The sequence below is a fragment of the Anopheles moucheti genome, chromosome 2 (assembly GCF_943734755.1).
Source record: "Anopheles moucheti chromosome 2, idAnoMoucSN_F20_07, whole genome shotgun sequence".
Taxonomy (NCBI): Eukaryota; Metazoa; Arthropoda; class Insecta; order Diptera; family Culicidae; genus Anopheles; species Anopheles moucheti.
The window spans coordinates 25,777,994-25,838,941 of record NC_069140.1 but is presented as its reverse complement, the minus strand read 5'-3'; the positions used below and the strand labels follow the sequence as shown (position 1 = coordinate 25,838,941).

Sequence of the window (60,948 nt, the reverse complement as noted above, 5' to 3'; positions counted from 1 at the left end):
AAGGACATGTAGGGTAGGTTGGTTTCCAGGGGGTTGGGTTTTCCCTTTTCCTACAGCCGCACCAACTTCTCTTCTGAGTGTGTGTGTGTGTGTTTATTTATTTCAAAAAAATATTCGCTCTCTTTCCTTCTCGTTTTGCCATTTGACCGGTTTTCGTCTCTATGCGGACTTTAAAGCAGCGTTTGTTTTTATTTCATTACTGATAGTTTGCGAATCCTGGGTGTCCATCAGCCAATGGTCAAAAATAGCTATGACAAATTCATGACCCGTCTCAGTGCCGGTGCCTACGAGTGAGCGATCGAGAGAGAGAGAGAGAGAGAGAGAGAGAGAGAGAGAGAGAGAGAGAGAGAGAGAGAGAGAGAGAGAGGGAGAGAGAGAGAGAGTCCCATTTTCTATGAACCAGTCAACCAGCATCCCTTATTTTATGGTGTTAGCAAAAAAAGTATTTGAATATCTTTGTTAATTGAATTCTTCGATAAATTTAATACTACTTAACCTCCTTTAGACAAAGAAATAGCACCATAGCATTTTGATTTGGTAGACTAGTTGCATTGTGTTTCGAAATGAACTGAAAGCTACCATTCATTCGGGATTTAATGTTTAATAAATCAGTTTTCTTAACCATTCTGTGCCCCCTACTAGGACTCCCTTCTGCTGCACGCCCTCAGCCGTCCCGAACCTTGTTTGATGAACATTTAATTGTGATTCCATCACATCGCGCACGGGACGGTCCTCGGTTCGTCGGTCGTTCGTTCTACTCCTGCCACTCTGTTTGTCCTCTCAATCACACACATACACACACACCCATACCAACACGCTAATTTTCCTAGTGGAAACTCATCCAACGTAGCGCGCGCCTGGCAGCATCAAACGCAGTAGGCTCGCCCGCTTGCCAGAAGAGCGTGGAACAATAGGATGCCTTTGTTCTTGCATTCCGCTGTGTTACGTGTTTCGTCCTCCGTGCATCCTTTCCCCGGTGTGCCCGGGCAGCTTGCAGAGTGCTACGGTAGGACTCCCGAAAAAAAGCCCCCTCCTCTTGCTATTGATTTAACGTCCTTCAACGTCGGAGCTTTGCCGTTTCTGTTCCCTGCCAACCGCCGGCGTTCTTCCCCCTTCATCGCCATCGACTCTTTACGAGCTGATAGAGTGTGTGAAAAAAGGGAGGAAAACTCGAGCTAAAAAACAACGCGTTTCCTCGACCGTTTGACGGGGGGGTAGCAACGGCCCGTCCAACACCCGTTCCACATGCGAGCATGCGTGTTTGTGTGCAAAATCGAACGGTGCACAGTGAAACAAGAGACGCACATGCGAACATCAAGCAGAAAAGAGTCCTTTTGCGAGTTTTGTTTCACTTTGGATTAGCTGCTGGTACCTACTCCCCTCCTTCGCTTTTTTTCATGACGCCCAGGAAAGCGGGGCCTTCGCCAACGAGCCGTACGATAAAAAAAATCCCAAAGAGACGACCGGTAAAGAGCGCATAATATAAACTATAATAGCAAATAGCGTGCATTAAACAAAGCAATACAACAAACAGAAAAAAACGACACTATCCTACCGTTTCCGGGAGCCGTTTTCCTCCGACACTGCTTTCCACTTTCCTTTCCGGTGCTTTCACATTCTACTGGAAGAATAGACGCACAAAACACAATAACAATTTTTGGATGAAAGACACGCCTTTCAAGTGCACTCGAGGAACCAATCGGATGGTGATGATGGCGAACGAAAAAAAATGGTGCTCGTAAAGTGGGCGTGCTACTTTCCCTTCATTTCCAGCATTTCCATCCCCTTCGCAATCCACCCCTTCCCAACCAACCCCATACACAAAACAATTACAGCATTTCCTTCGCCGAAGCGAACAATGCGGGCACTGCTCACCACATCACGGCTAACTCCGCCCATATTTCTCACCGGCGTCTCTCACGCCCGGTGAGATGTTTCGCTCACCGTGCAAAACACGCAAAACCTCGCATGGGGCACTCACACCACAGATCCCGCTGGTTTGTGTAGTAGGGATGAAGGAAGCTGTACCGCATCGGATGGCAGCAGTACGTTCGTTCAGTTTCTGGCAGACAGACCTCTTCAGCGCCGCTTGACGGACACATTTTCCACAGTGCGTCTCGAGTGGTGAGTGTATGTGTGTGTATGTGAGTGTGTTTGTGTGCGCGCGCGTTTGTGGTACGTCTTTTTTACCGTCTCCCCGCAGTGGCCGTGTAGCGAATGAAAAGCTGGCCCTGGCACATACACCAGGGTGTATGCAGCGAAAACCCCAAGTGCATGCAGAGCAGCAGTGGCCGTCGCCAAGCGATAAGAGTCTAATTTTGTGTCAACACGCCACACCGGGTGCGCAAAAGTGACCAACTCACACTGCCCCCGCCATTGCGACCGTGCCCTGCAGATTCCGGGGTGGGAAAAGTGTTTTAACCCGCAACATAAAGGGCAACGAAGGAAAAACGGTAACGGCACTGGAAGACGCCGTGTAGTGTGTAGTGTGGTGATGGGTTTGAAGTAGATCACAAACAAACAACCAACAACAGTGGTACGCGCGTCTCGGCGATGAGCGGATAAGTTGTTGCAGCAGAGAACCAGATCTGCCCTGTGACGGGTGTAGTGCGTGAAGGTGCAATTATACTCGTGCAAGAACGAAGAATATTGATTCGAGAAGGAGAGCGAAGGTAACTCCAGGGGTAAAAAGTGTCAAGTGCAATCGAACCGGAAAGATCCACACATCGTCACAGCCCGAGAAGATACATTTCCCTATGTGAAAGAATCAAATACGTAGGATTTACAATTAAACTTCATGTGTACGGTGTGAAAGAAACGTGCTGGTTTGTCATCTTTCGATACGAGGATTAATATCGTGATAGTTGCGAAACGAAAGAAAATGCATGCACTGCAGTGAGTACTCACTCGATCAGGCGATCAGTGTTAGTTAGTGTCGATGTCGAGAAGTGTGCACGTGTGCTTATGTATGTGTAGGTGTATATGTGCCTGTGTTGTTACTACTTTGGGCGCGAGGCAAGAGTGCCATGAAACAAGTGTGGTGAAACGTCAGCGTTAGCCACGAATAGCAACAACAAAAGAAAAACATTTGTAAGGTTCGCCAAACTAACCGAAGCAAACCCATTCGGTGCTCCCGTGTAGTTGAGTCGAGTGGTTAGGTATCGAACGCAGGTCATAAACGCGGGACCCGGTTCCATTCTTTCATCGTGTCGGGTGGCGCTCCAAGCGAATTCGGGTGTACATGTCCACCACGCTATCGAGTGTCTCTGGAGTGTATCCAGACGATTCCGAGCAAGAGCATGGACTGTTACCGGATCTGAATGGTGTCGATCTGGTTATGAGCTTGTCGCCCAAGGCGCCAAACCACCATCACCACCATCACCATCACCATCATCTGACCAGCCTGCAGCATCTGCAGAACCTGCAGCACAACTCGGCCCTCCACAGCCACTCGACACCGTTTAGCGTCACCGACATACTAAGCCCGATCGAGGAGTACCGCAAGCTGGAACTGACCGCGAATCCACCTTCACCGTACAGGTACGACCGCGTGTTTAGCTTCTGGTAGTCGTTGATGCCAATATTTTGCGTGTTAATACTTTAACGATTGTAGGTTAAGCTACCAAAGATATTAAAGCATTTCAGAACATTTCGTCATGTGACGTCAAAGTATAGTTGTATAAAATAATTGGAGATGACTAGAGCAGTACCCTTTATAACAACATGAGTTCATGGGGCAAAGTTAAAACTCCTGGACTCTACTTAAGTTTTACCAAGATGCGCCCAGACAGATCAAGAATCCTTGACACTTTCCCGAATCGGATAAAACCCTGACGGATTTGAAGTTGTAAAGTTGAAGTTGAAAGGAAAGCCAGCAGAGCATCGGTCGGCGAAGATCATTCCCTCAGATCAGAACCATTTCCCTTTTGAACAAGCTCCACAACAAACTCAAAAGACTTAGAGCCCGATCATTTTCTGGCTTTCCTAGGCTTTATTTACCTTTATTAGCTGGATAGTCAGTCCTGCGTACGGAGGTTTGGTCAGAGTGGGATTATGGACAGGTCCTGTCGTGTGAAGACAGGGCGCCGTTACCGGCATGACACCAGACCCGTCCCAAGAGATTCCAGAACTAACTCTGCATGTTCTGCTTCAACTTGAAATAAACTTCAAACTGTAGCTCTTGAATTCTAGACATACCTTGAAAAACATAACAATAACATACCTCAATTAATAGCAAGAACTGATTGTCATATTATGACTTAAGTTTTGATTTAAGAAATTAGGAACAATATTGAGATACACTACACCGATTGTTTTAAAGTCATAATAAAGACTTTATAATAAAGACATAATAGAGTTTAAAATCAGATAAAAAACTTCTTCCGACTAGTTTTAAACATAAGACGATTTTTTTTTCAAATGTAGGTTCTTATACAAGTGACATTAAAGTGACATTAGTATTTAGGGTAATTAAAACTAATTTAATTGAACTTTCGAGATATAATATTCTAGGTAGATGAAATCCTTCACCGTAAGCTCCACACTTTTTGTTCATAAAAATGTATAGTACAATTCACAATGTTTTTTTTTTTAATTCACAAAAGACCTGCGCAGGTCGCATATAGCTCCAACTAATCTATTGCTCATCCGATGATCTTTGTACCGTAAGCTTGCAGTTGACCCCCCTGACTAATGTTCAATTTGGCTTCATTCCGTAGCGGCGGCAGCAGCGTTAACTCACCGAGTGCCCTCGGGCCAAACACGACCACCGGAAGTACGACGACCGGCAGCAGTAGCATGGCGAACCCGTACGCAATGGGTCCACTGTACCACAGTCCCGGTGTCCAGAGTTACTGTGCGCCGACGGATAACCTTTCGCTGGCGGGCCATTACACCGATATGCGCAATTCGGCCGCCGCCGGTTGGTACGGTTCCACCGCCAGTGATCCACGGTTTGCGAGTAAGTACAAGAACCGAATTTTGCTAATTTAAACAGTTACCCCTTACGTTAATCAGTGGAAAAGTTAAGTGAATATGTAGAAGAGTTTGGAATATTGTTTTTTTTTTGTTTTTGTTTTTCATCTGTGAAAGCTTCAAGTGTGCTTGATTAAAGTTTGCGTGACGGGTTGATTCTGCTCGAGTTTCTGCAAATTTCATGGGTAACTTGATGGAATCGTGCGGCACAATTCAACTTGACAGTTGCTACACTCAATGTTACGTACGCTCAAAATTTAAAGTTCACCCCCGTTAAGCGCAAAAGGCAAATGAAGGCGAAAAAAAAGACACACAAAACAAAACAAAATCATACATTTACCAACAGGAAACCTCTTCTCACCGATGACGGTTGCGAATTTTTAATGGATTTAATCCGCCACGGTGCAAACCGGTGCAACGGTGTGCAATTGCAGCACGAAAATATGTGTGTGCATTTTGACTGCATATTTAGCCACCGCAAACTGTCCCCAGATACCGTGCCACGATATCGATTGCGTTGCATCGTTTTGCAAGCATAAACAGACCTTACCGGAGATGCTGTGGGTATGTTGACAAAACGGTACACGGCCGTGCGGGTTTGGCTGGGCCCGCGGGAAATGCCAGGTGGGCCAGTGTAGACCAACGTTACCAACCTGGCCGCACATTCGGTGCATAACGAGCTCCCGATGTGTGGTTCGATCGAACAACACGAGAGAGTGTGCAAACATGGCCGAACGACTTGCTGTGGTATTGTTTGTAGTACGAACGAATGTGCATGCTCGTGTGTGTGTGTGTGAGTGTATGCAAAAAAGTAATCGAAACAAAAAATGGAAAAAAGAAAATGCCAACAATCAAACAGTGAGAACTGCAGAGCGATGATTGACGTTCGCGCATTGCAAACTTTTGCAACTTCCGTCAGCAGTGATGGTTAGAAAGTAAGAGGATGAAAAGCTAAACAAAAAAACTTACATGATGCCGTGATTGGAACGAGCTGTTTAAGTCGTTACGTCAAGGAAGTAGGATTTATGTATGCTATTGCTAGTGGTTTCACTTGTTTTAATATAGCAAATTCTTTTAATACTCGTTCATAATGCGGGCTCCATTTTGAAAAGATGAACACTTTTTACACGAAATCATACGATCGTGATCCTGGGTGTTTAATAGTCCCATAAACACACACACACATAATTGCCCTATTATTGTACGGTAATACGGTAACAGGGTTGATTGATTTATATAACCACACAATATGTAAATGGCCACACCCGCCAATAGAATTGAAACCCCTCTCACTACTACATTATCAAATATCTTCAGCACAACCATACGAATCCCCCAATCCAGTCACTATCGAATTACCGAATTACCCGACTCAGCCGACACAGCTTAGGCTAATCAAACGAAGCAATCCTCGGTCTCGGTCCGCATTCAGTCATGTTTCGGGCGCCTCGGGCTATAATGCTGTGTTGCTGCGTTCATCCCTCGCTAGCCGGCATTTTTTGGACAAGGCGCCTCCACACCCAGCACAAGGGGGCGACGGCGTCTTGTGGCTTGCTGAGGGCAATATTTTGACAACCAATTTGCCGCACAATTATGCACCGGATCATCACCGACGGAGTAACAATGGGTTGAATTGGGAGGAACTGAAGCGGAGGAGGAGGTGGTGGGAAGTGTAAATTAGATTTTCTCGGTTAGAATAATAATTGTTGGTTTTGAAACTTGGCACAATAGCAGGGCACCTTGTGTAATGCGTTTCGCTTCCCTTGGAAGGAGTGCAGGGATGTTCGGTCGGTTGTGAAACGGGATGGTTGATTGATAAGTTTTGGGGTAGATTGTGGAAACAGATAGTCAACTTTAGTGTTGAGCATTATTCGCCTTTTACCAAAAAATAAATAAATGAATTCAATAGGGTGGTTATTCAATTAATTATATCATCCAGTAACCGTTAAGCTTATATTACACAATGGCTCCAAGTATTTCGTATAAAGTGATAAAACTAATTTTAGGAAATAAATAAATTATTACCAAAAACTGTAGAATTTTTCGATGTATTTGTGAAAAACAAAGTTCAAAAAATATTTTTGCCCAATAAGCTGTTAACATTTAAACAACTGATCAGTGATCGTTCAGTGCCTAATGGACCATTTGTGAATGGTTGTTCAAATCATGTGAAGAATTCTCCAAAGATTTTCGAAAGTCTAAAGATGATAAAATTCTCAAGAACATGAAAAATTGAAGAAACTCTGGAGATTCATGAATCTCCAAAGAAGCCACTCTGAAGTAAACTCTGAAGATCCATTAGCAACGAAGAACTGTAAGATGTTGAAAGTTTGCATTGTTAAGTTTAGTTTTTTAAGCTTGCTTGTATATTATTGTTACGCTGTATATCCTGAAACAGTATTAGCACCTTGGGACATAGTTTTTTTTTAAACTGATCGGATATGTTTGTAGTCCTTACTGGAAGATTCTTTAAAGAGCACACAAACATATTTGGGCTCAGTGTACTCAATGAACTTATCAATCCACGCGTAAATTGTTTTGTCGTACGGGAAAAAAAGATCCATTTCCATTGGTACAGACAGTTAGGTGACGAGTGCCCTATTTCACGCGTTGTTTCACGTGGAACAAAAAGCCCAAATGCTCCGTAGAATCAGAGATCCTGGCCGATAGTGTGTGGCCAGAGGGTGTTTTCTATACCAGGACACTTAAACGCGTATGTGATAACGCAGGCGAGGAAAACCTTAGGCGGAAGTGATCAATTTCCTAGTGCCCGGGTGGCAATTCAGAATTCGGCAGGACACTTTTCCTTCCCACACACCATTCAGCCCTCCTCTCCTTCTGGTTCAGATCACTGGCCAGCACGGGCATCAATTGAATGGGAGACAAGGTCGGGATTTTTTCACTAACTTTATATAGAAACCATAGCATAGGACATGGACACCCTCTTGTTTTTTTCTGTTCTCCGCTAGCGAGCGGTTAACGATTGTTACCGGAAGGAAATTATGCGTGTACGTTCGGGTACGCAGGCGGTTTAGCTTTGATTCGACTCCCCGCAGCATATTTGTAGCGATTCGAAAGGGAAGGAAACACTTTTCTCACACACGCCCAGGGAGGGAAACCCACGAGGAACCGGAAAATGGAAACAATAAATTTTCGATTAAGTGCAACCGGTTTCAAGTGGCTCGTCATCATAAAGAAGGGGCGTTCATCTTTTGCTTCTGGTTGCGGTTGAGTGATTGTGCGCCCCGAGGTAAAGATGAGGGTCTGATGTGGTTTTGTGGATCGGACCGATGATCGGGGACCGAATCGGAGGAGTGAATATAATGCAAACCCCTGATCTGTCTCGAACCGTGCCCGTATCGAGGCGGGTGCAAATTGGTTGAATAATAACTGCCCGTTGACAAGCGCACAGAAACGGGGGGATGAAACATGAAAGTGCCAGAAGAAAAAAAAATGGAATCTACTCACATATGACCAGTGGCCAGTGAGTGGATTCGGTAAGAATTCCTTACGTCCTTTTGCAGTACAAGGGATAATGCAGCACCGGACCGAAAAAAAAAACACGCAAATACGATAGCTCAATTTGTACGCCAAACACGGTCCGATCGTCCTTTACGCTATAACCGGTGGCTTACATGGTCTATCGTTTGATCGGTTTTTGTGTTTATTTTTTTGATTGAGAACCAAAACTAGCACGTGTCGTATCTCGGAATAGATTTTTATGCTCTTACCGTGCCAGTTCCTATCGACCGTCGATAGCAGGAATAGCAGCACAGACAAAGCGGTCACCCGGTGTTACCGGTTGTAGAAATAGGATTACATCGTCGTGATAGCATCGAGCGCCACACAATCCGCATGAACCCAGGAGGACAGGTGGATTCTGCAAGATAGCGCACAGATCGTTATCGTTGCCGGGACATTGTTTGTTCTTCGTTTTTTTGCGACCAGGTAAGAGGATTTGCACGCTAAGACATTTGCCACCGGTGCCGAACTGAGCTTGGTTTGGTCTGGATGGAATGATGTTATTGGCACCTACTAGGGTGGCTTTCACTCCCAGCACACACGGTCCACATGGATTTATGAAGGAAATTGGAAAATAATCGTCGTTTGTTTAGTGGTTACGTACTGGACGTTCTTTTTTTGAGCTTAACGGACCATGGGCAACACCGACGAACGTTGGGAATGGCATAAAGTGTAAGTCGATTGGACATCAGTATTTTTTTGGATTTTGTTTTAGTCTCATCATGCCGCTGGGCCACCCCAAAAGAGAAAGATTTACATTTATGTCAATGATTTGGTAGTTAAAAAAGGGTTTTAAAAAAATATTTTTATGTTATTTATCGTCAATATAGCACGTTACCTATAGCAAAACACTAATAACCACTGATGACACACTGATGAGCCAAATAAAATCAACAAACGACAACTTGGCGATGTTTTTTAGATACTGTAGATGAAGTTATTTTCAAACATGCGCTAGGGCGCTAGACAACACCAGGTTTATCGATTCTGGCTTCTGAAATAACCAACTAATTTGAGGTGAGATTTTGGCGGGCCGGGTTTTGTGAGGACTCCAGACAATATACCCGAACAAGATCAGAGGAAAGCCTTGGTCATCTTCAAAATACTTTAAGATTTCGTAAAATTTGGAGGAATTCTGAGGATTTTCGCGATTCTTCCCAGTCTATTGGGCGAATAAATACCACCGGACCATTCCATTGCCTTCCTCACACTTCACGTTTCCTTCGTTATGGAAGCCTTGCAAATGGTCTCAAATACCTGAAATGCGAATTCTCCAACGTCGCTTAAAAAGATCGAATTTGCATTTAATTATCCAAAGTATCATTATAAAGAACTCCAGAGATTAACTAGCAATGCTCCTTCTGCAAACTTCATCCTTTTGGCTTTGTTTGCCTTGTTGAGCATTTCTTTTTTAGCTCTGTGCTAGGAGATGGCTGCGAAGAGTTCCATCGGAAACTATTTAATTATTATTGCAAAGTGTTTTCCCGTGGTACGCGGTTCCGAGAACCTACTTACGGGGATTCGAAGATAAATTATGAGGGAGTTGTCGAACGTAGACTTAGAAATATAGAAAATAAGAATTAGATCTCTTAATGTTATACAGGAAATCTCACGAAAAGTCGAGTTACTGTATATGGTTTGTTACAGCTAACAATGTTTAAATAATCTTGATCGTTTAAACAATGAAGAAATCTGTTACCAAAATTTATTCTAAAACCCATCCTTACCTACGCACAGCAAAAACTGTCCGAAGAACAAGGCATTTGTAAAACAATAACCATTACCACACCACAGCAGGGCTGACATGGGTTGGGAAAAGACCCGCCCGAATGGAAAAGTTAGGATGAAATTGGAGAATTTTATTGTCCTTCGCAAGTGTTGATGGTGTTGACACGAGACGTTACACCCCCCCCTTTTTGTGTATGATGCTGGAAACAGAAAGCGATATCTAACTCGTCTTTAGTCATACACACACACACGTCGAAACCCCATTCCATTTGCGGGCATCACAAAAGCCCACTTGCCGTGGATCCGATCCCGTATCCGATTACATTGCCGATCTCGTCTTTTTCTTTCCTGACGGTCGGATAATACTCACACCCAGCAACGCCACGGAAACCCACATTCCCTGGCCACCATTAGGAAAGTCAAATTTTCAAGCTAATTTCCTTAAGAAAATGGTCCATTGTGGTGTGATTGGGATGTGTGTTGTTTGGTACATTCTTCATGTAATTTGAGCCACAGATGGGGTTTGTTTCTTGCCTATGCGATGCGCTACATGCGTACGCGTATCCTTTACCCATCAGGACATGTGTAGGAAACTGTAGAGCCTTCCGTATAGAAAGCAAGCCAATGAGTGCATTTCCTGCTGCCCAAAATCTTCACCCAAACCGATTCCGGCTCGGATAAATAGTTGAGGTTGGGAAGCTTTTGCTTTGCGTGCGAGGCTCAGCTACTTCCTTTGCGGCGTGTCCTTCTGTCGGCACATTCCGGGAGTGCCGGGAATGTGAACCAAACCAGCTACTTAAACGAAAACCAGTCGGTACGCTAAAGTGGTTCGGGGGGTTTTTCGGGGTTTTTGTAGCGAAAGGCCACAACGAGCACGTACGTGAGAGAAAATGACTTTACGCCGTTTGTTTGTCGGAGTTTCCCGTGCGTAGTTTCCCTGCCGTGAGGGATAGTTTCGGGTTTTGGTAATTGGAGAATGTGTTAAGCAGCAGGAGAAAAAGAGCTTATTAAGAATGCTGTGGAATGGGCAAGTGGGAGCTGGGTCCGTTATAAGTTTTGGTCACGCGCTAGGATGAATTGTTCAGAGCTGCTGCTGCTGCTGCAAATCAATATTTATCAAGCCATTCTCGCAGCATTTCGTCAGCAGCAGCAGCAGCAGCAGCAGCCAGAATGAATGGGTTCGGATTTGTTTCTGCTCAATCGTATCGCCTCCTAGTCCATTCTTTGCCGATGGGTCCGGCGTACTGCTGAATGGAGCAACGTTTGCCGAGCACTTGAAATTATATTATTATGCAAATTGACGGTGGTACGGTGAACTGCTTTGCTGTGTTATGCAATTCTGGACCTGTCCATTATCGTGCCGAGTTGGAAAAAAAGCCTTTGAATTCTATTCTACTCTTCTGCTGCTTGTAAAGTTTGTGGTGTTTGTTGGTCTATGAACATTTGATGTATCTCAATGCGCTAACGAATTACAACTATAAATATTTGCTATAATTCAGGTTTACAGCATGCGAATAACGTGTTATCCATTATCCTTTTGTTAGTTGCACTAAGAATGTAAATCCAAATAGTCCTCCTTGGTCCTCATATTTATCCCAGACCGCTGATATCTGAGAATCGAAACTAGATTCTATATCGTTCAATACTTGAAAGTTGTTGGGTGAACTTCCATTCATCACGTCATGAAGGATTTAAGAAGGATTTAAGGCTTTGTTAAGAGAAAACAGTCGCTTAAAAACAAAAACAAAATTATTTTATCAATTTGGCAGACATTCTTCAAGAAATTCTCACATCTTTGCTTAACTTTTGCACTGAGCTGTCAAATTTCAAAATCCGCGAATAAACCTCAGGACCTACTTTGATCCTAAATGAGGAGTATTGTAGATTTGCAATTACAACTTCAGCTATATTTAATTAAAAAATTTACAAAATTGTATGGCAAATGAAATAGTTTTAAATTATGCCTATCGATAGCTTAACCCTGCAATATCATGTTATCATTCCAGTATCCCGATTGATGGGGGGCTCGGCCGGCGGTACGATGGGTCACGCCATGTCCAACATGGGCAGCCTGGCGGCGTGCAGCGTGTCCGACACCAAACCGATGCAGTTTCCACTCGCCCAACGACGAAAGCGGCGGGTGCTGTTCACGCAGGCCCAGGTGAGTACATACTGCATTTGCTGACTTCATCTGCTACAGCCGAGTTAGTGGGGATCGTACGACCTTGATCACGGATGATCTCGCACCAGGAATGGCCCATCCTACCCTCTTCTCTTGCAGTCACACACACCGCAAAGGCACGCGATCACGTCGTTACGTGGATTAAACATGGCTTAAAGAAACAATCACTTTGCCACGAAACGTACCACGGCCAGACGATTGCTAATGGTGATCGCAACAGCACGGTTTTGCAAGCTGGTCTGTTATTGACATCCGTGTCGCAACGTGATCGGTGTGATTATGAAACACGACTGGCCTGGCATGTTGGAGCGCCTTTCTCTACGATCGCTGTACGCGTTGTGTGTGTGTGTGTGTGAACAGTTTGTCCATCTCCAGGCGCGCTGGAATCATGATGAAGTTGATTGTATGTTTAAAAAAAACACACACACAATCACATAGAAATGTAATGATTTTGACAACATAAATATTCAGGCGATGATCAACAGCAAATTTTAATCCAGAACCGCGCTTGCTTCGTTCCCGTTTGTCGTCGGTGTGTGTCAAACACACTCGCACAGCGGTTGACATTTCACCGAATCAGCTACCGTTTGACGGCTGTTGCCCGAAACAAGCCCATGCTGTCAATAAACAAAGCGCCCAACCACCAGAACACACCCGCCGTCGGAGCTAGCGGGATCGGGAACCGAGCCACATCCTAGCAGCTAGTAGACACACCGCCACTAGTGTTGTAGTGGTCGGCCTCCGTTCTACGCAACCACCAGCACACCGGGTTTTGGTACGCTCGTTCCCATTGTCGTCACTCGTTCCGTGGGGAGCGACCGGGCCCGAAGCTGACACACCAACTACCGCGCCACCGCGCCACACCCGTTCTCCTCCTATATTAGTTTGCTGATGAAACTTGGCATTTCATTTCAAGTGCTTTGTAAATAGATATTCCTGGCGGACGGTTTCCTTCCAACCTTCCGCGCCGTCCACCGGTCCCTGTCTCGCCAGTACCTTCTTGGATCTAACAGTGTGTTTATATAAAACGTAACAGCAGAGCATTCTTAACCCGCCTCCACCATGCCGACCGGTTCGTCCGGTTTGGAAAGTTCTGTTCACCTCGGTATGCTCCGAGCCCCGGCAGTTATTTCCAATCTCTGTGCTCCACAGCGCACGCTGGTGTATCCCTTCGCCTTCTTGCACAAATATACGCTCGCGGACATTCAAATATTTTACTTAGATTTTTGTTTAGAGTTTAAGAATGGCCCCCGCAGGAACGGAGCCAGTCCAGGCGTTGACCGGCGTTCCAACGGAGCTGCTCGGTGGAAAAGTTTTCCGCCCGAAGTTCGTCTTGATGAACTCGATCGTTAGGCGGTTCCACGGCACTTGTGGAGCCTTTTTTTTTCGGTCTCGCGCTCTCGCTCCTTTCTTCCTTGGGCAACGATTATTATAATGAATTTCGCTTCATAATTGTTAGGTTTTTGGTACTGCAGCAAGGAGTTTGAAAGTAATTAGAACTGTTTTGGTACTGTTCGCAATAATCGCGTTGCTCATTTCGGGCCCCCTTATTGTGGGGCCCAGAGTTGCCGTTTTGTTTAACATCCATCTAACGTTTTATATTGCCTCTCATGATTTCATATGTGTGTTTTCGTCGGTTTAAAAATATTTCAACTCTTTGATTGGGATAAAATCGTCAAGAATTGTGTAACACTGCTAGCAGGTTATAAATTTCGATGAACTCCAAGCCTAAATGGGTCGCAACAAAATGGGCAACCGGACAGGAAGGCTTCAAGGTCGAGCATGATCACGTTCCACTCAACCCGGGTGCGTGACGTGCCGTCTAAAAACAGCACTTTCGACAACTGTCAACACAAAACCGACCAAATAAAAACCAAACAGCCCGAAGCCGAAACCGAGCCCGGACACCGGTGGCATTAGCCGTCCGTTTGGCTACCGCAGCCAAGGATGGACAGAAAAACAAAGATGTCAAAAACACACCAACGGCCACGATCCGCAATGCGCGTCGGCTCGTGGTTCAATATTTACCTCAGTTTTAATTTTAAGTGGATGTCACCGAAAGTACGCCACCACTGCGACCACTGGATCCAGCAGCGTTCCTCCCTCGGTTCCATGCCCGGGCGCTTCCACACTGCCTGCATGCGCAAGCGTCGCTCCATTCCGGTAGTCGGGTAATTGGGAAAAAGTTAAATAATCATCAAATTTTAGACATTTGGAACAACTTCCCCGTTCGTCCGAGGAGGCGAATGAAGGCGATGAATGGCTGTGCGTGGATCGATTTGTCAATATTTTGCCACTTGACTCGGTTGCGCTAGCGTAGGGTTTGAGGATGAAAAAAAAGGGAAAATCGTTCTCCGACTGGGGTAGAATTAGTGGGAGGATTAGTGCAAAACCACCCTGCGGTGGGGTCACATTTTGCTGACAGCACAGTACAAGACAAAATTAATCTTTGCTTTGGCTGTGGATGGATTTTCGACTGCGTGCGTGTCTCGGAGGATACGTCGCATAAATATTTGATTAACTTTCGCACCACTGCGCAACCCAACACCGCCTTGGCCGGGAAGGGGGTTCGTCGCTTGGGTTACGAAGTCTTCCGAACGGGAACGTTGTAAATTTGTTGCTAGGTTTTACAGCGCTTGTTGCCAAACCCACACCCAGCGCAATCTTTGGTGCATTCCATTCCATTGCGTAGCCAATAAGCTCACCGCACGCGGATGGGAAGAGCGTTTTGTTATTCTCGACAAATGGTACGATTAACTCCAAAACAATCAACGATTAAAGGCGACGTTGCAGAGCGGAACACAGACCACGGTGGGGGAAAAAAGGGATTATCATAACTTTGTCCTTTCGATGGGCCACTGGGGGAAACATAGTACGCCGGGACCGTACCACCGGCGTGACGGGACAGTCCCGAGAACGGCTTGCTCCAGCAAAACCCAGCGTACGCAGCATCATCATGCTGTTGTTTGTCAATACTTTTATGCATGTTTCATGTTTCGTTCCGACCGTTGCCATCCGAAAGGGCAAATATTTGTACGACGAAGATGGTACGCCGGTGCTGCCGCGAGTGCGAAGGATGAAACAGGAGCGCTGGTGTTCTGGACGCACTGTACGGTAGCAATGCAGGGGGGGGGGGGGGGGGGGGCGATCTGGGGAGGGGTTTTGTTTGGCCGGGTTTTTGCCGTTGGACCTGGACCATTAAGGGCGGCTGCCGGTGAACAGCAAAAAAAAAAAAAACACCAGCCAAGGGCGAATGGCAGTCCGGGCCAGAACATTATGCGCTTTTTAGGGGGATCAACCGTTTGTGTTGTTTGGTTTTTCGAATTGCAATCCACAGATGAATCCCTTCTTTGCTTCGTATCCCCGTTTGCCGAAGAAGGTCAAGTAGGTGAGGGCTGTCCGCTGGCTGCTGTCTGTCTGTAAGTCGAAGACGCGAGGACAAAAAAAATGTGCAATAATTGTAATTGAATATTATTGACAAAAAGTATTTGTTCCATTTATGATTTAATGCTGTGGTTGGACGTGGAGTTTATGCTGTTGTGTCTCGAAACACTGTGGGTCTACGGATGACATTAATTGAAAATTTCATCCTTAGAAATCATTTGCATTTTTTTCATTCAAATGAATTTCAAGTCTGCGTCGTTCGAATAAGAAGATAGCATCAGACAACGAGCATGTTTGAATATGTCTTTTCAGATAATTTACTTTAATTGAAAGCAAATTAACTTCATGGTGATAAACCTTGTTCAATAATAACCAAAGATCGATACGCGTGCATGTAGCACAACAGCCAAGAGGCATTGTTGTAGCAGATCACGGTGATATACCAAAAGTATTTCAATTTTCCATTTAAGTCGCATGCTAGTTGGTTATTTCATTTTGCTTTAGGTAGTTCAGGTGACATTTGAAAAGTAAAAGTTACCAAAATTCAATCAAAACTTTGGAGTTAAATTAAAAGGCACCATCACTCTTTTTCTTTGATAATTTACACGAAACTTTGTGTAATAAACTGTATAACTGTATATTGATCAATGTTGTGTATCTATAATTGTGTTGTGTAACTATAATTGTTTCAATTTTTTCTAGTAATTTCCACACGTTTTTTTATTTGATATAATAAAAAGGATGAAGATATAATATCTTTATACTACCGCCCTCAAGTATTAACATTTAAACTACTACATTGATCGTTGGTTTGTTTGAATAAGATAATTTAATTGCAGTAGCACGATTGGAAGGCAAAATGCCATCTTTCTCTCTAGCAAAATATATATTACAAATGAAAAACAAACATTAAATTTCAAAATTAGTCTAGGGTAAACAAAATGGCATGACCGTTGTGTATATAACAAAATAAATACATTTCACTAAAACTCCAACCGGTTGAAGGATTAGCAACTAATTTCATTCTCCTTTCACCCCACAACACAGGTGTACGAGCTGGAGCGAAGATTTAAGCAGCAGAAATACCTATCCGCCCCAGAACGCGAACACCTAGCCAGCTTAATACATCTCACACCAACACAGGTAAGCCGTCCGAATGCCTCAACTGCACTAACAGAGCCCGATTGCACCAATTGCCGGTACCATTAGAAAGGGATGATTTGTGCTAAAACAAATACAGATTTTTTGTTTTCCATTTTCACACTTATCACCATAAAAACATCCGAGTGGAAAAACAAACATTTCCACCATATTTACACCACGCAACCCAATCGATTCGCTGCGCGTGTCGCTGACAGTGCACAATGTTGTGCATCTACTCGTGTCCCAGTGTGTGTGGACCATTTTCCCATCGCTCCATAAGTACCTTTCTCTTTTGCCAGAAAAAGGAAAAACCACCATTTGAGCTTGACAGTTATCCCCTGTTCGGTGGCGGGTTGGATACATCACGCACGCACAATAATATTTCTTTTGGCGCGTGTGAGTGAGTACCGACCGTGCGTGCATGCATATCAAAGCAACGGGGGCAGATAGACTTAATAGACCGTGCGATTATGATAGCGACCAAATTCCGTTCCGGCTGCTCCGGGTGTCGTGAGATGCTGAGCGGGTCCGCTTCCTGTCGGTGACAGTTTGTTTGGTCGACGGGTTAATCGATTCTAATCGCTTCCTGGCTGCCGTTTGCATCTGTTTGCCCATTTGCGCGCACGGCACACTGTCGGAAGGACATACAAACACAATCCCGGGGCCGTGCGCACTGGCGTTCACGTGCGGGCGAAATAAAACACGGACCGCGGACATTTCAAGTGATCCCTGTTTTTTTTTTTTTGGTTGCTGCCACATCGAGGGTGGCGCGGTACCGTGTAAATGTGTGAAAAGTCGTTCGGGATCAGTGGTGTCGTTAGTGGTGGTGATGTTTGGCCAACCATGCTGAATGTTTGTCGGGGCTGTCAAATAAATGAATCCGTCGTTAATTAGTAATTGATACAGAGGGTGGAAAATAGTTGCTTAAATGTTTTTCCGTACCTACAGTGAACGTAACATCGAACACACCAGTCGTTTTTACGTTCTAGGAGTGAAAGTTCAACATTTATTGTAGGGCTATTGCAAGTACCACAACAAAAAAGTACTCAAAATCATTCATCAAGCTATCGAAAAGGGAAAGATTTGAGGAAAAAACTTCTTTCATTTTTCAATTTAACTTTTCAATTAGAAATATTTCATAAAAAACGTTTTCTATATGAACTGTAATGCTGAGAATTCTTGATACGACCCAACAGCTCCTGAAATACCTCTGTAGCCCACATAAGTTCAAAGTGTATTACAAATAATAGTAAATCTAAGCTGACGGCTGTAGAACAAATGACAAAATTGAAGCATTTAATCAAGAACCAACATGTGACTTTTGGTACCAACTCATATGTCTTTATATTAGGTATCTATTTCGCTTATCTTTTTTACGAATGACTTAAAGTAGAGAACATAACGAAGAATATCTTCTTATAGGAACTTAAACATCACCCACAATGATACAGGACTGTACAATTTCAAGATGTCCGGATTTGGGATAAATGGACATGAAGTATGTCATCCTTTCCTTACCCTAAGACCAAAATGTTATCTCCAATAAACTATTGCAATTGTAGTTTTACGATGCTTATTAATCCTTTCACGGCGACCAACAATCGTAACCAGCGTAACCATCAGCGTGAGCCCGATTGTTACCCAACAAAGGGCATTCTGGCCAAAAGATCGTGGCAGAAGTCGTGGTCTAATACGTGATGGAAGAAATTTCGGCAGAGAGCAACATCTTTGCATTGCGCAACAACACAACAACACATTAATCAGATTTCCGACGGGATGCGAATCGAATGTGCACGGTTCGTTGAATCGCAGAATCCTTGGAAGGAAGAGAAGCTGTATCATTCCCTTTTTTTTTGGAGTTCGATTTTGTAACAAGTCCCTTTTTCGCATGCGTACCTAAACCCGCCCTTGTCAGGGGACTTGTTGTTGCAGCAATAGAGAAATAAAAAAAAACTCCTTCTCATCTTACACATTTGCGCAAGCGAACGTATCCTTAACATCAGTATAGCGACGAGAACTCCCGCAGAGTTGCCGTTTGGCAAAGAATAGCCAAAAAGGTTTTTTGGTTGTGCAGTTACCTAGACCCGGAGGGCGTTTCTCGAAATGTAAGCTAGTATTTATCATCAATAATTCGTTGTAAAAACATCACCTTTGGATGGGCGGGAAAATCACTACAAGCAGCACTGCACGCACCCCGGGAAGCCGATTTCGTAGAGCACGAGCATAGAAAAATTGTTTCACAACCAACAAAGGTGTCCTGTGCGTGTTTTTTTTCTTCCTCTGTCGAGTGTAAAGGATTATAGCACCTGATGGACGATGCTTTGTATTGAAGCATCAATTTAAAGCAGCTTTATCGCACTCGATCGCATCAATTGCACTGATCAAGATAGTGTTTTTTCTTCCATTTCGGAGGATTTTCACGTTCCAATTTCGTTCCATCGTTGGGATCGATACCACTTACCGGTGTGTGTGTGTGTGTGTGTCCCGGCAGAGTTTGAGTCGCACGCTGGAGTGGATTGTTCTGCGCATAAAAACGCTCCCGATGCGTTGGGTTTCGCGAGTGTCGCATGGCAAAAATCTCAACAACAACAAAAAAGTAATGTCATTTTTTTATGCGCGATGTAAAGCGCAACAACTAAAAACAGTGCGCTCGAGTATGCATACATGCCATCCATTGCAGTCGCCCACAATTCGCCGGGAGTTTAATGATTTTTTATTTCTGTAAAACAATCTCCCGCTAGCAGGCGTTTTGTTTCTACTGCTCCATTTTGCACACATATACATACATATACATACACACACACACTGGAATACATGGCGTGCTTTAGCGCATTTGGCACACATACAAGCGCTCCATTTCTATTGAATCGCCACTCTTCTCCGTTCTGACGATGTCACTTTTGATTAACGGTTCAAGTGACACTTCGTTTTAGAAATTCAATTTGACAAACGAGACTGTCAATTGAAATCGAAGCAGCAATCCCGTTGATGGCGGATATGCGCACGTGGGTGATGTGATGTGGGTTGCAAGCGTCAAGAGTGTCATTGTAGATGCCTCTCGTGAAGTTATCCGCCATTCCCCAATCTCACTCTAGTCTTGTCACCACCCGGTTGGTTGGTGGAACGATTTGCAAAAATCATTGCCATTTCCGAAACTAAAACGCCAGTTTTTGGGGGGGCACACGGCTTTTGTGCCCTGAGCTGGGGCACACGGCGATGGAGCTTCAGGAGCGATGATATTCGACACTGCCGAAAAGGAAGCGGGGAAAAAACACACACAAACCATCAAAGCCGTGTGGTCTCGCCCCGGGTCGGTGTGTGTGTGTGTGTGCGGCTGCTTTTGAAACCGGAACTGGACATTTGGGGTTCAAATTCTGGACATTTAAGACCCGGGTGTCATTAACTTTTTTTTGTTTATTGGCAACCTTCATGCAACGATTTATCTCCGGTGGTTGAGTCGCTCGAGTTGAAGGATGGTGGAGAAATAAAATATAGCGCCCAACAGTAGGCGAATGTTTTGGACCCTTTCGTGTATGTATTGGTAGCTTTTTGGCAGCAGTACAATAGGCACCAATAAAACAGCAACAAAACACCAGCAAATGAATGGTGATGAAGTGTGTGCGGCCATGACGCTTACTTCCAGATTTAGTTGCAGTTAATGAAGTTGAAGTTGAGGAAGATTCCTCCTGTGTTTTTGTATCACTAAAACCTAAATTTGGGTGATTTGCATTTGTGAGCATTATATTCAGCATAAATGTTCACTTTTCATCATTGAAAAGCTTTTCATCATCCCATCTGATTTGATTTGCAGTTCGATGTTCGAAGTTGAAATTCTGAAGTATTGTTCAATCTTTGCCGAAATATTCGCGTAATACCTTGTGACGATATTTCTAACAAGCTTTACTTACTTAACCACTAATTCTAAAAATAATCAATCAAAACTCTCGTATTAAAGCTTTTACAAAAAAAAGAAAACCTCATCACAATGCGTAATGATGCATCCTTATTGAGCCGGGAATCGAAAGACAAAACAAAACACTCCTCATCCCTCGACCAAAAACAACGAAAGCCTAATCCACCATCCGGTTCCCTGCGAAGAAAAACAACCACAAATAAAAACAAACGATTCCTTAGAATTTGGAATTTCCGAATGGGATTTTCCGTACGGCGAAGTTCCTATTTTGGTCTTCTGCCAAAAGTGTCAAAAGTCATGCTACACGGAGACCAGCCTGAAACCTGTCCTACGCCGGGGAGTTTTCAATCCTCGCCCGGCCCGGTGCAGAGAGAGCCACCATCTTGACATGCAAAAGAAGGACTTGGATTAGCGCGTACGTAAACATAAGCAGCATGAATCGGCCAGATTTGGTTGTTGTAACAATAAACACTACGGCCGGAAGCGATAATCGCAACCGGGGTGTGGGGAGTGCCGATTTTTTTTTGTTGTTGCTTCGAAAGGAAAAGCGCAAGACACAAGTGAAAGTGTCGCTCGCGGCGTTAAGCGGTCCGGAAAGTGGGGTTTTCCCAAGTGATTGTATGACAACATCATTGAGGAAAATTGATCATGAAATCATGGAAACCAACTTAAAAAATTCACTTTAAATACTTAGTTAAATATACCACATAAGTATAATGAAAGTAATAATTTAAATGGTTAAATTTGGGGGTTTTTTAAAACATTACTTCCTACCATTTAATTCCTCAATCAAAGCGTTACAAAAACAGAGCAACGACAAAAAATGAGAAAGAATCCATTTTGTTCTGCCGCAACTTCCATCCATTGCTGGCCGCCGTTTGTTGCAATTGCAAAACGTGTGCGCGGCAGCCCTTGTGCATTGTGAACCGTGCGGTAGGAACGGATTCCTGGTAGGTAGCCATAATATTTGCGTGCGGTTATCGATCGAGGGCAGATGTTGATGGTTACGTCGGCTCCAGCAGCTACGGCAGGATCAGCAGGACGAAAATCAGGACGAATCGAACGCTAAGCCAACGAGTGGAGTGGTTTGAAAGCAGTTCAAGTGGTTCCCGCTTCTTATTTTCACGAGAATTACGTTTTATTCTTTATTATATACCCGTTTATATATTTTTTTCTCGCTCTCTGCTGTGTTCCGCTTCGGACTCGGTTGCTGTAGCCATCGGCCTGGCTGATTGTACGCGTAAAAACCGTTCCCCGTTCCCCGGACGGTTTCGTAACGCGTACGGTTCCACACAACCTCTCGAGCCGTCAAGGTTCAGCCGGAGGTGCTTGACGCGTTCGGGACTTCACTTAAACATCTGGTAATCATGACCCTACGGATTTAGGTTCAAGCTTTTCCCCCTCCTTCTCTCTCTCTCCCTTTCCTCTGTACAGTCTGTTAGACATACATACTTATTTAACGTGTCGATGTGCATTGCGCTACGGTCCAAGGTAAGCCCGTCGTTTGGAAAGGTATCGTTAAATACAATACAATTGCCGGATGGCGGTGTGTAATGGAACAGATTTTGGGAAGCCAACACACGCGCAAAAAACACACATTATCGTCCGGCGTGCAAGGAAGGAAGGAATGCAAAAATAATAACGCAAAATGACGTTTGTGAAAACATCGCAACACCGGTAGACGGTTCTCTGCCCGACGGAAAAATGGTTCGTAAGGTTTGGCACAATGAAGTTTAAAATTAAAACTGTTCCATAAGTATCCAATGAAAAATCATACAAATATAAAAAATGGCGTTACAATATGCTTAAGCTAGTTGACAATCTTAGCCCAACAGAAATGAACAAACGATATAGTTCATTCGAGTATTTTGAACATTCCGTCCAAGGTCTGTGTAGGATAGAGGTCGAGTAATATAGAGCAATTTGACAAGTAGCCAAAAGTTCGTTACACGTGATTTGACGTTTGGAAGCCCTTTTCCATTCAAATGATTTGTGTGTAGTTGTGTAGATTAATCGGGATATAGTACACAAGTAGGCTAGACGCAAGTAATCTTACACGGGCGACGAAATGTCAAATGAAATCCAAAATGACGAACCTCTATCTTGGCTATTACTCGACCTCTATCCTACACAGACCTTGATTCCGTCGGTAAAAAATGTTAAATTTGATGTTCATCGTAGGTTTGCCCATAAATGAATGCTTCAACTTGTATCTCAGCAGCAAAAGCCAAACCAATTGCAGATAGTTTTTGGAACAATACTATTTCTTGTTTTGTTCCAAATGTCGCAAAAGCTCACGATCGAAAACACACAAATTTACGATCGAGTTTCTTTGAACGAGTTTGAAACTTTAATTAGTTTCCTTTTCCTGATTGCAAGAAAATTAATTTATTATTGTTATTGTGAATGCCATTGAAATTTTTAATTTTTCATAAACATTTCGTTATAATAATGCGAGAGTTATCAACACTAATAGACTGCGAATACTTTTGTATTTTTTTTTAATTTACTTCGTGGTTCTCCTTCGATTATGATCTCTTCCCGTAGCTTGTGAAACTAATCTCATCCATTCGTTCAATATTGCAACTTTCATGTTGTTTTAGCAACTTTGAATTTCTTTTTTGTCATTTCTAGAACGTACTCTTTTCGTTTTGTGCTTCATTGATACAAGCTTTTCTGTTTGCTGATGATGGTTAGCGGAAATTCCAGTGCTTTCACTGAAAAAGGATTTCCGTTTACTCACAAATTCGAACCCCGTAAGTCGTTGTTGTTATTTTTAACTCTTTCGGTTTTATTCGCACACACGTACATGCATCTTACCCACACAGACACAGCGGATATCCTTCCTTTTAACCCAAGGGGTAAACCCATTTTCCCGACCCGTTCACGGTTGCGAACAGCCAAAACCGGTTGCCACAGTATGCCGGCCTCCCTTTGCCCAAAAACGGTCCCACACCCAATCCCGGATGGGAATGATTAGCGTGATGCTGTTATTGTTATTATCTTTCGCATATTTTTTATTTTTATAAATTTGCCTAATCTCTTCACTCCGATCGGATGTGGGTGCATACATTTTTTTGTTATTGTTGCTGTGGCTTCAATCTATCAGTGTTTTCGCACCCATGGAACAGTGGTGGTAGAACGAGTCAGCGAAATAGTAAAGTAATAGCGGTTGCCTGCCTGAATGGTGCAAGAAATGTGGAATGAATTGACCACAAATAAGAAAAAAAAATACCACCACCAACTTCCCTTTCTGAACGAACGTTCCGTAAACATTGCTACCTTTTTAATCCCTCGCCGGGGAACTCAACCGGGGAAAAACCGAAAAAAAACCCGACCGTTACAAGGATAACAGCACCACGCACGCCAGGACTCGCTAGCGTTCTCTGGTGTGGCATTGTGCGAGGGAGGGGTTGAAACTAAAATAAACAGACCAAAATACCGTACCTCCGGTTTGGATCTCGGTCCCGATACTTGGCAGGTACTAGGTGCGGTACAGATACAGGGTCCATCCATCCATCCATCCATCCATCCCCGGTCCTTCCTCACTTCCGGATCGGGGTTCCCAATTAAGACGCTTGACTTGAGGTTGAGGTTTAGAATGTGACGCATCGCTTCCCACGCGGCTTACCACTCTGGCCCAATTAACAAGTGCTTTTTGGGCATGGATTATGATCATCAAACGGCATCATTATTAGCGATGAACGATCCGTCTGTATCATCTTTCTTTCGGTTGCAAGCACGGTTGAGTGCGCACAATGGACCGGCGTAAAGGTTGCCAGTGGTTGAAGTTGTACGTGAGAATCGAAAGCCATGTTTTTCATCCCTAATCGAGAATTTGGCTATGGAGAATTATCATAAGCTTCCGCTCAGAGGTGTCTAATGGTCTAATGATGAGATGAGACTTGCAAAAAATATCATTTGTTTTACAGCATTTCTGACAGCAACGAATAAAGAGCCGTTAACCATTCAGCAAATTACTAATAACACAATTATTTACATCTACACACGCGCTTAATTAAAAACGGGACAAAGATCCTTAAATTGCTGCACTCATTCATTATGCATTTTTCACTAAAAACCTTCCTTTGCAACAAACAATTACTCATCCATTCATTCGTTCCATCATCGCCATTCATGCAGGCAAAAGCTATGCATCATTCGCTTTAGTTTATTGTGCCGCTCATAGCCAATTCACAAATGGCTGGGGCTGGGGGAAAAAAAACAAAAGCTCACAGAGACGACTCCCGTTTAATTATGACATCACGATGAAGAAACAAATTAAATTGCATCCTTTTGCAGTGGGTAGATTATTTTGCTACCTAGCGTCAGTTTTGTTACCTACTAATGAAGACACCAGCGGATACAATCCTTTGCCTTGCCACGGTATAACATCCAATTGTCCAAAACCCTAACCTGATCCACGGCACGGGCAGTAATTATACAATTCCACAAATGAATGCTATTCCACAAACAAATGCAGCGGAATTGGATTGGATGCATGCTTTCTATAAACCTTTCACTGAACGTCCCATTCCTTCGCATACAATGCGGAATCTTGCAAGCGGGCAAGAGATCGTCCCTGCGACCATGTTCCAATAATTGCATACGCTAAAACCCCATCCTGAATGGAAGATGTGAAGGAAAAGCGAACAAAATAACAAAAAAAAAAAAGAATGCACCTCACACACCAGGCCCAGAATGGGATTGGCGTACGGTGAAGTTTGCGGCTGTAGAGTGTTTGCTTCCATTCGAGTGTCCCTTTTTCGCCTTTCTCCACAGCGCCACCCGGGCCCGATGGTGGGTGCCCGGCCGTGACGGGTTCGGTGCTGCTTGATTACGCTACTAATTGCACCACGAGAAAGCTGCTGATGAGATAATATTACACTCATATACGCTCGCATGAAAGCTTTACTGTCGCGTTTGCTGCTTGGGCAGAGCGATCTTCCCCGCCATCTCCACGCCTTCGAGAGGATGGATTGAATTGAAGAAGTTGTTTGCATACAGCACCGTCAGCACACGGTTGTTGTTCTCAACTTCACACACACACACACATAGATGGCTAAGAATGAGAGGTTAGGACAGGAAAAATAGATAGCCCACCCACGTGTGTTTCCTTTCCAATGGACCAGCACGGACCCCGTCACGGACAAAGCCCTACAACGGCCGGTATATTCGCGCGCGTTCGCGCTGAATTGGTTTCAATGTAGTGGTTGATTTTGCACGTAATTAAAAAGGCAGCCAAAGTGGCTGGCGCTAGTGTTAAAATGTGGCCCGGGCCTGGCACATGCAAACGCTATTCAGCGCCCGATGCAGGCATCCCAGCGGGCAAATCTGGATCACAAGCACTGTGATGGAAAAGACTCCGCACACTTGAAGGCGGACCCACCCCCCGCCGGGTAGGGTTGCATAATACGGCACCACACGGCTCCAACACTGGACTGGTTACTTTCAGCACAAAATAGGCGCTTCGCCTGCCCGTACCCGTGGACACCCCGTGGAAGAACCTAGCCCAAATGAACCTAATCTCAATGGGATGCTTCGGTGGCACTTATGCCCGGCACGGGTGCTTTTCTTTTGCGCCCCATACACATTATCCTTTTGCACTCAATTTCCTCCCACTAGAAACCGAAAACCCAGTTGCAATTTCACGAGGGAAATGTTCAATGTTACAAGGAAAAGAATTCCACGTACGTGTCGGGCAAGCCGATGGTGGGAAAAAGCTTTCAGACCCCCCCCGTATTCCGACCCATTGCACCCGGATGCACCCAGAATCACACTTTAAGTCAACCGGGTTCCGGTTTTTTGCTTTCGTGCCGGTTTTTTTGTGTGTGTGTGTGTTATTTGCTCAAAGAGAATACTAAATGAATGTTTACACAACGGACGGCCATGTGTTGTGAACATTATTCAATGTGGTGCCGCCCCATCCTGCGGCAGCAACCTGCAGCACTTTCAGCGCAACACATAAAGCCCCGCCGAAAAGGAAAACTCTCCCAACTTCACTGCGGCTAGCTGAAGAAAGGACAGTGGGCGAATTGAGTGCGCCCCACCGGGTCAGTAGGTGCATGCAGGATATTTTCTTTTTCTTTGCGTCATTTCATACATCCAACGTTGCGATAAAATGCTTGTCGGGCACGGTACACGGTACAGCTTTTCTGTATGCGGTAAATGCAATTGCATCGCTAACTTAATATGCACTTCACTAGTAGCAAAATGATTGAATGGGTGGCGATGATAACGTGTAATTGCTGGGAACGTAGATAAGTAATGGGATAAGGTAAGCAGGGACGGTAAAGTTTACAAATCTGTTTAGTTTAGTCTAAAACAACAAATACTGAAACTCACAAACACAAACTGAAATATACTTATAGAACTTTTAAGTAATAATATTCAACATTAAATGGTAGGTTTGTTAAGTTGTTTTTAAATAAAACAAAAATAGACTCAATAAGAAAGTTGCATTGAGTAAAAGTAGTAATGGACAACAGAGCACGAATTAATTGTTGAAACGAGCCGGATTTCCCTTGTCCAGATGTAATTTCTCAACCATTTCTGGAAGTAATTGAAACGTTGTGCGTTGTTAATCAAGTCTCCGATTTAAATTTGAATATTAATCGTTAAAATTGATTGCTTACATCGTGAGCAAAACCCACTCACAAAACAAACTGTCAAAATAAAGCCATGAATGATGGAATTACTCCGTCAAATGATGTTTCTTAAAGAAACAAACGCGTTTTTAGTACAACATTTCTCAGAATAACAAATAAGTAGCAGAGCTTATTACTTTATGAGATAAAATTTCGTTCAACTTCGTGCGGAAATCGGCTTGAGTAGGAAAACGGGGCCGATGTGATGCCACACAAACACTTCCACATATGCCACAAGGGCAAAAGGCTCTCCAATCGAGACTAATTTGTGATCCCACAGACCTTTGCTGTCAGCGTGCAGCAGTGCAAAACTGCATCACTTATTTCGGGGTCTTTAGCACAAGGGTCCTCAGTGGAAAAGCACATTGCACACTTATGTGTAATTTTACTCAACACACTTACAAACACACGCACACACATGCATGAGCTTCAGACGGGGGTCCCATTCCTGGAGCGCTTTCTTCGGGGTGCAGCATCAGCAGCATAAGCAAACTCAACTATCATCAAAGAACCAACGAACCACGTTGAAAGATGGCTGAGAGCGAAGAGCGAAAAAAAAAATCCACCCAGAACGCGCAATAAAACTCGTCCAGCAAAGTTCCCGTGACGACCGCTCCCGTGGGGGAGGTAGTTTGGAGGCTTTAAAGAACAGCGGGGAGATGTACGGCTCTTTGAAGCACACGCCTGGTACGTGTGTGGCGTGACAACCCACGACCGGCCAATGCCGGAAGAAATGTTCACGAACGTACATCCTGCATCCGCAATGTGAAGCTTCCTGTACACGTGTTCCAGCTTGTTTCATGGTGGCCATATATTAAATCATATTACCTAAGCCGACGACACTTCTAACGGCACAGCTCAGCTCAGTGACGTTTAAACCCATTTCCCCAACCGCGGTGGGTCTCTAACGCGGATGTGAAGTTTTCTCCCCCCGGGAGTTCTTTCTTGTATACCTGTGTGTGGCGACCTACCACATCGTTTGCATTTTCATACACGACCATGGTGGCAAAGGTTAAATGGGGGGAAAAAGGCTCACAAAAGTTTGCGATGCGTTAAATTTCTTGCGTCCCTCAGCCTAAGCTCCCGCGAGCATTTAAAGCCGTAAACAATATGTCGTTTGTTGCTAGCTTCAAACAGCTTTTTGGTATCAGCGGTTCAAAGATGTTAAACCGTCTGTAGACATAAACATTGTCCACATACTCAATTCGTACCATCGAAAAGTAGACTCCAAGTATGGCATTCTCTATGATAATAACGAAAATAACAGAACTAACCAAGCAGAGTTTATCGGGAGGCCTATAAAACGACCTGAAAATCAGTGATCTTGAAGTATGATTTAGACAAATTGTAAGTTAGCGAAACATGGCAGGATTATAAAGCTAAATTGTTATAGTTATTCTCAATTAGACATGCATAAATCGACGAAACAAGATGCCTACCTGGAGAAGCCGGGTATTGAGGAGTACAGGCAGTCCCCGAGATACGCGGTTCCTCTTATACGCAGATTCTGAGATACGCGGTTTTTGGAAATTTGACAGATGAGCTAGTTTATAGCACAAAATCTAAGCAAAAAGATGAAAATTGGTCGAAAATACCTTTTTTTGTCACATAAAACATTTCTTTCTAACTTATTTTAATGTATTCTTTCTTAAAATCGCCTGATTCGGTGAAAAAATTAAGTCCAGAGAAGGAAGTCGACTCTTTGACTTTGAAGTATAAACGAAATTGCACCAGGATTCGACTTACGCGGAAATTCGAGTTACGCGGATTTTTCCCGGGTTATAGCGGTCCGCTATAATAGCGTATCTCGGGGACTGCCTGTACTATTAAATTACCGGCAATGAGCGATTGTACTGGAGACAAATTTCTTCGACTGATGATATCGTGCAGTTATCGAGATCTCATTGACATTTCTTAACCGGGATCTTCCGGATACTTTGCGTCTTCCATTCGAAAGAGAAGCGGTGCTGACTTTCACAATATGTGGAAAAACGTTTCCCCAAACAAATGTTTAACGATCGGCGAAAAAGAAATATCATTCCCAGAACCAGAGTTAAAGTCATGCTCATAGTCATTTTTGACCAGAATTCCTCACCTTCATTAAGAAGTCATTGAGGAGTGGAGAATGCTCTCTTTTAGACTAATCTGGCTTTGATGCAAGAAGGTGTACTGGCTGAACGTCTTTTCGACGAGCCTCAATCAATGATGTGACTCTCAAACTGAGCTGTATCTTCTGCAATAATTTCGTGATCACAAAGAAGGTCCAACCGATCACTATTATTTTTACTCCAAGCTTGCACTCTTGGTGGATAGACAAAAAGGGCCCATTATGCACAACAATAATAGTACAAAAGAGAAAAAGATCATGCTGAAGTTCTTGCTTTTAATGGGCTATTGCTAAGATTCCAACAATATATTAACGCCACGCCAATATTATTCTCTCTTACGTTCCGCAGGTGAAGATATGGTTTCAAAACCATCGGTACAAGTGCAAACGGCAGGCAAAGGAGAAAGCGATGGCGGAACAGAACCAACATAATCAGGTTAGTAATCGTGCACAGCACCACGTGCGCAGCCTCGGTCGTACGGTGTCCGGTGCATCGATGGGTGGCTCTGTTGCTGCTGCTGCTGCTGCTGCTGCTGCTGGTGGTGGTGGTGGTAGTGCTGCTGCTGCTGCCGGTACCACAACCATTCTAGCGGAGTCCAGCACCACCCCGACCGAGCTGCCGCAGCATCCACAGCACGAACAGCAACACCAGCACCAGCAGCAGGACCAGCATGACCAGCTACGGGTGCAGGACCAGCATGACCTGCTCGACCAGGACCCGGACGAGCTGCTGCCGGGTGCGCATTACGGTCCCGGTGCGACGATGCTGGTCGGCATGATGCCGCCGCTGCTGCCCCCGGGATCGACGGCCGCACCCCTTCGCCCGACTAATGCGCGGTTTGTTTTTCATCCCAGTCAGCCAGCTCACCACGACGTGTGGCCGTACCAGTACTAGTTAAAGATGGCAAACCCTGTTCCGGCGGTTCGAACGCGAGCGCCAACAACACTAGCGGCAGCAGTGCGGCAGCTGCCGCTGCTGCTGCAGCCGCGGCCGCCGCCGCCGCCGCCGTCCAGCAGCAACAGCAGCAGCAGCAGCAGCATCAGCAACACCAGCAACAGCAGCACGGTCAGCATCCGTCCCAGCACGGTGGGCATCCAGCACAGCATCATCAGCAGCAGCACAGCGCACACCAGCAGCAGTCGGCCGTCGGTGGGAGCGGGTCGGGTGGTTCGGCCGGTGGGTCGGCCGGCAGTGGAACGAGCGGGCCCAGCTCGAACGGCAGCAGCAGCGCCAGCAATGCGGGCAGCGGTGCGAGCAATGGCAGCGGTGGCCCAACCAGCACCGGCAGCATCGTGCTGCTGAACGACACGAACGCACACTCGCCGGACACGGCCACGGCGGCGCTGCTTTCGTCGTACAATGGTGCCGCCCATCAACATCAGATGCTGCAACAGCCGTGCAATAATGCGCTCATGTCCAACAGCCTGGCGATGGCGTACCGCAACCAGAACAACTTCATGACGAACAGCCACCAGCAGCAGTGCGGCGGCTATCTGCCACTGCAGACGCGCGCCTGGTAATATTAGTGGAATCGGTTACGTTCCGTGCCGTCGGTGGTGTGATCTGCGTTCGGGGCAGACATTGCGATGCGTTTAGTTCTTTAGTGCGGCATTTTGAAAAGCTCCGAGCTTCGAGTAACGTATTAGACAACAATTAGTGTTGATTGTTTTTGTTGGGTTTCAGTCAATTTTTTTCTTCTTAAAAGTACTTTCACAAAAGCTCCTCTGCAACTCTAGAAGGGCTTTCATCAAACCGTTTCGTTCGCACTTTGTTTGACCAGTGTTACGTTTAGCTGGGAAAATGCAGCCTCCGGTCCGCGGTGTTCAGCGTCAGCAAACAAAACTTACTTGTACATAGCGTACCAGCAGTACAATCATTTTCCCGTGTCTTGCCGTGTTTATTATAGTTTGTACTGCTGTAGGAGCTCTTTTAAAATTGTGTTTTTATCGGCTAATGTAGACGATTTTGTGAGAAAAGGTTTAGTTCACAGGTAGGCGCGGCTCAACACTCGTTTCCTTCGTAGTCTTCACCACGCAAAATAGCAACAACAAAACGGAACTGGATTTGAGGGCACGCGTTCGTACCAAAACCAATCAGTACAATACATTTACTGCTGGCCGAGCAAGCCGCTTGCACGGTCAGCAGTAGTGTAACGATTGTATCACTGTAAGGAATTATGGCACGGCGAAGCAACGGTGCGTGGCTGCCCATTTTGTGTATGATAAAGCTATATATATATAAATATAAATATATTTTTTAAATCAGCAAACTAAAAGTAAAACCAACAAATAGGTCTCCCCATGTGTCCCCATGGGAGAGAGAGAGGTATGCTTAAGTTAGCAGAAAAAAATAGGAAACGCAAACACGCGCAAACTAATCAAATTTGGCTTAAGATTGTTCCGCGGAACAAACACTCACTCATTTCCCCACAAAACAAATGTGAAATTTCGTACATCGAATCCCCGTAGACACCCGTACGGCGCACTAGCAGGCATTCGGTGCGTTGAGATTTAGAATGTTTAATTTCGTTGTACGGTGCCCGTGTTAATGGTTCAAAAATTGCAAACGATTTGCGTATGAACCAATGCATGTGGTTTATTATTTTGGGATTTTTCTCCCCGGCGGAACGTGCGTGTTTCGCATACGACAAGACAAAAGATTATTAAGATTCGGATGCTCCAAGTGTACCTAGTTCCGGGAAAAATTGAACCATTCCGACACGACGCAGGCACACTTTAATACACCCAGCCTGATAAATACACACGTTTGTAAATAATTGTATTATCGAGCATTGTTTTAAGCACGCACAGCATGGAATGATTGCAGCAACCCGACTCCCCAAACTTGAAATACAGTCTCGAAGGTTTGGAAATAGTTCCGAGGATAATAGATACGATCGTGAAGCGAGTAAACGGTGCAAAATAATAGCACCGGAATAACGCTCATTGTGGCGACAGTAAGGGGATGGAAAAGTAAAAAGTTTTTCCAACGAATGTGCAAAACAGAAAAAAAAATTCAGTCAAAGTCAGGGACGGGAAAAGCTTCTCCAAATTTCCCTGAGAACCAGAAGCGCGCTAACAGATTAAAGAGGGCAAAGCAATGCGGTTTTGCTTCATTCGAATATCAAAAGGGGACACTATAATAGTAATATTTAAACGGCGGTACATAAAATAATTAATGAATAGTACACAAGATAAGAGGCGGTAAACCGAATTAGGAGGATCGAGGTAAAATTACGCGATGAAACCTTCGATTAACCTGCATTACGATTGTACGGTTAACGACACCTAGGGAATAACCGGACGGTAAGCGTTAATTTTCGCATAATAACACAACTTTGTACTTCGTTCATTCGAATGGTTCCGTATGTAAATCCGAAGTTGTAGACAGCTTCGGTACACCTTAAAGGGCAACGTAAGGGCGAAAAGACAGTTGTTACATTCAGTTTCAGTGAAGGTGCACTCACAAACGCACTTTGTTTTTTTTTTTGTTTTTTGCTTATCGAAACCATTAGTCAATGAAACGGCTGATATGCAGCGAAAGGTGTGAAACAAAATCGAAAAATTACAGAACAAAAAACAAAAACGGAAACAAATGTAAGCATGTGCGCAAACGACATTACAAAGCAACGGATACGAATAGGGAGGAAAAAAGGGTTTTAAGTTGCGGTCGATGTAATGTAAGCAAATGCACACACACACACACACACAGCAAAATTGAGGACATAAAACAGCACGGAACGAAATATTGTACACGATTATTAGGGATGAACGTTTCACGTGCGAATGGAAAAAGAAGAAAACAAACAAACATAAGAATATAAGAAGAAAAAATATAAATCAGCAAAAATAAATAAACGAATACAAAATGTACGACGCAGCGTATTGTTTTTCTTTGGAGGTGTTTGTATGATTTGATAAAAATTAAGAAAAAACTCATTTGAGAAGAATATATTTTACATTATTATTGGGGTGAGTAGAACCACGCTAGAGCATTAATGTGCAGGTTTATTAACGGGTCTCTCTTATTATTTTGTGGTTATTTTTCATTAAACAGTTGGTTGTAAATTGAAAAGGTTAATTAATACTTGGTGAAGAAAAAAAATTGCTAAACTTAAACATAAAACTTCTTCGTCTTCAAAATAGAAAATGAATCATTTTATGATTTTCTTTATTTAAAAAAAAACCTCTAAAAAAAACGGTGACCTCATTCGCGTCGGCTGACGACTCCCTTAAGATCGCGATATAATCTCGATTTGGCACTCCTTTTTTTAGAGCAAGAAAAGAAGGAGTTTTCTATCGCGCCATGTAAACATGGGGGGGCCAAAGGAAACTGGCTGAAACAAAATGATTCTGCCAGTCCCAATCTTAGCGTTCCATTAAGAAGAAACGAAGTTCTATGTTATCGCCAAAAAGTATGGGGCGCAGCAGCAAAATTAGTATTCATACTGCTGACGATGAGGGTTTTTTTTTGGTGTGTTGCTTGCTTTTTCGACGTTTTTTTCGACGGCAAGACGTTTAAAAACCGTTCCTGAATAAAGGTCTTAGCAAAGAAAAAGGGGTTCTCGGCCATTTTTCATTTTCTTCCCTGCTGACGAAGCCGCCCGGTAAGAAATGGGCAAGGGTAAGAAATATATACCCACACACACACGCCTTCACAATTCTACCACTGTTAAGCGCACAAGTTGTACTCCATTCGTTAGGCAACGGTGATGAATTTTGAATAAAACGAGACCCCCTCTGCCCGGACGTTGCGGACGGAGCAAAAAAAAAACCGCCAAGGATATCTTTCAGCCCAATCCGGAAGACTCCGGGGCCGTATTTTTGAGCAACTCCAAAAGAGGAACACCATCCCCGCCTGCAGCTGCTGCGGGCGAGCAAAGAGTTCGAAACAAATGGCCAGAAATCGTTTCTCCCCCGATCGTTATCGGAGTGTTTGTTCGCTAAAGGAAAACCGTCGGGCAATAGCCTCGCGCTCGTCGGAAGATGGCGCGTGTGTTTCGTCGGCCAGTTCGGGACCGTAAGATGTTTTACCACTTATATTGCAGCGCAGTGGATGGAAAAGACTGATGGTCTTGCAAGACATGGCCGAAACCGATTCAGCGGCTGGTTATGAATATTTTAATCTGAAAAGCATAACGCTTGCCAAAACGAAACGTTGGGCTGGGGTGGCGGAGGCCGTGATTGATGTCATCATGCACATGGAGTCAAATGAAGGGGTTTGACATTTCAAGTATAATAAACAACATGTAAATATATATCCATATCATTTATCATCAGGGGCGTAAATTTTTGGGTGAAAATGTGTCGAAAATGAAACTTTTTGAATTACAGGCAGTCCCCGAGATACGCGGTTCCTCTAGCGGTTTTTGGAAATTTGACAGCTGACCAGGTTTATAGCTCAAAATTTAAGCAGAGTGATGAAAATGTGGTGGAAAATATCTTTTGTTGTTTTATAAACCATTCGTTTTAATTTTTTTTAAGTGTACTCTTTCTTAAAATCGCCTTATTTATTGAATAAATTACGTGCAGAGAAGGAAGTCGACTCTGTGACTTTGAAGTATAAACTAAATTGCATCAGGAAACGACTTACGCGAATTGTTCCCGGGTTATAGCGGTCCGCTAAAATGGCCTATCTCGAGGACTGCCTGTATATCTAAAAAAAAATACTTTTACAGGAATTATTTGACTAACAGCCATAAATGAAATGAGCAATGGATTAGGCAAGCGTTCTTCGTGACGTGTTGATGCTCCACTAACAATAAAACCAAGCAATTATTTGGAGCAATTCATTCAGCCTTGAGGACAAGAGATTAACTAATGATATTCACATCCAGATCTATCAGAAATATAAGTTTGATTTACAATTATTTCCTGATGAAAATACAAATTTTTCTTTTACAAATTATTGCCATCACACTTTATGATAAAACAATAAAAAAATGTTAGGATTATGAAATTATTTGCTTATATATCAAGCGCTAATTTGGTTCGTCCACTGGCAATCGTGATCCTTCTATCAATCAGGACATCTGATCTTCCTGACATGTACGACATCACACAACCTCCACTTAGACCTCCTCTGTGTTTGTGGCCGACGTTACGCGTTAGTTGCTCCACGATCGTTCTAATGCATTGCATTTTAAACAGTTTACTGTATAACTCATAGACCTCTTCAGTATTGCGGTTCTTCAGATGATTATTGATTTTATAATCATGCTATGAAGGACATTTGATAATATGTAATGTATGCGTCTTACTTAAAAATACATAGGATGACATACGTACTCTTCAAACTTAAAAGTCTTACACAATCTAGATGTAATACAACCACAGTCATGTAATTGAATGATTAAAATAGGAGTGAAAAAAGACACCCCGTTTTTATCTTCAATCACTCATTATTGCAGACCATTGTTCAGATATGATCAATGGCTCGTGACCACGCGGCCTGGCAACAAAATTGCTGTCAGCAAAGGTTCGTTATCAGTCCGAAACCAAAAGTCACGTGTAGGAACAGAATTCGTTTGCGCCAATCGTTGACATTCAATTTGGGAAATTTCGGCATATCCTTCTTCCAATCACGCCTGTCCCGCTCGACAGCGTAAGGTGCAAGACCTTAACGAACTTATCCACCTTCCCCACTCCCACTTGGAACGGTAGACGGTTTCAACGCGACACCGACAATGGCAACGTCAGCAGCAGTGCCAGCATCCCAATCGGAACAACATTCACATCCTGCGACATGTAAATGTGCAAAGTGTGTGTATGTGCGGGCGAGTGTTTGGAAAGAAAACAACCGGAAAGGCACGTTCCGTGTTCCTGCGGTGCTCATTTGCAGACACGAAGGAAGTCTCCAGGTGATGTACCAAAGAGATAGACCGCAATCTCCGTGCGGTGGTGCTGTTGTGGAGCAACGGACGGTGTGAAGCTGCAATCTTGATGTTTCCGAACAATCGTGACATTGTCTTACACAGCCGTGATAGACCCGCAGCTATATTGCCCGCTTCCGTGTTGTGATGCCCATTGTTCTGCACCGGAACTTTTCCTAACGCAGGCGCTCACGGGCTGGTGGTGGTAGTGGTGACACGCAGGGAAAACTCTGGTACGTGACTCAGACAATTGAACTCGACTGAGTCAACCGGTACCGGAGGGAGTGAGCAAAGGACATTTGCGCGTATAACCGACAGGCGTGTATAACTGGGGATGGAAATTCTGGCATCGTTGAGTCCTTGCGGGAACTCGGTTTCGTTCGTTTATTAGTCGCTGGTTTAATAAAGCCGTGCTTTAGGAATCTCATACCGCGCAGGCTTTCAAGAGCCCGAAATGTACTTAATATTACTGCAACATTTTGGGATCTCTTGATAATATACATGCTACGGATTAAAATAAACATTACAAATTTTGTCAGATGACGACTCTCATCTTCCCCAAAATATTCATTCCATAAATTTATAGGTCAAAAATGAGACCTTAAATGAAAGGAAACTTTATTCAAAACATCAAAACATTCTTGACCGCACTCGCAACAACATTTTGCTGACATGTCGATAATTGAACGAACCAATTGTTTACCACACCATCCCGAAGAACTCCAACGGACAATCTTGATTTTTTGCTGCGCTATTAAGGCAAACTGTTCATTCGAGTGCCTGTTCCGGTAATAAAACAAATTGGACCTCTTAGCGTGGCACGTTCCGGTAAGACCACAAAATATAACATTCAAAAATCGGCCCAAGCTTCAATCACTCCAAAGCCTGCTGAGGCCGTAAAGAAAAAAAAACACCTCCTTTTGTATCGGATGGCCACAGCGCAGACGACGAACCCACCTTGAGCGATTTCGTTACTGTGGGCCCCGATCAACTCGTGATGACGGGAACGCATCATCGTACCGGCCCGACAACAAAACGGATCGCTGTCATGTGATTAGCGTCGGCAAACGTGACATGTACCGCGCGCGCCGTTGCTCGATTAATCGCTCGTGCTGCACCTAACCTGCTTGCTGGCTGGCAAAACAAAACAAACCGAAGAGTTTAAACCGAAAGTAAAACATCATAATTTGCCTCGCTCGGTAGAGGGAAAAAAGGGAAAATACGTCCATCGTCCAGTGAAAACTGTGGAGAAAAGACCAGCCCGTACACGGGACGGCCATTGTGAGGGATTGCGCCAGCAATTATCTAGAATCGATTATGGTTGTTTGACAGCGCGACCGTATTCGGCGTTTGACAGGCGAGCTTTTTCGTGGATTTCTTGTTTCTTAAGGTTATCTAGCGCTGATCCCAGAAAAAGGGAGGAGGGACGCGGAGTCGGAAAACTTTTCATCGAAAACGGCTCGTTTCGTGGAAGAAGACGACAAACTGAGGAGTGGAAATGAGGTGATGAATAATTTGTTCCATACCCCTAGCAACACTCCCTCTTCTTCCCGACCATCCGTTCCCGACGCAGCATCCAAAACGCGCCGATCATTCTAATAAATCATCCAGCAAACACAGGCGGAAGGCAGGCTTTATTTGTATTAATCGACCGACCACCGTCACACCGACACTGGCACGAGCCGTGGCCAGGGCTCGAAACGAATGGAAACACGCTGTAATTATTTAATTATCGCACTACACCGCACAACGGTGCCGACAGGCAAAAAAGGGGGCAGAAACTGTGTTACCATGACAGTAGTTGTCAGGCTGGGTCCCCGGGTTGTTGTACCAGGCAGGTCTACCAGGGAGGTCATAAGCCGTCGTCGTTGTGAAGATGTTTCTGCGAAAATTAAACCCCGAACCCGATTCCGAAGAAATGCGCGTGGTGTGTGAGTGGTGAAGGGAGTGACCGTGTGTGATTAGGGCGCCATTTTTGCTGACTAATCGTCGTCAACAGCTCGACAGGGATTTCTGGCTTCTCATCGTCAACGCTCCACACACCAAGCACGCTTACGAATGCCGATCCATTCCAGTCGGGTTCGGTCCAATGGCAGTCACGCCAGTCCATGCCCGGTGTTGGTCAAATGGCCGGAGGCCCACCCAGAACTGTGCATCCTTCCTTGACAGATTCCGTTGTGCAGTCTGGGTGCCCATTTCGGTGCCGATGGTCGTTCCGAGCGATTGTAGTACTTGGCATGCGTTATTATTGCTATCCTTTGCGTGGCGTTTTCAACGGTTTCATTCTTCCCAGAATCTGATGTTGAACAAAAGAACTTTTCTCTTTTTCTTTACAAAAAAAAAATCTTCATGACCAATACACCTTTCGATACGTCAATCTTCGACACACACAGAACGTGTCGAACGTATTGTAAAACGATTTAAATTGTGTGCGGTCGTGTGTTGATATCAGTTTCGTTAGTCGCAAGGTGTCGGTAACAGGGCCAACCACTATTCCTACAACGGTGTCATACTGATCCTTCCCTTTTTTTTCTCAGTTCTTAAACATCTCCACAGTGGAAGAAATCGAATCATCTTCTCCACTTTACTGCCAAATCTGTTTTTTTTTTAACCTTCAAGCCCAATATTGCCCAATGTGATGTAAGTACAACATAATTGTGTAGTGCTTACAGCGCTGGCAAAGATTTATCCTTCGATCTTCACCCTCGGATTCGGGCAATCCAACCGAGGCTCTGGAAAAGGGGTTCCCACAGCAACAGCATTTGCTCGAGGGATTAGCCGTTTTTAATGTGCTGTTTGTTTCTGCACCACAGTAGGTGCCCGCGGGCCCTTCGATTTTACCCTCGCGTTTGAACATTGTGTGCCGTTTCCACCGTGACCCTCGTTACGCACCGGGAAGGTGTTACGAGCACAGGAAGCAATCTCACGCTCACTCACACTTGGCATATTCTGCTTAATTGTGCCTCGTTGTGCTGGGGAAGCAAATTGGAACGATTAATTGATCGCGTTAATTGTAACAGAAGATTTAATCGTACCTTGTCTGGTTGGGGATTTACAGCCAATAAATTGCATGCTAATATTTTAACTTGTATCCTGTATATGTCTGAGGAAGCATAAACGGATATCCAGCTCACCAGCTCACCTGTAAGATGAGCTTATACTCGCATGCCCTTCGTTCTTCAAGGGATAAATGAAAATTATGGCAAATTAATTCTAAAAGACAATTGACTAACTGAAGAGTTCAAACCAGTTCTCGGTTAGCTACTCCTACCAGCTACCCATCCAACTGCTAGCATAGAACCATAACATCTCACCCTCTACCACAAACATATCCTCAGGCGCTCTAGTTCCCCTTGCATCTAGATCCACAACTAACTCACTAAATCCAAACATATGAAACAAATTATCAACAATAAACCGTGACTGCCGCATCGAAAAGCCCTACGATGGATTTGCCCATTGCTCATTCCCTTCTCACTCTGGCACAGAATTTCGCACCCCCGTTTACTGGTTAATAATACACAGGCATGCGTATTGCTAAGTACACTATACAGACTCACACTAGGGAGGACCTTGTGGGTGTGTGTAAGTATAGAAATTCCCTAAATTTTCACCAATCACTTCCTCACTCGCTGACCTGGAACGAAGATGAACTGGAAGCAATCCCTTTCTCACGCACATCGCTGTTTGATTCACTTCATGTAACGAACTCACCACCCATCGCTCACCCTTACTGGGATGGAAATCTGTGGCTCTATAAGCCCACCGATTGGGATGGCAATTTAACAATGTGATTTGCTAGACAAATCATCTCTTTAGCGCTGTGTGGGGTTCTGCGTGAGTTTGCATGGTAATCGCAATTGTTACTCTAGCTTTATCGTACCGTTTCGTGGGCAAACGCTCGGGCAAACGCCATCCGGTTAGACGCACAGTCGACGAGTCGAATTTTCCAATAACAAGCGATTAAGTAGAGTAATATCCAAGACCGGAAAGAATATTTCCCGTTTAGTTTTGTACTGCTATTTGGACGTTCTACGTTTATTGTTGATGAACGACCTGTAGTTACACGCTGTAGTTTTCGCATTACTTCTGAAGTTACCATAGCAACACATATTAACCGGGCAAAATGTTAAATAAATAAAAAAGCCTTTAGCCTACTCCGTTTAAAGCACGAATTGATTAAAAGAGGATTATAAAGATAGTACGCGTTCAAAGTTGAAAATGTTGACACTTTTACATACCGTGGCTCACAATTTCCTGTCATCGGTGCTTCTTGCCCCCGGTCGTGGATTAACCTGACTTTTGAAATAGTATGCACACGTGCCGGTACCAAGTGTGCTCATACATTTCCCAACGAGGTTTACCCAACGCTGGATGTTCGGCCGGATCGGACGAAACGGTTTTGGGCACGTGCCGTAAAGCGTCACGGTCGACCTCCAATCTCGGAGGCAAATGTCATATTTTTGGGAAAACAAATTATGATTTCCTAATTGTTTTCCGATGAGCGGTCGTTCAACGAGTGTATATGGTTTTTATTCCCCCCGTTGGTTTTTTCTTCTTTCTCTCTCTCCCTTGCAACAACATCATTCCAACCGTACAACGGTTTCCTTCCTTCCGTCTTCTTTTCACACCCCCCCAACAGAAGGGCAAGCCGATCCGGACTTCCGGGGCAAGTGGTTGCAATGGTTGATTATTAAAAAATAATTGCTTCCCTACTGCGCCTACCAGCACACACCGGTTGCCACGGCACGTACGTGTCACACAGGGAGCAGACGCGCGCGAACGGACGGTGGCCACACCGAGGTATTAATTGACACGCTGCCAACGTCATCCGTGACAGTGGTGTGGGAGTGTTGTGTATTTGAAACACCAGCACGGTACAATCCTTGCGCCTTTGCGGCAAAACACGTGAGTGCCCGTAGGAGGAAATTTGGTTGAAAGATGTGTTTTTTTTTTAAATTGTTCCTAGGATAATGGAAATGAGGCAAACAAAACAAAGCACCTAACAATCTATGGATCATGTGTACTGGGGCAAGTGATGTTTACCGTGATGGAGCTTGTTTTTATTCTGCCAGGGCTATTATTTTATAATGAGCATGTCAACGGGCACAATCGTGGGCATGGGAATCATATGCTGCTGTGGGAACGTGTTCGCATAAATTACCGTGATATTGCAAGGCTTATCGAGTAGATGATTGCAATAGAAATATTGCCAAAATGAACAAGATCAATGGGATAAAAGAATACTCCTTTTATATAGCTATCAAACACTTTTGTTCTTATGAACCATCATGCATTTGTCCATTTGTTGTCAACCATAAAAATCCTTTTTCTAGCTAAACAGCAGTTTATGGTAAGTACATGAATTTTCTTTTTGGCTTTATAGCATGGCCATAAGCAGTTCCATCCGTGACTCTAGAATAGAATAGAATATCCTTTTGCTTCCCGTCACCACAAGTTCAAAACATCTTTATCAGCTTCAAAATAGATAAAAAAATATCTTAATATACTTAATATACGTGGTGTAAGGTGTGCGAACACCAGCGCTTCTCTTAATACAAGCTTCAGCATATGTTTGAAATGTTAAGGCAATATTAAGACAATTTCTACACGGAAAGTGATGAAATTTTTAAGAAAAATCCTTAATTTTTTTTTGTAAAATGCCTTATGTATAACTCCATCAGTTTTTCCTAGCACTCTATTGCTATAGCCAATGAGTCAAGTATCAATAAATTATACTCGCTCACTACTTCTTCCAACAATTCGAACTGACTCTTCGATACCGAAACTCAAGTTCGATACCTAGCTTATTGGTGGGAAAACGAATGCTTGGAATGCATACAAAGAGCAGGGAGTTAATAGCTTTAGCCGTAATAAAGGGCAGTGTCCTTCGGCTCATTTGTTGTGCGGTTATATTACCGAATCCGGGACTTCCGAACCCTGTCACAATTCTTTCTCCAGTGGTGGTGGATTGATAGATTGTAGGTTGGTTTATGAAAAAAAAAACAGTTGGAAAATAATCCTACTGTTCCACTGACATTTCACTCGTGTAAAAATTCAAGCAGCACAGTAATGCAAGCATCACGAGAGAAGTCCCAGAAACAGTAGGCGAACTAAAAATAAGGCTACCAGTAATTTGTGGGCTAGCACTATCAGATGAACAGAAATTTATTTTTAAATGTTCACACTGTGTACTCACCACCTTTATTCAAGGCACTAATCGCTACTAAATCGAAAAAAGTGCATTAAAAGTCCAAAGGAATCAAGAGATATGCCAAAGATATTGGGCTCCATTGGAGGAGTAGCTACAAGAGCTCGCCATTGTATCCAATGCTGACTTTTTGTGAATTGTACCGATCATCTCAGTCTCTTTAGATTACCTAAAAGGACATAGAAGGTTCTAAGTAATCCTTAGGCACTACACTACAGTAAATTTATACTTAGCAAACGAAGTAAATTAATTAAAATGTTTGCTACAACGGTTGAGGAATTTTTAATATAATTATTTGATATGAGTTTAAAATATACAGAATTTCAAGACGTTTATTGTTGAAAACTGATTGAAATACGATATTACTTGTCACTCGCGACCCTTAAATCCACTTGCATACTCAAGCATGTGCAAACAATAAAACGTACTGTTGAACGGCACGATCTCCTTCTGCATGATCTTGCCGGCTATTTTTGTTTTATATTCTGCACAAACTCTCGGTGCGTTAAAACAAAAAGCAATCATTATTTTGGTTTTAGAATAATAGAAAATAAAAAAGAAGATCTAACCTCCAACGAAAATTCTATTCTACGGCAATTGTACCCAGCTGCTACGTAGAATACTTCACAGTTTTGTTTGCACTCTGCCGAGAGCTCCACCATACAACACGGCCATCCGATACGGGAATGTATTTTTAATAAATTTATATTCTTTTTACTTCGTTGCGCTGCCCTCTGCAACCGATGATATCGTTCGGTCTGAACGAGCGCCGAACAAATATTTGCCCACACAACTTGAAAGAAGCAAATGGGGTTGTACCAAAAAGGACCGTGTTTCGCCAGCGCACCACCGCCGGCCGATCCTTCTCTCTCTACCGCCCCACAAAGAGCCGGACGACGACGCCAGCTCTCGGTGCAGTGCAGCACGCAACGGGCCCTCCCTCCTCGGCTAAGTGGATTCTACTCAGAAAACCATCGAAATTAATTTACACACAAATTCATCAATCCATCACCATTCATTCGTTCGTTCGGTTCGTGTACACGCACCTTTTCAGGATCGTGCACAGGTTCCGATCGGGTGGCCGAGGTAGCTGGCCAAACGGTAGAAGGGGAGTGGAGGGGGGGGAGACAAAAGCGCTCAACCAAAATACTAAGAAAACGATCAAGATGCTGCTAGCAAAACAATAACAGCAGCAGCAACTGCCAAGAAGATGCTGGGTTGTTTTCTCGCCATGGAACCGAGTGGGAAAGCGGGAAGGAAAAGAAACAAATGCGCCAGCATCAGACACCCCGAACCGTCTACTTTGCATACGGAGCATAAACAGTCAAGAAGGAACGCGCTTTGCTGGACACGGAAAGCTTGGAAGCTTCGCTTTTTTCCACCTTCTCCCACAGTGTACCAGACCAGCGTTAGAAATATACACTTCTTACGTAACAAGTGAAGTGTTTTGCTAACTAACGTGCGCACGGCAAACTGGCAGCCCTGCGCCCAGTGTCCACCCGGCAGCGAACTTCACGCGCTACGGCCTGTCCTGGCTGGCTGTCCGTCCCGTACACCAGCTGCCGCACATTTCGTTCGTTTCGTTAAAACAACGAATCACAATCACAATAGCGTTGATGAGTTTGATTTCCATTGGCACCGCGGTGCGATGGCACACTGGGTTTTGAAAATTCAAATTCTTCCCTTTGCTTTGCGCCTCTTGAATGTCCGCGTCCGGACTCCTCAACACACCCCCTCCCACTCCCACCACTACCCGTTTTTGCACCAGCCGGTGCTAATGAGCACAATCTGGTCAACGGAAGCTTCCCTTTCCTTGTGGGAAAATCGGTGACCTCTCGTTGCGCTACGCTAATCGTTCGAGTGCACTCGTCGTGCTGGCTCGCTGTGTTGGCCCCCCCTGTAAGAAGGGAAAAATAAAACAAAACACACCACACACTCACACACACACATACCCAGATGGTAAATGTGCCCAAGCCATGTCAGCCCTCTACTCTATCTATTGATCTACCAAGTGATTTGTTGTTTTTATTTCAAATTTACAATCGCTGGTTAGCTGGCCGGCAACAATGGCAAGGCTAAAAACCTGCCCCACGACACTTGCAAAAACGAGCGAAAGAAATGTATTCTGCACTTGAACTTGAAGCCAAACTGAGGGACTCCGTGATGGACAATGAATCCACAGCAAAAAGCATTTTTGGAAGACGCCAACACAACAGCGTCGTTTGGGTTGGGTATGTATAAACGTAACGCAAAACTATATAATTATACAAAGAGCAAAATAAGTTTGCATTTTAAATAACACTCCTGCATGTAAGACGCCTTCGTTTAAAACAAAACGCTTTCTAACGCTTAGAGAAATGATTGTTTGTCACCTGAGCATGTTAAGTGGGTCAAAACAAATGTATAATGGTGAATAAATCTTACTCAGATACATAGCTCTGTATGACTCTTCCACCGGAATTTATTACTCTGAAGCTATATTATAAATTATTGGCTATGTGTGTACAGAAATATTATTGCAGAAGCTGTGGAAAAATAATGCACGGAAGAATCGTCAGAGAAACAAAGATTTTGAGAGATCTACAGATCTTAAAATGTTCATCAACTTTCAAACGAATGAATCGTAAGAATCTTTAGAGATTTATAAATCTTTAAAGATTCATGGATCTTAATACATTCTTCAATTCATGTAGTTTTATGAACCTTCAAATATTAACCAATCTTTAGAGATTCATGAATCATCGATTCATGATTTGAATGACTCTTCAGAGAAGCTTCATATGAATCCCTATTCTCTGTAGATTTATCCATTACAATACTAAAAACTTAACTTAAAAATTAAATTAGCCTCATGTAATCCAGCACATCGCACTTCTCGAGATTCAATCTGCGTAACTTCAATGTCCAATGTGCCATGATTCGTCCAAGTGTTTATCCAACAAAATCCAACAAAAGCCGAGCAAGGTTCAAATCATAAACATTGAATCCTTTATTAGTTGGTAAACGGATTTATGTGGAATTAATCAATATGAAACGCGCATTTAAACAGCAAACTTCCTTTTCGTTGATAGTTCTGACACTGTCTAAATTTAAAACTGAAAAGTTAATCCAATTTAATATAAATCCCAATAATAATAATTCAATTACATTAATGAATAACTATTCACGCCTGTACATGGTATATTTGACTAGTTGCAATGCATAAAGGGATATTTTCCTACAGTGCTTTTACTACCAGCAAGCTGAACAGAATGAAGTTCGAAAGCCGTGCAATCAAATCTAAAGTAAAACTGAAGCAAATTAATGCCACCGAACCACTCGATCGTCGATACCCCAGATGTAGGGTCGATATAGGGTTAAACCCCCCCGCAGCCGATACGGGCCACTGCCGGCACACGGCAACCAACTGTGCACTTATTTACTGAGCCGAATTTTACATCCCCCAAAAGCCACCAATCAAAGCTTCCAACTCGAACGCTCTACAATCGTATACATTCGCATCCGCAACCAACGGGGCAATGGGTATCGGTTCAATGGTTTCCAACAAAATCCACAAGCACCCAAATTTCTCATCAATTTCCATCGTCTTTCTAATCCGGTTCGGCTAGCACGCCCCGGGGAAAGCTAATGGTAGAAATGGTAGAAGGGTTTGGGGATGGTGCCCCGCGGTTTAAGGGATGCTTCAGGCCGAAATTAGCGGTCGGAACCCGAATTGGCATTCATCCATCATTGAAAATTTTCAACCAAACTCGCCCTCTTTCCTCGAATCCGGCCCCGTTTCCCGGTCGATCCACCGGTTTGGGGAAAATGCGTCAGACTTGCCGATTCGATCCGCTGCGAAAGGATACTCGTTTGCTGCTCGCACCGGATGGCATCCTGTGTTGTATGAAGTGTACGAGAATCGTAATCAATAAAATGCAATTTTTAGTCCGAAAGGAATGTAATGGAAGTAATCACGCCATATTGACCATTACATGCAAAACGAGTGCAATTTGAAGTTATACTAAAGTTAAGTCATATGGTTAATAAAATACTGTATCATTTGTAGTGGGTTCAAGTCTGCTCTATGCCTTCCTAATCTTTCGTCTGAACGCCTTCACTATTTTACGTTAAATGTTAATTTATTCCTTTTGCTATGACACCTTCTCCACACACCACACTGCTACAAATCAACATTCGTACACTTTTTACGTGCATCAAACGGGTGGCAAAATCTACATAACACTGCAGACGCTATTACGCCATTCGTTCTGGCAGACATTTCTGGCATTTCCTTCCAGGACCGGTACGTAATTTTCCAATTTTTTGTCCGAAATTTTCCGACTGCCATAAAACATACCCGAATCCCCCCCCCCCCCCCCCCCCCCTTGCACACTTGCGCACGAACGATGCCGACCGCAAGAGTGCCAAAATGGGGTGTGAGATAGCAAGGAAAGGAGAGAACCAGAAAAAACTGTGCCCACATATTGGGATAGCATAAAGCGAAATCCAAACCCCGACCGATGGTTAGGAGGATGGCAATCACATGTCCGGTGTACGGTCCGGTGAAAAGCGGCTATAACCTGCCGGAATCTGCCGATGACAGGTTTTTCCACTGACCGACGATTTTCAATTTCCTGCTGCCGAGCAACCGAGGGTAGAAATCCCACAAAAAGGGAGAACGGCACCGAGCGCATTCGTCCGTAACTGGTCATCCGTCAGCTTCCTTCTTTTCCCAGCAAAATTCGGCCAGAAGGTGGCCCCTCTGTTGTGGTGCGATGGGCAACGTTTCTGCAACTGGCTTTATGGCAAGGGAAAGCTATCGGTAAACAAAACAAACTTCGTAAAATTTACGAGTGGGCAAACAAGTTTAAAATCGAACCATAAAATCCAGTGATGAGCTAACGATGAAGTGAAATGTTACTATTACTTAGGATTGTAGAAAAAATATTAGTTTCATTAAATGTTACACTTAGAAAATGTTCGAATTTCTTCACAATCTCAACTAAATCACAACAAATTTATGCAGTCACCTCCGGGAGACCTCGAAGACATCCCATGCCCACACCCTGTTGCAAACAAACAAAAAATCACATTAACGCTGGACGGTTCTGTTGTGGATGTGGCGTGAAATGGAATGTCATCACATGCCCACCCACCCACACTTGCCGTGAAGAATTGGTGCGAGATGTGCTGGACACACTTAAGGACACACACGCGGACTCACGTGGTTTCAGGATACCACGATAACGGTGCCACTGAAACGGATTCCCCATGTGCCGGCCACTACGGTGGGTACGGTTTTAAATCCGTCACGCCATTCGATTGTGCCAGGCGTCGGATGGGTTCGCCGTACCCGCCAAAGAATTGTCGGGCGATGCAGAATAATGCATCGATGTGTGGCACGTGGCACCTGCCACGTATCGGTTTGCATTTGTAGCGATGAAATATTGGCCAAGTAACGTGCTTCCGGTGTACAAGGGCAGGACGCGGAACAAGCGAATTACAGTGGAGAGGAAACCGTGACATTCAAATGCGAAATGCTTTGAAGCCATCGATTGTTGGGAATGTTTTCCAATTCCTAAGGCATCTTTACGATGCAAAATTAAAATGCATTAGAAAATGTTTATCCAATGTGTAATATAAACACTCCGCAATCGGTACTCAATCCCAAACCGTAGATGTTAGTGTTTTACTTAAGTAATCAAGAATTTTTAATATGATCTCAAAAGTCGTCTGTGAAGCTGTATTGCTTAGCCACGGTAATAATGAATACATTTACCCATATTCTTTTCTTCTCGGAACAGGAAAGATATCCATTGTTAATTAAGCTCAATGAGCCCGGATCGTAACGGCAAGCAATAAAGGAAGTTCTCGTGTTACATGTTATAAGACTGGAGGCATAAGGCATTTTCTAAACAATTCGACTGCATTTTTCATTAAGAACTTAATTCGATTTAAGTAAAAGTTTTAGATTTCCATAAATTTCTCTTCAATCTCCGTCCGTTATTTATCTTGTAATATGAATGTCCATACCACATCGATCATTTGCCATTACCGTTTATGTAAGTCTAGCAGGTTCGTTTTTTTAAAAAAAAAAGCGAATACAAAAATCACATCTCAACACCTTAACAAAAGAAGCCCAAGATAAACACTGTGCGATGAAAAGTGAATTGAAAATTTTCTTCCTTTACAAAATCTCAGTCCGGCCGGACTCACCTCACCGCACCACACCATCGGCACCACCTACAAGGACACAATGGGCGAAATGTGATGTTATTTTATTTTCGTTTCTACACACTTTCTTCTAAACTCTAGCGTTTGCGTCCCATGGAGCACCGGGGGTTTCGTGCGTTTACGTTACGACCACCGCGATCCACCGCCGATAATCCCGTCGTCCCATGAGGCTGCACAATCACAAGAAAACCCGAACCCGGAGAAGAAACCAACGGGCCGGAAAGGAAAGGTCCGACAGGCACGAATCGAATGGCCGAAACGGCCAAATGGCCAAATAGTCAGAACGCAGAAAAGGGCCAGGAAAAATATTCGGTTATTTTCACAAATAATATTGACTTTACAAATGAAGGTTGTCAGCCAGCAACAAAAGCAAAACAGGCCACGGCCAGCACAGCCGCTGAATCGGAATCGGGACTCGGGGTACCGGGTCCATCCTGACTGGCAGCATAAACATTTGGGCTGCGGATGGTTTCTCTCGGTTTTTCGGTACAAATCTATCGCATTTCTTGGGCGCAGTGTGGTCAGCAAAGAAGGCAAAATGCCACAACAACATTCCATTCCGTACGGTGTGCGCCTTTCACCCGGTGGTTCAATATCTATTTATTGTGGTTTTTTAGTTCTTTTTTATTTTTTACTGCTTTTGAAGAAAGTTTTGATTCCTACCCGCACTGCTTCATACCACACCTGCTCCGCACTTTCCACCCTTAGAAAGTGCTATAAGGTACGGTTGAGCTTTACTGTAACTGGTTCTAACTGTTTAAGATCAACATAAAAAAAAGGTTGCATTTCCTATCGTTCGACATATGATATCACAATATTAATATGATAATTTTCTTTAAAAAGTAAAACATAACTGCTGTATTTTATGATAAATAAAATAAGGTCATTGTATATGCCAAAGAATTCCACTAACTCCCTTCATGATGCTTGGAATGTCATGAATGAAAATAAATCGATTTATTGGGAATCATTGGTAGTCATCAAATATTCGTAAATTATGCGTAAGATATATATTTTGATTCGTCTTTTTAAAATATACAACATTTATGAAATAATCTTTTCAAATTAGTTTTGATTTATGTTGTTCATGCTCTTTGTCTATAATATTTATTGAAAGTCTATCCCATCATTGTCTTCCATTTTCGAAAAAACTATTTAACAAAATAATAATAGTACATTGAATTTTCACTAAAATGTAAGCAAAATAACACTGACTAGTTACGAAACTCTAAAAACACACCGCATTCTAACACATGCTGCATTTCTGGCGTGCCTGCAGTGAGATGGAAGCAATGTAATGTTCGGCGATGCGTTGAGAAAATGGGAGAAAGGGAGACAGAACCACACCCATACAGGCGCTGGTGCGAGAACGGGATGCAGCACGACAAAATGGAGGAAGTCAAAAAGGCAACATTTTGTAACAACCAATACAATCGCCGTGCACCACTACCACCGAAACGTGAACGCACAAAAGCACGCACACTGTGGTACGGTGCTCGAAATCTTTCGACCCGGATTCGAGATGAATTCCGAATTCCCCCCACCCCCCGGGGGGCCCCGGCAGCAGTGCTCTAGCGCTTCGTGCGACTTTCCACCCACGGGGCCCCCCACACGCCATTCGGAAACACAAATGCGTCGCGCAACGGACGCCGAATCAGAACGGAACGGAATGAATACAGTTTCGATACCTTTTATCGTGGAGCATGCGCTCCACTTGATAAGACATCCCTGCACGGTCGATTGTGATTGGGATGCGGAACTTTTCACAGGCACAGGTTGAATAATGGTGCGCTCGGTTTTGTTTTCCTTTTCTTCCTTTCTTCTGTTGCTCGTGCGACATCCAAGGAAATTGCATTTTCAAACTCAAACGTGGTTCAGCGAATGCTAGCAGAGTTACATGCCGGCAGGGGATGGGGATGGGAATTACGGAATTGGGATTTTATTGATTTTACCTTTAAACGAATCGTCACACATCTGCGTGTACGTCGCACCGTTTATACTGATGTATGACGATCGAAATAGTTTCAGTTGCGTCATGTAAATGTGCAGAATGCGTACTGCGTCCATTGCGCCTTAGGGAAGCTTTTAAGTATAAACAATTACTTTCGGTTTCTTTTTATCCAGCAAAATAAAAAAAAACACTCACAATAGTGGTATTGCAACATTCACTTTATGCGAGACTGTGACTGAAACTCCCAATAATGGCTCTTACGTCGATGTAAGCAAGTCACAAACGGTTTTCACTGCCTCTCGCTACCCTTCGGATGGCCCTTCTCCTTCCACGTTTCACGTGTCTGAGCTGCCTCCTTTAAAATGCATTTCCTTTCTTCGTGCGTGTTGTTTTCCTTGGCGCAAAATGCAACTTCCAACCACCGGCTTCTTGTCCACTCAAACCCCATCCCCTTTCGCAACCATCAGCGGCCACCATTAAGGCGACTCCTTTCTCTTCCGCAGTTGCATGCGTTGAGTGCACATTCAAAACAAGCCACAATTTACTACCCATTGAGGCGAGCTTGAATCGAGCCCGGTTTTCCGGTACGCCGTGCTGGGAGTCTCCACCGAAAATGCTAGGCAGTAGATGTTGGACAAATGTTGGTAAATTGTTCGGAGGCCAACAGCCGACCGGTTGGCTGGGCGGGAAACATTTCAACCACTGGAGTTAGAAGTCTTTTGAAGTTGGCGATAATAATTAACCGGGATGTAAAGCATTGTTGTGTAATGTTGCATTTGTTTCTTTTCGGGCGTCTCATAAAGAAAGAAAGGATTCCATTACTATGGCAACCCGCACACACACACATACTAGAGGGTTGTTTTTTAATACCTAGCTAAGTAATATTTTGGCATGTTTGAAAACAAAGCAAACAAAGAGGAATTGAATCAAATAGCAAAAAGAAAAGCATCTATTGTTTCATATTTTCCGGTACGGTATAGTATTACATTCAACAAACCATTAATTTATCAAAAGAGATCCTCTCTTTGCAAATTAAAATGCTAGCGTATGAAAAGAGGGCAGTAAATAACAAAAATATTGTAAAACTTAAAATTAATAATCATATGTAATAAATGAAAAGTATTTTTTATATCACATGAATCTCTTTTAAAATTTGAGTATATATAAACATTTGTTACTTGTATGTATTTCCTAACACTCTGTTGAATTAAAATTTTGGTCGAAATCCTTGAAGTCTCGTAAAAAAATGGAATAACATTTTCCAATCATCCTTTTGCTAGACACCTGCAAAAGATCTTAGCTATCTTAGCTATTAATCTTCTATCATGTCCTTAACCGTAGAATATTAGTTCCCTCACTATAACAAATATGTTACCAAATTTGAGCATAATTTCCTTTTCTACTATTATTAACAAGTACATATGTCTGCCAGCTACTACCTTTAATAGATACAACATGAATTATTTAGTAGAAGAATGGTCTGGATATTCTTTAACTTTGTTTAAGAGGTGTATAACACTTTATAAATAATTTTAATGAATTCTTACAGATTCGTTACTGCACAGAACGACATAAGAGGAGTTTTTTCCAGCATCTCTATGAGTGACTCTCGATTGTGCAACCAATTTCCACTGGCCAGATCAATGGGTTAGTAATGGGCGGTAAAGGTGTTTTAAACAGGCTACACAGAAAAAGGCAGCTTCTACCAGATAAGCGATAAACATTAGACAGCATATGGGCCGCATTAGGTTAAATGATTCGGCTTTTCTAGTTTTCGCTTCACCTTAATCTGGAGATTAGTTCTGAGTTATGTTTTATTTCAAATAGTTTATTACCAATTATCTACTCCTGTGTGTTATAGCATGTTCGTCCTAAAGAATTGGTTTTACAGCCTTGTTAAGCTTCGTTTGTAATTAACTAGACCTCGTGTGCTCCTGTTAAAATGTTAAATTAAATTCCGAATACGTTAGCGAGGAGTAATTAAAACCACAAAAGGATTTTTTTTTTCAAACTACTTCACTAATTATAAAAGCCCAAGAGGTGTATGTTGCAACATGTACAATATATCGCAGCTAATGTGTTATCTGTGCAAGAATGCCTCAAGCACCCGTGGTTTGCATTGACACAGCCTTTCTAAAACAGTACCAACATAAAACACGCGGAACCAATTTAGAACCATCCAATGCCCTTTGCTATAGGTGCACCGGATTCACGGGTCAACGGAGTTCGAGAAAAAAAGAGAGAGAGAGAGAGAGAGAGAGAGAGAGAGAGAGAGAGAGAGAGCAAAAAAGCGACCAACCAAGCGGCACTCAAGTAAACCACACAGAATCGCTAACGAAGTAATTCAAATCAGAGCCGCATGTGTCTGGTTGGTTTTTATTATGCCGTTTCATACAATTAAACACGCATTCATATGAACGCCACAAACATCATCTCGATGATGCTTCATACGCTGGTATTATTGATTAATAGTCGATTTTGCTGGAAATCCTCTAGAACAGCTTTTAGTGGCTTTGGTTAAAATGGCATAGTGCGTGCATGTGAAAGGTGCAATTGCAATTGCATCGAAAACAAATGAGAAAACCTATTTAAAAAAAAAACATTCTTTTCAAGCCTTTAAAATCAAAATGAAATTAAAAGCAAAAGCTTTAGTGAATGTCAATGCACTGTAGTAAAATAATGAAAGAATAGCTAGAACAGTAGAAAATAAAAAAAAAAACATACTAATGACTGTAAATGTACAGTACGGCACCGATTGTAATGCAACAAAGGAAGAACCATCAAGTGTACTAACTGCGATCGTACCACTAACGATTGTATACTACATACATTAGTGCTCTTCACGTGTCGTCACCCAGAACTCACGTTTATATCACAACCCAAATCGAACCTTCAGCTATTTTGGAATTATACGGTCAATCCTCTGTACAAAACGGCTACCAACTGCTTTCCATCCTGCCCCTATATTGGTGCGCACCCAGCTAGTAATTCATTTGATAAAAGCTAAGGACTCCTTTCATGACATGCTGGCATTCCCATCTTCAAGCTGTCAAACGTCTGTGGCAATTGCGATCACCTTCCTTCCATTTTTTTGTTTCGGTTCCCATCTCCCTTATATCGGTTAACTGCTGCTGTTTCTGCTGGATCCAAGTATGTATTGTTTTTTCGAGCGGATGTACACACATATTTTTTCGTTGTTCCGTTGCTTTTGACATTTTTTTTTTATTTCTGTTCTTCTACTACAGTGCCAACTCGACTCGGACTCAATTTCCATTTTTCTCCGTTTTCCCCCTCCCCCCCTCTCTTGACCCCGCTACCCCACCCACCCATAGCAGTACCATATCGGCCAACGGCATATGAAATCGTGAAGAGTCCTTACGGGAATCCCTTCACTCCGCGCCAAACCGTGCTGCGTTCTTCCAACCGTTTCGCGCACTACACTGCACACGCACCGTATGAGGCCCGAACGCGCGCGCCATCCCGAGGTCCCGTTCTCGTTGTTCATCGATTGTTCGATCACGAGTGGCCACTTGAAGATTTTGTTTCTGAAGGAGCGCGATCTCACCGTTGCAGCGCTCGCAACGCAGCATATGCGCCCTTGCTTCTTGCGCCATGTGCGCATTGTATGCGCCGGTGGAGTGGAACAAAGGCTGCCCCACCGGCACACCAGCGCGCGCGCCCCTTGACGGGCTGTTTCCGGTTGCAGCCATTCCACATGAAGCTAACCCGCTTATTCCCGATCAGCAACAACAATCGACCTATTCCGGAAGGATTTCCTTATGGCTGATGGCTGCATGTACCAGGTACATGCACGTACTTCGTTTGCTGTGTATGTTTCTTTGGTTTTATGTTTTCAATAAAAAAAAAATCATGTTCAAATGAATTTGAAGTTTAAGGGAATCAAGAAATCAAACGATAAGAATCCCACTGTTGACGGGATAAGCAATCGTTGCAGGAATTTTAGACGTTGAGGAATTTGGTCAACGCCGACATGGTAAGAGATGAGATCCACTGATTTGGATCCTTTAGTACCCTAAGAGTTGGTGTCGTAGTAAATACAATAAGAAGAAATCAGATTGACCCCAGGAGATCGCACAGAAGACGAATAAAATGATCTCGTTCACAAAAAAGGGGTTCTTTTTGATAATGCATAATATGGGATAGCTTTCGGAAAGGATAGCAATGCAGCTCTACCGGAAAAAAGCTTCTAGAAATCGTTGTTACATGTGAGTCTGCGATCAACATTATTTCGCAGCTCTACGAGATCCTGTTGACAACGCAGTCCTGTTGGAAATCCTAACAAATTTTGGGTTATATTATGGTGTGAGTGCCTCTATTACTGACGGGATTTCCATTCTTCGAAATAATGATCAATTGTGTCCAAGTTCTAGCCGAGTTTCTTATCGCATAGTTCCCATAGTTTCAGCGTATGTCCCATAGATTATTTCCTCGAAGAGAGAACCAGGTCTCTGCACGGCACTATTCAAATCACTCACCATGTTGAGTGACGACATTTCCAATTAAATAATTGTTCCAAGTAGCTGAACTTCTTCGGGTGGCCTAGGCTACGTCGCTATGTTTTATTAAACATTCCACATCGCCTTGGAAAAGTTGTACGCCCTGTAGCAATGACAACAAGTTGTAAATGCAACTAGTTCGGGTTTTAATGACTTATTCATATTGCAAGAAAGGGAACAACAATCGTACTAGGCAATCAATTTAAATTTTCCAAAACCAATACATTATCAGAATTCTAATTCGAATGTCCGTACATAAACATTGCAAATAGGATATCTTTCCTTCGTAATTTTAAAATTTGCTTCCACAATTTCAAGGAAATGTAGTTCCCTTTCAAACCAATGGAAGAGTACTCTGACCTATTCGTCATCTCCGAAGGGCTTCCTCCAAGCCTTTCCGTTTAAAGGGTTTCGAGAAGCATTTTGTACATCGCAATATACTTGGAAAAGAATTAAAGTGCGGTAAAACCCTGAGAAAGAATGAATGAATCTGTTTTTTTCTTGCACCATATTGGAAATCCTTAACAGTTCTCTTGTAGAAGGAGTCTGAACCAATGCACAACAATTACAAAACAAAACACGACACGAAGACTGGTAGCAAGCAGAACATGTTTATGGGCGTGTATTTTATCGTTTTGTTGGATGACCTGAAGTGAATTTGGCTCGTAAAATTCTCCATAAGAAAGAAACAGACATCAAAACCCATTCTCTCCCTTCCAATCTCTGGAAACTCTTCCTTCCAATCGGCCATACAGTTTCCATTTGGGTCAACTGTAAATGTTTTCATACTGTCTGTCTTTGTGCCACTATGCTAATCACGGCCCCATCAACCACATCGTCTTCCATCGCCCATCCACCGGAGCGTCACAGAGAACGAAAGCAAATCACGCCTCCCTTTCCCCGGGAAAAAAAAACGAAAGTTCAATGAATCTTAACGAAGTGCTGGAAAACTAATCGAAAATTTAGTCAAGATTGCATACAAAACTTACGCTAACACAAGCTTGAAAACAAAGTACTCCCAACACGGGATGCAAAACAGCAACGACAGCTAACCGGACGCACAAAAACGAACCCGTTTCGTCTGAAACACTTCCAAATCGACGGTTGGGAAAAACGGGTGGAAAGCGAGACATACGAACGAAAGATAAGCACGGGAACTCACCAAAGAGGCTGTGAGAAGTAAGTGCCGTGTCGGGTTCTTGAGGAAGGGTGGAAAAGTTAGTAGTTTTCCCTGCCACGTCAAGTGCCGTCAGCGGTGAACAGCACTTGATGACGTTTCGACGTGTGTGTGTGTGTGTATTGTTTTCGAATGTCGATTGCGCTGAAACGTTTGCGGAACCGAGTTGCTTCCTTCGTACAGCAGGTCACCGCCTACTCCGCCTCGCACCAAACCTTTCAGCGCTATCTTTCGGCGGAAATCAACTGTCAAATCTGTCATAACGATCTGGTGATGCGTTTCGATGGGCAGTGGATAACAAAACAAAAGGAAGGAAAGACAAGCAAGAAAGCAAGGACTTGTCTAAACAGCGAGAACGATCGTTCCGGAGCCGTTCTTGGGGCGAGGATGCGGTCCATCATGCGACTTCCACTTAACGTGTCTTTACAGGCGATCGGGAACTTGTGGTCAGTTTTCTCGGCTAAAACTCGCGATCGCGAGAAATAAGTCACCGGCTGGAAGGGTGGCACCGTTTGTTATCCCCGTACGCAATGAAGCAGAATATTCAAACCTAAACATCGAGTGGCTAGTTGAGTGGTTTGTTTCTAATCTTTGACTCGCTGTCAGTTGGCTACCGGTCTGAACGGTGAAAATTGAATAACTGATCGTGCTAGCAATCATTACCATGCGGTATAATGTATTGTTTTAAAACATATGGAAGCTTGTGCTATAAAATTCTTATTATAAGCCGTTTAGCGTCAGGTATAGCCGTAGAATATTCATTCGTCTACAAAAATATTCTGCGCCACTGCGAAAAGATGTGGGGAAGCATTTTCTTCACACTTTTCTAAACAATTGTAGGAAAAAATGGATAATTAGCAACACATATTCATCAATGAACGTTTCTGCGTCAGTTGCGCTTCAAACCAATTCCTTCTTCTCCACACTAATTACCATTAAGCATGGGCCACTCTAATGCCGCTGCCCCGTCAGCTTTCCACCCTTCATCCTTCCAGCCAGCCACTCGATTGACTGCACCAAGCCAGTAGATTTTTGTTTCCACGAGCAAGACATTTCAACTCCATCCCTGAAAGCACCTCCTCCCGCCCTCCCTCCTTCCCCATCACGCGGTTTTCAATGGGTACAATGAAAAAGCATCCCCAAAAAATTACTACCTCCACCGTTCCAAGCGCCAACACTTCAACGTTGCCCCGATTCGTTGACGGCTCCGACCGTACCTTTGCATCAGCACTTTAAGGCGCCATAGACATTCCAACGGTTCCTGCCGGTGGCTTCTTCAACTTTTGGCGTGTGTGGGGGGGGGGGGGTTTGGAGGGTGGGACCGAAGATATCAACATCATTTCGTAAGCGCAAAAGAACCAACCAGCACCACACCGAGTGCGTAAAGTGCTGAAGAAAGCAAATCACAGCACATAATAATCACCGTCACGTGCTCCACCTGTCACAACGGTGTAGCTGAGCGCGTTGGCGTCCATCTAAGTAGGCGCCTGGCATAATTGGAGAGTTTTCTCGATAGTAATTTTACCCCGGGCTGAACTTCACAGCCGTTGCCCGGACGAAAAAATAAAGAGGAAGATTTTCTTCAGTTCCTTTTCTTCTCGATCTCTCTATATAGCTAACACTTTTGTATTAAAAGTTACTGTAAAATGGTTTTCACTAGAAGATTCACAAGTTAGGGAGGTTAAAGTTGCTTTTCCAAGACTCGTGCAACAACCGCCTTACCGTATTTACCAATGAGGGAATCGGTTCGAGAGAACACGAACAACTTTCCACAAATCGTAACGTCCGACTGTCAGTTTTAGTGGCATCGTGCCGGAAAAGGAATGTTAATCTGCACGGTTATACTTCAGGAGAGCTAAAATTTCTAATATCTTCCACCGCTACCATGACAACAATCCCTCGTATCGTCGGCATTCCCCGAGGTTTTGACCGTCGTAGCGTTTCATCGCCAGACAGTAGGCAAATCCCATTAGCTACGGAGCAAGGTAATCTTTTTTTCCCTCCTCCGAAACGACCGCCAGGACGACCCGTGTACACACGTTTTGGGATTTGGACCAGATAAAGAGAAAAACTCCGGCCCACGTGCTACCGCTGCTCACGTTTCACTCACCTGAACGAAATGCAATTTCATTAGTGGCGCTCTAGCGCAAAACGGCGCCCGGTTATTCACGGCAATTATTAAACTTCTTTTCATGCTCACGCTAACTGGTCGGTTGGTTAGACCGGTATGGCTGCTGTTGCTAATCGGTACGGTAAACCGTCAAGTGTTCGAAAATTGTTTGTTTACAAGCGATTAGAACGTTTCGTACCGGTAATGGAAACTTTGTTTTCGGTAGTGCTTTGAATCGCATGGAATCGCATTGGGTTTAAGGGTTCCTTTTTTTGTCAGTAGAAAACATGCAAATTGTCTTCAGAATTTCGCTACTAATATTTATGGACCAATACACAATTACCATCTGCCGAATGGGAACAACTCCAGGAATAGGTATTGTTTTTAATCTGGATTAGCTTTATTAGATTAAATTTCGAAGAGGTATTTCAATTAGAATAAAAATAGTGCTTTGAATTCTACAGTGACATGGTGCAATTTGTTCTATTCTTCATTTTCATTACTGTTGTCTTTAATGTGTTAGTTATTCATTGAAGACTCATTTGGATAGTACGTCTATTCCCTGAAGATTAACGTCTCTCTAAAGACTCACAAATGTCTAAATCGAAAATGTTTTGAATCTCCAAAGATTCATAACTGTCCGTACTTTTACTTCGTCTACAATAAAATATACTATTTCCAGTTGCGACAACCAATTCGATTCATGTATCTTCAGAGTTTTTCTGTTCCACTAAATTTTGGAGATTAGTAATTAAACTCTCTTGCGTCTTCAAAATAAGGATTCAGCTACATTCTTCCGATAGGAACATTAATTTAATTCATAAATCTAAAAAGACTAATCCCATACTACTTTTTCCGTTCAATCGCAATAGTGTATATTCGGACCTTCGGAATTTGCATACAAAAACACATAAGTATAAATTGATGAAGTTAAATGGAAGCTGTTAATGTTGCATAAAACCCAAATTGGGCAAATTATTATAGAATAACACCGTAGAAATAATAAAAATCAATTGATTCAATTCCTACAAAAGTAAGCGAATCATGCAATTGTGAAAATAAGTTATTTAACAAGCCCACAGGATAATTTTTAATTGATTTTTGGATTTTTCACCATTTGGCAAATCACCCCATGATCGGCACACTTCGCAATCTTTCACATGACCACATCGAAGCTTGTCCTGCGTGAGGGTCTTGTCGAACCCCACATTTCGACGAACAACGCGCGAAAGCAGCTCTTCAGGAAACGCAGCCTCGAATGTCGTGTGACCGCCCAGTAGGTGGTGTTTGTTAGCCCACCGTAGAACGAAACAGTCACCCCGTCAAGACGGAAAGCACGAATTGAAGAAAGGAAATAACAATCCCCTAATCGCCACACAGCACGCCGGAAGATGCCTGCTCTAGTTTGGACGGTGTTCTTTTTTTTCCCGGCCCATCGTCCGGTGCTCCTTTTTTCCGTTCGCTAATTGATGTCTCATTTTCAGTCACACGTGGTGGTCCACCGGACGGGTGGTCCCGCACGTACGATTTACCATTTCGTTCGCCGTACGAGACAAAACCAACCGAAAAATGCCCATCGGCACAGCGAGAGTGAGCGAAAATTGCACCGCGGACGATCATGATCGTTCCATGCTTCGTGTCGTTGTACATTGTTTGCTTCCGTTTATGTTATCACTATGGCGAAACTCAAGTGAAGGGGACTGGATTGGATGCGTAAGAAAATTGCAGATTCGATGCACACATCTCGTCCATAGGCAGGCAGCCGGGCTGGAAATTGTTTGCATAAGCCCAAGAAAATTGTAAGTAACTTTTGGAGCGATATTGCAATCTGTGGTTCATCTCGCAAACCGATGAAACCTTTTTACCTGCCTTGAATTCGGCGTTTGAATTGTGAGAAAATCTGTTTTGATCAAATTTTTAAACATGATTACAAAAATCATCCACACAGTGCTTGCGTATTTGCAGCATCCCGCATATGTCTACCGACCCAGCATTCGAAGATTGCGTTGCTGTTGTGCGCGTAAGACGAAAGATCTTCTACAACCGATAAGCAACATTGCATAGCGTTATCGATTGTTCATACTTTCCGCTCAATCCCCCTTAATCAAATGCAGTGTGTACACGCACAAAGGCGCGCACAGAAGGAAACCAAATTGCTTACGCTTTGGCAGTGCACCCGCGGCGCATAATGCAACCAATTCGTATCTGGGGCGCCTTTCCGCTCGACGGCCATCGTGGTTGAATAAGAAAAGAAAACCCTCTCGAAACAATAGGATGACCTTTACCACTCGATT

The 60,948-nt window shown here is 43.6% G+C and overlaps 1 protein-coding gene across 1 annotated transcript; it reads left to right on the top strand.

Moving 5' to 3' along the window:
- Window positions 1–2,854: 2,854 nt before the first annotated feature.
- On the top strand, window positions 2,855–32,495 carry LOC128310114 (thyroid transcription factor 1-like). The gene is made up of 6 exons (XM_053046666.1): window positions 2,855–3,540; window positions 4,719–4,960; window positions 12,231–12,385; window positions 16,838–16,933; window positions 29,950–30,036; window positions 30,456–32,495. The coding sequence occupies exons 1-6, from the start codon at window positions 3,242–3,244 to the stop codon at window positions 31,119–31,121; spliced, it is 1,545 nt and encodes a 514-aa protein (XP_052902626.1). The 5' UTR covers window positions 2,855–3,241; the 3' UTR covers window positions 31,122–32,495.
- The last annotated feature ends 28,453 nt before the right edge of the window (window positions 32,496–60,948 follow it).

Excerpts from the sequence above, each read along its gene's own strand:
- LOC128310114 (XM_053046666.1), top strand. The coding sequence starts at position 3,242 with ATGTCCACCACGCTATCGAGTGTCTCTGGAGTGTATCCAGACGATTCC. Across the intron at positions 3,541-4,718 it reads AATCCACCTTCACCGTACAG|CGGCGGCAGCAGCGTTAACT; the intron begins GTACGACCGCGT and ends TTCATTCCGTAG. Across the intron at positions 16,934-29,949 it reads TACATCTCACACCAACACAG|GTGAAGATATGGTTTCAAAA; the intron begins GTAAGCCGTCCG and ends TACGTTCCGCAG.